The following is a 72089-nucleotide window of genomic DNA, read 5'->3' as shown; positions in this document are numbered from 1 at the left end:
TACTAAGTCTTGAAGATGTTTCCCTACATTATCTTCTAGGAGTTTTATGGTACTGTCTCTTATATTGAGGTCTTTGATCCACTTTGAGTTAATTTTTTTATAAGGTGTGGGGTATGGGTCCTCTTCATTCTTTTGGATATAGATATCTAGTTCTCCCAGTCCCAGTTCATTGGATTTGGGGGCCTTATCGAAAATAAGTTGACCATGGATCTGAGGGTCTATTTCTGAATTCTCAATTTGATTCCATTGATCAATATGTCTATCTTTGTGCCTATACCATGAGTATATAGTGTCCTTCTTGTTCTCTTATGACATCCTTGCACTTAAAGTCTATTTTATCTGAAATTAGTATTGCTACCCCTGCTTTCTTTTGGCTGTGGCTTGCATGGAATATTTTTTTCCAGCTTTTCACTTTCAATTTCTTTGTGTTGCTGGGTCTAAGATGAGTCTCTTGTAAACAGCATATTGATTGTTCATATTTTTAATCCATTCTGCCAATCTATATCTTTTAATTGGGGAGTTTAATCCATTCACATTTAGTGTTTTTACTATGAAGGCAGTTCTTGAATCAGCCATCTTATCTTTTGGTTTTTAGTTGTCAGATGTATTTTACCCTTCTCTCTCTTTATTTCCTTTAAGGTACCCTTACTAACACTCTTCAGTTCTATGCCCTTCTCCAGACCTCTCTACATTCTTTTTTTCCCAGCTGGTAGAGCTCCCTTTAGTATTTCTTGTAGGGCAGGTCTCTTGTTAACAACTTCTCTCAGCATTTGTTTGTCTGTAAAAATTTTAAGCTCTCCCTCAATTTTGAATGTGAGCTTTGCTGGATAAAGGATTCTTGGCTGGCAATTTTTCTCTTTCAGAATTTTAAATATGTCATACCAGTGCCTTCTCGCCTCTATCACGCCTGCTGAGTAGCCTGTACTTAGTCTTATGTTGTTTCCCTTGTATGTAGTGAATTCCTTGTCTCTTGCTGCTTTCAGGACTTTCTCCTTCTCTTCACATTCGATAATCTGATCAGAATATGTCTCTGAGTGGGTTTATTTGGATTTATTCTATTTGGAGTTCATTGGGCATCTTTGATTTGCATATTTTTGTCATTTACAAGATGTTCTAGTTTGCTAATGCTGCCTTTTCGCAAAACACCAGAAATGGATTGGCTTTTATAAAGGGGGTTTATTGGGTTACAAAGTTACAGTCTTAAGGCCATAAAGTGTCCAAGGTAAGTCATCAACAATTGGGTACCTTCACTGAAGGATGGTCAATGGCATCCAGAAAACCTCTGTTAGCTGGGAAGGCATGTGGCTGGGGTCTGCTCTGGAGTTCCGCTTTCAAAATGGCTTTCTCCCAGGATGTTCCTCTTTAGGCTGCAACTCCTCTAAATGTCATGCTCAGTTGCTCTTGGGACATTTGTTCTCTCTTAGCTTCTCTGGCGCATGAGTCTGCTTTCAACAGCCATCTTCAAACTGTCTCTCATCTGCAGCTACTCTCTCAGCTTCCATGCATTCTTCGAAGTGTCCCTCTTGGCTGTAGCAAAGCTTGCTCCTTCTGTCTGAGCTTATATAGTGCTCCAGTAAACTAATCAAGGCCCATGCTGAATGGGCGGGGCCACACCTCCATGGTAACTATTCAGACAGAGTCATCACTCACAGTTGGGTGGGGCACATCTCCATGGAAACACTCAAAGAATTACAGTCTAATCAACACTGATATGTCTGCCCACACAAGATTACATCAAAGATAATGGCATTTTGGGGGACATAATACATTCAGACTGGCACAGAAGGGTTGGGAAGTTTTCTCTAACAATGTATTTGAATGCTTTTCCTAGCCCTTTACTCTTCTCTTCCCCTTCTGGAACACCAATGATTCTTATATTTATGTGCTTCATGTTGACCATCATTTCCCTGAGGTGCATTTCAAATTTTTCTATTTTCTTCACCATTTGTTCTTTTGTGCTTTCACTTTCCATCAGGCTATCTTCGAGTTTGCTAATTCATTCTGCTACCTCTTCAAATCTGCTGTTAACGTGTCTCAAGAATCTTTTTAATTTGATCAACAGTATCTTTTATTTCCATAAGACCCATTATTTTTTATTTACTTCTGCAAATTCTTTTTTATGCTCTTCTGGGGTCTTCTTCATTCAAACAGTTATTTTTAACCTTAAAAATATTATTGTTATCATGAATGTCTTGGAAAGGACATTGTACCTTTCCTTCAAAGAGCTATGGGCTAGAAAAAGAATAATTCTTATGAGATTTTATTTATTTAAATACCTTTGCTACATATTATGCCTCTCATAGCTCAGTGTTTTTTTAGTAGTAAAAAAGAGGATTAGGGAAGAGTAAAAGGAGAGGAACTGAAAAGGAAAGCAAGACAATGCAAAATAACTGCTAAAAAAACTTTTTGACAATGGCAAAAACATATTACACAGCTGCTCTGAGATCCCAGCCCTGCTGTCAGCAGCCTTCTGGCAAAGCTACTCTGTGTCAAACGGATGCAGTAGGATCCATATTGACCTTTGGAAAGGAATATCTTTATTAATACAAGCAAATACACCTCTCATTTATAGTAACATGGAGGTGTGGGCTTTTTCTTTTACTCTGAGTAGTAATGTTTCCCCAACATACATCACTTTCCTTTGATATGTGGGCTGAGTCATAAATTAATGTCACATATAAATGTCATCAAGATGAGGGAGGCAACTATATTACAAAGTAGGAAGGTGTAGTTTGATGTGAATTGTTACAGTTGACAGCTATGTATTGTTGAACTAAATGTCATCATGTTACATTCTAAGATATTAAACAGTTTTTGGAATGTGAAATTGTGGACATTTAGGTTTGCAGCCTGAAAAGTTTTGTCCTTTTCTAGACATTCTGAAATGGAAATGAACAGGTGGATTGAAAACAAAGACAAATGAGGAGTTTAAAGACTTTCTTGGTATCTCATAGAGAAGTTGCTCTACACTGGTATGATGTTGTAACTAAAACATGGAGAAATACATTCAACTTGTCTGGAAACAGGCTTATTTATTGGGTCTTTCCCTTTACCTTTGAGACAAAAATAAGTTATGGACTCATTCATGCCTTACTGTATACTTTGTACCAAGTACTATTTAATCTTAAGCTAGGAGAGAGAACTCAACTCTATTTTACATGATGCCATAATGTACATTGGTGAGCTCAATCTATGTAATCTTAAAATAACAGTATCAGGGCAGGGTTTTAGAATACAGAATTGTATGAAAACAGTTGGCATGGAGAGTTCCTCTTCTGCCATTAATAACTGACTGGAAACAGTATTTCAGTCACTAAATCCAACTGAAAGCCAGAAACAAAAAATGCAGAGGATGGTGGGTAATTTGTGAGAACATGTTTTTTCAACGTAGAGAAAGAATCACTATGTTTTTGCTGAATTATATGTTGCCATGGACATGGCAGTATGTAGTAATGATGCTATTTTCTATACAGCTGTATAACACTACAGCTTCTCCCTCTCCCATGCCACTCAGTAAGCTTGAAAATAATAGGTTTGTGAGTAGTTTGGTAAGAAAATTAGAATCATTTAAAGTTGCTTCAGTTTCAGTCTAAGAAAGAAAAGAAGCTTGGAGGGGGGATGGGGGAGAAACAAACAAACTCTAGAAAAAATACATATTATGTAATAAAGTATAATATGCATTATGCCAACACTAAAGGCAAGGAGGTCTTGTCCTAGAAAACTGATGGATTTGCAACGAAAAGACCCACATTGAGTCTTTATTACATTACTTGCATGTGACCTTGAGCAAAGTCACGATGTCTTTGAGGCTGTTTCCTCATCAATAAAATGGAATCATAATAGTAATGTCCTCTACCTTAAGGGGCTATGGTAAGGAGTAAAGGGGTGATAATAACTTGTAAACAATAAAGCTCTGTAAGGCATTATATAGACACACTGCACTGTTGAATCTTCAGAGGCAGAGAGGAGTAAAGGTAAAAGGGTCTAGAAAGCGTTGGAGGCTAACGACCTGGGCTTTAATTCCAACGCCATGGCTAGTAGCTTTGAGACCTTGAAGCAAGTTAATATCTTTATGACTTAGTTGCCCCTTTTGAAAAATGATGATAATACCACCTTCTTCACAGAATAAAATGAAAGAACGTTTGCAAAGGAACCTGCCACTTAGGTGCTTGATGGCTCCCCCTACCCTAGCTTCTTAGCCGATGAGTGTCATTAACTATGAAAGATGTTCACAGTCTGGTATCTTTCCAGAGATAGGGAAGCTAAGCAAGGGAAGAGCAGATAAGGAAACTGAGGTAAATCCAATCCAAGTGGGAACCAACAGCAAGACATAGAGAAGTCTTAGTTCACTCCTAGGACTTGAGGCTAGGCTATCCATCCAGAAATGATATTCAGAGTTGGAGAGTGGGCCAGTTGGGGTCCTTTAGACTCCACGGACTCGACGGGAGGGACTCTGAAATTCTTCATTAGAGCTGGTTGCCATGGCGACAGTCTCTAGGCAGCGTGGGCTGAACTCTCGGTAGGGCTAGAGGGAGAGCCGTCACTGGACCCCGTGCGCGCGCCCGCCACCAACTTTCCCTCTAGACCCAAGAGGGGAGGCGCGGGGGGCGGCGCGCTCCACCCCCGCCCCCGGGCCGCGCACGTCTGCGCTCGGCGGCGCGCACGCCTGCGGGAGCCCTCTCCAGGCAACCTAGTGCTGATCGCTCGTGCCGGTGCGGCTGTTAACCGCCCTTGCGGGACCGGAGGCTCAAGAACATCCCCCTCCCTTTCCTGGTTTTCCTTCCTCCCCCTTTCCGGTCGACCGGGGGGCATGAGCAGCGATGGCCGGCTACAGCCCTGAGGAGAAAACTTACCGGCGCTTCCTAGAGCTGTTTCTGGGCGAGTTTCGCGGACCGTGTGGCGGCGGCGAGCCAGAGCCAGAACCTGAACCCGAGTTGGAGCCGGAGCCCGAACTGATAGCGGCTGAGGCGGCGGAGGCTACGGTCGAGGAACAGGGGGAAGAGGCGGCGACGCTGGCCGCGACGGAGGAGGGGGAGCAGGAGCAAGACCCGGAGCCCGAGAAGGAGGCAGTGGAGGAGGTGGCGGCTGAGGGCGAGGAGGAGGAGGTGGAGGAAGCGGTGGCAGCCCCTGGGCGGTCGACCGTGTCGCCGCTGCCGCCGCAGCCCCAGCTGCCGCCTCTGCCCCCGCTCCCGCGGCCACTGTCCGAGCGCATCACCCGCGAGGAGGTGGAGGGCGAAAGCCTGGACCTGTGCCTGCAGCAGCTCTACAAATAGTTAAGTAACGGGGTTCGGCTGGGAGTGGGCCCGTTGTACCCGTCGCGCCGGCCTCGGGCGCGGTTCTCTCGGTCCCTCTAACTGGTCTCTTTCCCGTTCCTCACCTCACACCCGCAGCTGGTGAAAGAGCCCCTGCTGCTCGGACGGTGGCAACGGGTCGCGATCTGCCCACGCCCGCCTGGGCCTCCGCACCTCCTGCCTGGCCCGGCCCCCGCCCCCTCCCGCCGGGTTCCGGTCCTTTCTTCCCCCTTCACCTCGGTCGCCTGCTTCACACACCGTTTCCCCTTCCTTCCCCGGAAGGTCCTTCCTCCCAGTCTTGAGCTCCCTCTTCTCCCCAGCTCCATTCTTTCTCCCGGAGGTTTCTTCCCACCCCGCCTCTGTCTTTTCCCGGTCTGGGTTCCCTTGTTGTTTGGCGGCGGCGAGACGCGACTCCTTTCTAGGCTGGGCTGCGAAATACCTCCCCCGTAACCGCAACAACAATGAGAATACCGGCCCCACATCCAGATCTGGAGAGACCAAAGTAGATTCTACGTCGGGCGCTCAATGTGGAAAGTAAAGGGCTGTTCAGACGGTTTGATACACGGGATCCTAGTATCTTAGTTTAAAGAAATTTTGATAATTGAGGGAGGTGGAAGGAGTAGGGAGGGAAGGATAGACAAAATTTTACAAGCGTCTGCAAAGGAAAGACACAAAGTTAAAGTGGAAAAGTCAGACTGGTTTGATAAAATTGCATTTAGGTGCAATATTTTCAGTCTATCAAGTAGATGGGGTCAGGTGGAGAGAAAAGCAGATGGCTTAGCTACACAGATGAAAGTCTAAAATAGAAAGGTCAAGGCTTTGCCTTTCATCCCGGTTCTGGTTTTTAAGAGCTTGTAATAGACACGGTTTGCCATTACGTTTCTTTCTAAATGGAGTTGTTCTGAAATATTGAGAGGAGAATAATAAGAAATCTGTGGAAACATCGGTAAACTTGAGAGTCTTTTGCCACTCAGCTGATAGTTGTATCGAAAGGTGTTACTCTGGCCCCCCAAAAAGTTTACTGTTGCAAGATTACTGCAGTTAATTAAGTTCAAATTCATTTCTTGAATTGTCCCAAAAGGCTAAATAAGAGAAGGGCCTGGAAAATAGAGCTGTTTTGTCATCATACAACCTAATAGATACCTGATCAAATTATTTTTGCCTGTCAAAGCAGCAGCTCATCAGTAGGACAAAAGCATTTAAGACATCTAGGTTAGAAGTGAACTTGTGTTGATGTCCCACACTTTATAAGTCATTTAAAATTTAATTTTAAAATACTTTTCTTTTATGGTTTTGGTCCAGTTACCAAGGTAATACATGCTTCTTTTTGGAAAATGTAAAAAATAAAATGGAGTGCAATACCACCACCCAGAGATAAACAGTATTAATATTTTTGAGTATTTCTTTCTAGTCATTGTAAACTAGTAGAAAAGGGCTTATGAAATATCATTTTTACACTATGTAAAGGCACTTAAAACTTCCTGCTCAAAATAAAATGGAAATGTTTACCAAAGTGAAGAAATTGACCTCAACATTAGACTAGTTCTATTTTTGACAGTTCATTCTTACTTACATAAATACAGTTGAAGAATTAAAGAAACACATTTAAATGTTAGAGAAGGTCCACAGAAGGAGAGTCATTAGTTTAGAGCAACTCGGAACATTTCATTATTCAAAGTTTTAAAGTGAAACCTGTATGAAGATGTTGGTAAGTAGATGTGAGTTTTTCCATATGGAAGGGAAAAATTTTGATACACATATAAACCAGGAAAAGTGTTCAGATGATAAAATTGTCATCTAACTGAGAACAGAAGTTTGGATTTGAAGTAAAACTAGGAAAATTAAAGTTGGAAAACATTATTTCAGCTTACATCAGAAACTTCATTTATACGGTGTTTTGTGCAGAAGCAATTAACTATTTTTATCCCAATGTAAAATGGCTGGCTTATTTATGTAAAGTATCCTTAAGGACCTTAATAGGTTAAAAAAACCTCACAGTTTTAAAAATATACTTTAACCCCTCTAGTTTTTATTTTATTATTTATAAAAGAAAATCATATGACTTACATACAAGAGTCTCAATACTGGAAGACGAGTTAGAGATAGATCATTTTTCAGTTCAAGCACATCATTTTACCGGAGAAAAAACTATGGATCCAGAGAAGTCACAGAAAAAAATTCTGTCCAAATGGTTCTGACACTTTTCAATATAAGAACTGAACCTCAAAAGTCTCCCTCACATATTTGTAATGTTGGTTTCTTTAATTTCCTAGGAAATACTTTTAAATATTCTGATTAGTAATATGTTGGGATTGCTTATTGGAGGAGGGTGAGGTTTTTTTTGTTTTGTTTTTTTCAAAATATTTTCTCAAATACCAGCCCACTTGGTTTATTTTAGAAATATTTAACAATGTTTAAAAACTGTTATGTCAGTCAACTGGTGCTAAAATTCATAAATGAGGTTACCTGAACTGTATAGTCACCAGTTTGATAGTAGGGACAGAAGAAGTCAGAAGAAAATAATATGTGCTTAATACCAGTTTCCTAAATCTTTAGTGTCTTTTTCTGTTACTATTTTAGAAATATATATACTGCTAAAGAGACTGAGTTTCTCTGAAGAAAAAGAATATGGTTCTCAATACTCTTTTATGTATACAGTGGTTGAAATTTTACTTTTTAAAAAAGTATTATAATGACATTTTTTCTCAACATTTTGCTTCACTCAAAAGAGTTTTAGAATAGGAACAGCAGACCTGTGTATCATTATTCATTTTGGTAAACTCAAAGCTCCAGACTAGCTTGAGAATAAGAAGTTACTTAGATAAGTAAAGCAACAAGGTTTAAATGGGCAAAATACAATTATAATTAGCAACTTGAAAGTTTTTCAGAGCATACTTAGGATAAATTTTTTGCCTTTAGGCTTCAAAATGGGGAATATGTACTTAGACATTCCTTTGTGAGACAAGATAAAAACAACATGTAGCATTTTGATAGAAAAATAATAATTTCAAAACTGGCAAAAATCCCCTTGGATGTGGAAGACTTCTGTTGTAGATTACAATTATCTTTTTAATAGAACCATTAAACTACTTTGCTTCAATTTATTAAAACTTTTTATATTAGAGCTGTATGACATCACATTTTAGAGCAGTTGTTTCCTCAGTTATGCATTTAGTCTGGGTTCCATACAGAAATCCCAGCAGCCTGGCAGTGTTAAGTAAGCAGTTCTAGCAGTTCACAGTAATAATGAGGATGGGCATTTTAAAAATGGCTTGGGAAAAAAAAAACTTTAGTTATAGACACTAATACTTCAGATACATTGAAATATATTTAAAGAGAATATGAATCATTAGTGACTTAGGGATGAGTCAGAAAAATCATTAAACTTTGTCTCACTTTTACATATATAAAGGGAAAAATATGTAGGTAAAATTATTCAATATCACTCATTTAAAACTTATACTTTTTTAATATGTTTTTTTAATGTTGTTGTTTTGTCCTTGGCCACCTTCTGAGTCTGGTTGACTTATTTGTCCCTAGTCAATATCAGTCTCTCCCATGACTTTAGTTATTACAGTTATACTAATGATTCCTGACTCTGTCTCCAATTGTGCTTTGACTGCTAATTGAACAGCTCCACCTGGATGTTTGATTGGCTCCTCAAATTGATTATTTCTCAAACTGGATTCAATTTTCCAGCACCCCTTCCCCCTCCACTACGTCCCCTCAAGCAACAAACAAAAGGAAAACCTGATTCTCTTACTGGTGGATCAATCCCTAATTTCTTCTCCTCTCACACTGAATCCTTAAGTCTAGTTAATTCTTCCTTGTAAATATCTCGTAAATATGTCTTTCCCTCTATTCTTATGGTCACTATAATCTCTTGCCAGTCTTAATCTTCTCCAGAATATTCTCCACAGTTTAGCCAAAGTGATTCCCCTAGAATCTAGATTATCTAGGTTGTTTTATTGTCCCCTCCTGCTTAAACGTTTTTATCTCATTGCTTATCTCTCCATTGCCCTCCACATAAATTCCAAACAAGGCTTTATAATACTAAGTCAGCCTCATCTCTGAATCACTATCCACTCACCCCAGCCCACCTCTACACCTTTAGAGACTACACTTCCAGCTATACTAGACTAGTAATATGTTAGTTTGAGTATGCTGTGCTCCCTCTCATCTCTACACCTTTGGACATAATATAATATTCCTTCTGCTTGGGCCTTCACCCCCACCCTCCTCAATCTAATCACTTACCTATTCTCTAGGTCTTCCTTTAACATACTTCCCTTGGGAAGCCTATGTTCACCATCCCCATTCTCATAAAGAGTTAGGTACCCCTTCCATGTGTCCCTCCAGAATACCCTATGCTCATTCCTCTTACAGTAGTTATTTCATTGATTATTTTTTGTCACCAAATATGTACATCTTTTCACTTTCCTTCAAAGTGAAGGAAAGGGTGAAAGAAGAAAATAGTAAAACATTTATTTGCATAAAAATATGAAAATAAGTGCTATAAATATTTGATATATTGATTGAGATTGTCAGTTGCCCTGTAAGACAGCTGATTACATGTCAAATATGACAAATGAGGTATCCTGAGGGAGACAAGTTCCAAAGCTCAGAGAGGTTGACAATGGCACCTTTCCTCCAACTTTTAGAACATTGCAAAGTATTGCCTGATTAAATGAGTTCGGGGATTATGTTACCTGGTTTTAACAACATTGTCCATCACAAAGTGGATAATTGGCTTTAAAAATTCCTACAGAGAATTCATGGGTTGAATGTAATGTTAACGATGCAAGCAAAGCAAACAACAAAACTTAAGAGCATACACTTCTATCCTCAGTTACATTAGGAACTTAAAAAAAAAAAAGAGAGATTATGTAATCAGAGCTTATGAGAAATCACCAAAAATCAAGTTAAGTAGATTATCCAAAATATGGATAGGTATACCTATACCTTGCCCAAAGAAATACTGAAATATTATTAGAGAGAGTGTTGTGTGTATGTGCATGTGTGTATGTGTGTGTGTGTGTGTGTATACATATCTTAGAAAGAAATATACATGTGTTGGAAGGTTTATGCTCAGATTTTTTCATAGGGTGCTTTGGAGGTGTTTGGAGGCAATTGCATTAGATTATTAGCTATTTGTTTGCCATCATATTCCCTAGGTCCTACAATACCAGGTACATATACAACACAACAAATCAATAAATATTTGTTGCTCAAATGAATGAGCTCAAAGATTTTTTGAAAAAAATATTTTTCTTACTATTTTAACCTGCTTTTTAACCTTTTTTTTTTTTTTTTTTTTTTCATTGTAACAGTTGTAGGTTTAAAGAGAAATCATGCAGGAAGTATGGAGTGCTCTCCCTCCATTTTTTCCCATTATTAACTGTTCTGGTTTGCTAAAGCTGCTATTATGCAAAATACAAGAAATTGATTGGATTTTATAGAGAGGATTTATTAGGTTACAAATTTCCAGTTCTGAGGCCATAAAAGTATCCAAACTAAGGCATCAACAAGAGAATACCTTCACTGAAGAAAGACCAATGGCGTCCGGAACACTTCGGTCAGCTGGGAAGTCATGTGGCTGGCGTCTGATGGTCTTTTGCTCCTGGGTTATGGTTTCTCCAAAATGTCTTTTGGCGTCTGCCTCTCCTAGCTTCTCTCTCTCAGCTCCTGTGCATCCTTGCTTGTTCTCCCAGGGCATTTCTTTCTAAACATCTGGAGAGGGCATTTCTTTCTAAGCATGTGGGGGTCCTCTCTTAGCTTATCTGGGGTAAAATCTGGGCTTCATCTCTTAGCTTAGCATCTCCAACCAACATCTGGGTCTGTGTTGGCCCTTAGCTTCTCCTGGGGGAAAACTCTGGATTACATATCTTAGCTTCTCTCCAAAATGTCACTCTCACCTTCTCTGAGCTCCTTCTCTCTGTGAGCTCTCTTAAAGGACTCTAGTAAACTAATCAAGACCCACCCTGAATGGGTGAGGTCACATCTCCATGGAAACAACCTAATCAAAAGATCCCACCCACAATAGGTCTGCCCCCACAAGACTGGGGCAGCTTTTCTGGGGAACATAATAAATCTAAACCAGCACATTGACACTTTGCATTAATGTGGTACATTTGTTATAATTGATGAAACAATCTTATAATTATACTATTAACTAAAGATGATAGTCACATTAGGGTTCATTTGTGTTGTGAGGTTTTTAAAAAATTTTTGTTCTGGTAACATATTACAACCTAAAGTTTCCCCTTTTAATCACATTCAAATATAAGATCAGTGCCATTAATTACACTTACAGTGTCGTGCTGCCATCACCACCATCCATTATCAAAACTTTCCCATCATCCCAAACAGAAACTCTGTACCAATTAAGGCTTAACTTCCCATTCTTTACCCCTACCCTGGCCCCTAGTAACCTGTATTCTAGTTTCTGACCCTATGAATTTGCATATTTTAATTATTTCATATAAGTGAGATCATACAGTATTTGTCCTTTTGTGTCTGGCACATATACAACACAATAAATATCTGTTGAACAAATGAATGAGCTAAAAGAGGCTTTTTAAAAGTATTTTTCTTACTATTTTAACCTGCTTAAAAATTTTTTTTTTTATTAGAGAAGTTGTAGGTTTACACAAAAATCATGCATAAAATATAGAATTCCCATATACCACCTGACTAACACCTTGTATTAGCGTGGTACAATGCAATTCATTGCAATTGAATTGTACAAGTTATAATTTATGAAAGAGCAATTTTATGATTGTCCATTGTTTATAATAGTGTTCACTGTGTTGTACAGTCTTTTGTTGTTTGTTTTTTTTATTTGTTATTCTAATAACATATATGCAACTTAAAAGTTTCCCTTTTAACCTTATTCAAATATATAATTCAGTGCTGTTAATTGCATTCCAATGTTGTGCTACCATCACCACCATCCATTACCAAAACTTTACCATCAAGCCACATAGAAAAACTTTATGATAAACCCAAATTGTACAGAATTTCTATTTGGGTTGATGGTAAAATTTTGATAATGAATGGTGGTGATGGTAAGCTGCTTTTAAAAGACTTAACAGCAAATTATAATATTCTCACATTTCAAATTTTTTATTATAGAAAATTTAAAGTATATAAAAAATAGAATAATGTACCCTTCACCTAGCCTTAGCAATGACCAATCTTATCATCTATACTCCACACATCTCATCCTACCTCCATTATGTTCTATATAATTTTTTTCTTTTTAAAAAAGTTTTATTGAAATATATTCATAAACTATACAATGCATCCAAAATGTACAAACAGTGGCTTTTAGTATATTCAGAGACTTGTGCATTCACCACTACAATCAATTTTAGAACATTTTCATTACTCCAAAAAAAAAACCACATATCCTTTAGAAGTTGCCTCTCAGTCCCTCTATCCTTTCCCAGCCCTATATAACCACTAATCTAAAGCTGTCTCTGTAGATTTATTTATATCTACATTTTATATAAAGGGAATCATACGATATGTAGTACTTTGTGTCTGGTTTCTTTCACTTAACATAATTTTTTTTCTAATTTTTTAAAATTAGAGACATTGTAGGTTTACAGAAAAATCATGTAAAAATACAGCATTCCCATATACCACCCTATTGTTTATATTTTCCATTAGTGTTGTACTTCAGTTAAAATTGTTGAAAGAATATTTAAATAGTACCATTGACTATAGTCCATAGTTTACATCAGGTGTATTTTTCCCCATATACCACTCTATTATTAACACCTTGTATTAGTTTTAATTTATGAAAGAACATTTTCATAATTGTACTGTCATCCCTAGTCCATCTTCCACAACAGGGCATGCTGTGTTATACAGTCCCGTATTTATCTTCTGGTACATACATGACCCAAAACTTCCCCATTTTAACCACCTTCACATACATAATTCAGTTCTGTTAATTACTCTCAAAGTAATGTACTACCATTACCACTATCTGTTTCTAAACATTTGCAGTCAACTTAAATAGAAATTCTGCATGAAGTTAGCATCAGCTCCCCATTCTCTACCCCCATCCTATCCCCTGGTAACTTATATTTCAGATTCTAACTCTATGAATTTGCATATATAATTAATTAATATCAGTGAAATCACATATCTGTCCTTTGGGGTCTGGCTTATTTCACGAAACATAATGTCCTCAAGATTCATCTATATTGTTGTATGCATCAGGGGTTTATTTCTTCTTATGGCTGAATAATGTTCCATCATATGTATTTACCACATTTTGTTTATCCATTCATCAGTTGATGGACACTTGGGTTGCTTTTATCTGTTGGCAGTTGTGAATAATTCCGCTATGAACGTTGGTTGTGCAAATATCTTTTTGAGTCCCTGCTTTCAGTTCTTCTGGGTATATACCTAGCTGCGCGATTGCTAGATCATATGACAATTCTATACTTAGCTTCCTGAGGGACCACTAAACTGTCTTTCACAACAACTGCACAATTTTACATTCCCATCAGTAGTGAATGAATGTTTCTACTTCTCCATATCCTCTCCAACACATGTAGTTTTCTGTTTTTGTCATGGTGGCCATTCTAATAAATGTGAAATGATAGCTCTTTGTGGTTTTCATATGCATTTCCCTAATAGCTAGTGATGTTGAACATCTTTTCATGTACTTTTAGCCATTTGTATTCCTCTTTGGAGAAATGTCTATTCAGGTATTTTGGCCATTTTTAAATTGGATTGTTTGTTGTTCTCTGTGGGATTTCTTTATATATTCTGGATATTAAATCCTTGTCAGATAGGTGGTTTCCAAATATTTTCTTCCATTGAGTAGGTTGTCTTTTCACTTGCATGACAGTATCCTTTGATGCACAATTTTTTTTTTTTATTTTGAGGTCTTAACTATTTTTTCTTCATTGCTTGTGCTTTGAGTGTAATGACTAAGAAACAATTGTCTAACACAAAATCCTGAAGATGCTTCCCTGTATTTTCTTCTGGAAGTTTTATAGTCTTGGCTCTTGTATTTAGGTCTTTGATCCATTATGAGTGAATTTTTGTATATGTTGTGAGATAGGGGTCCTTACTATCCTTTTGCATAGGATATCCTGTTCTCCCAGCACCATTTGTTGAAGAGACTATTCTTTCCCAGAGTAGTAGACTTGGCAACCTTCTTGAATATCAATTGTAGATTATAAAATGCTTTGTGTGATTTCAGTCTTTCTAAATTTATTGAGACTTATTTTGTGACTGAACATGTGGTCTTCTCTGGAGGATGATACATGTGCACTTGAAAAGAATGTATATTCTGCTGTTTTGGTTGCAGTATTCTGTAAATGTCTGTTAGGTCTAGTTCATTTATCATACAATTTATGTTCTCTTTTTTTAATTGATCTTCTGTCTAGATGTTCTATCTATTTATGAGAGTTGTTTATTGAAATCTCAAACTAATATTGTAGAGGTGTCTGTTTCTCTCTTCAGTTCTGCCAGTGTTTGCCTCATGTATTTTGGGGCATGGTGATTAGGTGCATAAATATTTATGATTGTTATTTCTTGGTGGATTTCCTCTTTATTAATATATAGTGTCTTACCTGTCACTTATAACATTTTTGCATTTAACGTCCAATTTATCTGAAATTAAGGTAGCTACTCCAGCTCTTTTTTGATTACTCTTTGCATGGAATATATTTTTCCATCCTTTCACTTTCAATCTATTTGTGTCTCATGGTCTAAGTTGAGTCTTTTGTGAAGAACATACAGTTGGATCATGATTTTTATCCATTATGCCAATATTGTTTTTTGTTTGGGAAGTTTAAACCATTAACATTCAGTGTTAATACTGTAATGACAGTAGTTACTTCAGCTGTTTTTGTCCTTTGGTTTTTATATGTCATATCTTTTGTTTTTGTCTTTTTTTTCCTTTATTGCAACCTCCTTCTATATATAGTTGATCTTTTATGATGTATCTGACTGATCCTTTTCTCATTTCTGTATCTGTATATTTTAAAAATACTTTCTTCATGATTACCCTGGGATTTATATTACACAACGTACATCTATAACCTACTAATTTGAAAAGATACCAACTTAGCTTTGGTAGCATACACATTCTGTACTCACTTATCCCTCTGCTTCCCCTCTTTATGTTGTTTTTGTCTCACTTCTTTATATTTTGCATGTACACTATCAGAAAATATACCTTTTTCTTATTCAGTTGTATTCTGTTTCTTATATGAATTAAAGAGTAACATTGTATATTGAGGACACATTGTTATTGGGTGTTGCATTTACCCTTTTAGTCACCCTTACTGAAGATCTTCATTTCTTCACACCACTCCAAGCCACTGTCTCTTCTATTTTTTATTTTTCTTTCAATCTGCAGAATTTCTTTGGTAATTTTGTATGGCAGGTCTCAGTTTCTGTATATCTGTGAATATTTTAAACTCCATTTTTTTAAAATTTTGAATTCAGTTTTATTGAGATATATTCACGTATGCTATCATCTGAGGTGTACAGTCAGCTGTTCACAGTACCATCATATAGTTGTGCATTCATCATCCCAGCCTATTTTTTGAACATTTTCCTTATACCAGATAAAGTAAAAATAAGAATAAAAATAAAAGTAAAAAAGAACACCCAAATCACCCCCCCACCACCACCCTATTTTTCATTTTGTTTCTGTCCCCATTTTTCTACTCATCCATCCATACACTGGATAAAGGGAGTGTGATCCGCAAGGCTTTCACAATCACACTGTCACCCCTTGTAAGTTACATTGTAATACAATTGTCTTCAATAGTCAAGGCTACTGGGTTGCAGTTTGACAGTTTCAGGTATTTACTTCTAGCTATTCCAATACATTAAAACCTAAAAAGGGTTATCTATATAGTGCGAAGAATGCCCTCCAGAATGACCTCTCGACTCCATTTGGAATCTCTCAGCCGCTGAAACTTTATTTCATTTCATTTTGCATCCTCCTTTTGGTCAAGAAGATGTTCTCAGTCCTACGATGTCAGGTCCAGATTCATCCTCAGGAGTCATGTCCTGCATTTCCAGGGAGATTTACACCCCTGGGTAAACTCCTTCATTTCTGAAGGCCAATTTTGCCAGATAAAGCAGTTTTGACTGGTAGTTTTTCTCATTCAGTACTTTAAGTATATCTCACCAGGGCCTTCTCACCCCCATAGTTTCTTTTTTTTATTATTATTATTTTTAAGGTTTTAAAGGTGGCATTTATTGATTGAAAATAAGTGTGTATAAAAGCTCTTCATAGCATGGAATCCATTTTTTAATGAACTTAAAATACATGAAGTCTCCTTAAATCTTCTGCCTTTCATCTTGTGTGTGCTTATAACAACCATCACATTCAAATGGAGGTTAATTTTCAACATTTTACTGAAAAAAAATTAAAAATTCTTCTTTAAGCAGCTCTCCATAGTTTGATACTTTTGGAAAGAGACACATAAAAACACACTGTGGTGGTGTACATTTAACATTTATTACAACTTGTTGATGATGTGATAAAGCAGTGATCATGTGGCCTGAATATTGATCATGATTACAACAAAGCGTAATCCAGCCTGGCATATACAAGTGGAAACGTAAACCGTGAAGACATGTTTAAATACGTATGAGTATGTATAAAAGTGATATTGAAACAGTTATACAGCTTTTTAAAATATAGGGCCTACTAATGCCATTTTACTTCATTCAACTTCACTTTTCTATGAAAGGTGTCGTCATTTCTCTAAGACTTCTGACAGCCAGGCACTACCAACTCCATGGTTTCTGATGAGAAATCAGCACTTAATTGTGTTGTGGTTCCCTTGTGTGTCATGAATCACTATTCTCTTGTTGCTTTCAGAATTTTCTCTTTATCTTTGGCATTTGACATTCTGAGTAATAGTGTGTCTTGGAGAAGGTCTATTAGGGTTTATTCTGTTTTGAGTAGGTTGCACTTCTTGAACATGTATATTTATGTCTTTCATAAGAGTTGGGAAATATTTGGCCATTATTTCCTTGAATATTCTTTTTGCCCCTTTTCCCTTTTCTTCTCCTTCTGGGGTACCCATGAGTCATATGTTTGTGCGCTTCATGCTGTCACTGAAATCCCTGAGATAGTGCTTAATTTTTTCTATACTTTTCTCTGTTCTTCTGATGTTTGATTTCAATTGTTCCATCTTCTAGTTCTCTGATTCATTTCTTCTGCTTGTTGAAGTCTGCTGTTGTATGCCTCTAGTGTATTTTTAATCTCTACTGTTGTGCCTTTTATCCCCTAATTTCTGTTATGTTTCTTTTTAGACTTTCAAATTATTCTTTATGCTCACACATTTTCTTCTTAATATCCTAAATCTCTTTTTGCTTATTTCCCTTCATTTCCTTGAATTCACTTAGGATATTTGTTTGAACATCTTTGGCTAGTTGTTTCAGCATCTGAGTCTGTTCTGAAGTTTCAGTTTGTTCTCTTGACTGAGCTGTATCTTCTGTTTCTTAGTATGGCTTTTATTTTTTACTGATGTGTAGGCGTCTGATTATCTTGATAAGTTAACTCTGAAAGTCCATTTTTCCCTCTTGTCTAGGGTTTTATTGTTGATTGGCTTTGTATTAGGCTCTTCTTTGACGTTTGGTCTAACTTATTCTAGAATTTTAGAATCACCCATGTTTAACTTTTCAGATTTTCTCAGGTCTTTTTCATCTGATTATTGCCCTGGATATGCATCGCAATTTTTAGGATTGTACTTTTTGTGCAGTTGTTTCACCTACAGGAGAGAGCTTTCTTTCCTCTGTTCCTTCTCCCTGAATCTTGATCTGTTTTGTTTTTGTGTACTTTTCTCCCCAGCCTCTATGATTTGTTTATATTCTCTTCTTCACTCAGTGCCCTGTTTTCCTTTTGCTTTTCAGTTCTGGGACCCATCCTATCTTACAGTAGTTCTGTTTAACCCTTTCCCCCACCCCTTATTTTTTTCTTTAAGGCATTTCTGCCTCTGTTTCTTCCCCGTTAGTGTATTCCAACATGGGGAGGCTGATGGGGTCAATCCAGAAAGGTGGGTCACTTTGAAAAGTCCGTTTTGCCTTTTGGTTGTCCAGCCACTGAAACAGGATTGAGTGAGGGCACAGTAGTTCTTGCCAGCATTTTTATAGCAGTCTCTCCCCTCCCCTGGGGAGGGGGGTCTCCTTTTGCATGCAGCACTCCTCAGCAGTTTGTATGCTGCCCTGTCTCTGCAGACTTTGGTCCCTGTGCCTGGCAGTGCATGGAGTTCTAACTTGCTGTTGTGAGTCACTCTATAGTCTGCCTGACCCAGGCCATGCTGCCTTTGGGCATGGGACTGAGTGAGGGGGAGGGGAATGGGAACAGGCCAGTAGTCCAGGAGAAAATTTTCCTACCTGTATTTTTCTGTTTCCTTGATTCAGCATTTGTGGAATCCTTCTCCAGTCTCTACCATCCTCCAGAGTTCTCAGCAAGTGGGATTTGTTCTTTTATTTGCTAAATCTCTTGGGAGGCTTTTTCAGGGGTATCTTCTTACATTGCCATGTTGATGACATCACTCCTCTCTATCTCCAGATCCAAGGACATTCACTAATGTAACTAACTACCTTATGTGCAGTTATCAAGTTCAAGAAATTTAACATTGATTTAAAGCTTACATTCTATATTCCAATTTTTTCATATGTCCGAATAATGTCTCTTTGAGCCTTTTCTCCTCCCCTTCTAGATCCCATACAGGATCATGTGTTGCATTTAATTTCATTGTCTCTTTAGTACTCCTTCTTTTCTCCTCCTCCACCTCCTCCTTTTCCTTCCTTCTTCTGCTTCTGCTTCTTATTCTTCTTCCTCTTCCTTCTTTTTTCTTCTTCTTCTATTGTGGGAGCATATACATATAGCATAAACTTTCCCATCTCAAACAATTCTAGGTATACCATTCAGTGGGATTAATCATATTTACATTATTGTGGTACCCTCACCACCTTCCATTACTAAAACTTTCCCATCTCCCCAAACAGAAACTCTACACCCATTATGCATTAACTCCTCATTTCCCCTGAACTATGCTTTTGGCAACCTGTACTCTAATTTCTGTCTTAATGAGCTTGCATATTCTGTGGTATTTTCTTTGTGGGCTTGAATTTAACATTCTAAATCTACAACAACCTTGTTTTCTTTAATACCAACTTAACTTCAATAGTATACACAAACTATCTTCCTATATCCTGCTGTCCCTCTGTCTTTATGTTGTTCTTATCACAAATTCTATGCTTATACATTTTGAGTCCAAATCTCACCGATTTATCATTATGTGTTTGCATTTGCCTTATGATCCTTTAGGAAGTGAAATGTGGAGTTACAAACCAAAAATACTGGCATTTATATTTACCCATGTCATTACCTTCTAGGGATTTGATCTATTGTCTATTGTCCTTTCCTTTCAACCTGTAGATTCTGTTTACAATCTCTAGTGGGCCAGTCTAGATGTGATGAATTCCCTCAGCTTTTGTTTATTTGGGAATGTCTTAATGTTTCTGTCATTTTTGAAAGACAGTTTTGTTGAATATGGAATTCTTTGTTGTCAATTTATTGCTTTCAGAACTTTAAACATGTCATCCCACTGTCCTCTTGCCTCCACAGTTTCTGATGAGAAATCATCACTTATTCTTATTAAGGCACCCTTGCATGTGACATGTTGCTTTTCTCTTGTGGCTTTCAGAATTCTCTCTTTACCTTTGGCATTTGAGAGTTTAATTATAACATGGCATGGTATGTGTCTATTTGAGTTTATCTTGTTTGAGCTTCTTGAGCATCTTGGATGTGTGTATTCATGGCTTTGGTTAAATTTGGGAAGTTTTCAGTCATTATTTCTTTGAATATTTTCTCTCCCTCTTTGTCTTTTTCTTGACCCTAGGAATTTCCCTGTTTACAAGGGTATAGTGTTCCCTGGGAAACACTGCACTTTATAGCCTACAGCTAGCAATCCCTTTTCCCAGGCAGCATGATTTAACTGCTTTCCCACAGTGTTCTGTAGGAGGGGTCTTTGAGCTGCTTTCTACGTGCAGGGCAAGTTCTGGGATGGTGGGTCCCTCACGCCACCACTAGACAGATTGGGCCAGACATATATGCTCCCATTATGTGCACAAGGGTTATTCAGTTCTTTCTGGAACTGGAACCAGGGATCTGCACTCTGTTGGCTGGCTCTTTCACCTAACCTTAATGGGTGGGGGAAGCACCAGCCAGGGGCACCACAAGATCTTACCTCTTTTAAGTAGCCTTTTTCTTGATTCGTCAACTTACTTTGTTCCTGTAGTCCTTTGACTGTTTTCTGGATGTTTGAGAAAGATGTTTCCACCAGTTCTTGCTGGTTATTCAAAGCTTCTGTATGTGTTCAGAGCCCTGACGTGTCTCACTCTCCCATCTTGAACCTGGCAGGGCTGTCTGGCCTTCCTTGTTCTTAGGTTTCTTGAGTATATATAAGTAGAATTGTCATATTGTAGTTAGATACGTTTTTAATTTACTAGATATTGTAAATTGCTCTGTCTACCAGCATTGTATGAGAGGCCTTTTTTTTCCACATTCTCAACCTATATGCTTTAGCTTGTACTTTTATACAGCTGTATGCCATTAATGCCACTGAACTGTACTGAAAGAGGAGACTACTTATAGCTGACTGTGATCTTGATTTAGGGCATTTTAGAAGAGAATGTATCTAAAAGTCTAGACCAGAACTGGCCAATAGAAATATGAGTCATATATATAATTTTAAATTTTCTACTACCCACAAAAAAGTGAAAAGAAACACGTGAATTTAGTTTTGATAATTTATTTTATTTAATCCAATATATTAAAAATATTACCATTTCAGCATGCAATCAATATTCATAAATTATTATTGATATATTTTTCATGTTTTATAACATTTTCAAAATCCTGTGCATATTTTACACTTAAAGCACATCTTAATTTGGACCATCACAATTCAAATACTTAATAGCCACATGGGACTATTGGCTCCCATATTGAATAGTGTAGGTTTAGCTTAACATAACAAATGAATACAACTACAACATCAAAAACTTAATTCTATAACACAAATGTGACATTTAATTTCAAAGTCATATTTAAAAGGTTTCTTATTCCAGTCACCAAGTACATGTTTATTTAGCCTTTCAAAGAATAGCAAGCTGAATTTATTTTTCCTAGATTTCTAGGGAATAATCTGATTTAGATTTATATTACTGAATTGCTGATTTCTCCTCCCATATTCATGGCATGAAAGGTCAAGATAGATGTGTTAGTTTTCTATTGTCATATAAGAAATTACCACAAAGTGAGGGGGCCCAAAATACACACATTTATTATCTCACTGTTCGGTATGTCACGAATCCAGGCAGGCTCAGCTGCGTTCTCTGCTTGAGATCTCACAAGGTTGAAGTCAATGTGTTGGTCAGGCTGGACTCTTACCTGGAAGCTCAGGGAAGAATCTGCTTTCAAACTTATTCAGGTTGTTGGCCAAATCCATTTCCCACAAGGTCTGAGGTCACCATTTACTTGCAGTCTGTAAAATCGGGACTACTCATTGCTCCTAAAGGCTACCCACATTCCTTCTCAATGATTCCTCCCCCATCTTTGAATCAGCGATAGTACTTTGAATCTCACTGGCTTATCTTTCTTCTGCCATCAAGAGAAGCTCTCTGCTTTTAAAGGCACCAGCAGATTAGATGAGGTCCACCCAGATAATCTCCCTATCCTAAGGTCAACTGTGCTATATAACATAACACAATCATAGGAGTACTATCACAATAGTATTCACAAGTCCTGGGGATTTGAGCAGGGCATGTTTGAAGACCAATTTTAGGTATTCTGCCCACCACGGGAGAAAAGCAAGATGTAAGAGCATATTAATTATTTTGTTTAGAGGTGTTTTTCAGGATTTGAAAAACCAATACCATTTATTTATTTATTTTTATTTTTAAGCAATTTTATAGAGATATATTCTCATATCATACAATCCATCCAAAGTATACAATCAGTGGTTCACAGTATCATCTAGAGGTCTTCTCGTTTCACATTTGAATGAAAGAAAAATAATCTGCCCATTTCTTATTGTCTCAATACCTAGCAACCTGGTGCAAGCTACCATCAGCTCTTACCTCAGCTACTGCTGTCTCTCTTAACTGGTATTTTTGGTTCCGCATTTCTCTCCCTTCAGTCAGTTTTCAATACAACAATCAGATTACTCCTTTAAAACTGGAAATGGATCATGTTGCTTTTTTGCTTAAAACCTATCAATGGCTTCAAATTGTAGTTTAGAAAATAATAAAAAATGCTTGATGAGGCCTACAAAACCATGCCTAATCTTTCTCCTGGCTTCATCATCTGTTCTCACCTTCATCAATGTCTACTTTTGCTCAGTTACTGTGCTCAAATCATGGTGGTCTTGATTTAGTTCCCAGAACCTGCCATGATCAGTCTGCCTTCAGGACTTCTGCATATTTATTTTCTTTGCCCAAGCAACTTATTCCCCTTCTCTCCACTTGCCCAACTTGACCCTTACCATCTTAAATATCTCCTTCTCATAGAGGTTGTCTTAGTTTGCCAGGGCTGCTATAACAAATACCACAGAATAGTTGGCTTAAACAACAGGAATTTGTTGTCTTTCAGGTTTGGAGACCAGTGGTCCAAAAACAAGGTGTCAGCAGGATCATGATTTTTCCGAAGTAGCATTCTAATGGTTTGCTTGCTGGCAGTTCATATCTCAGTCTCTGCCTCCATCACATGGCCATCTGCTCCTTCTGTCTCCCACTTCTGTGTTCAAATTTCCTTTGCTTATAAGAAATCCAGTCATATTGGACTAGGGTTCACCCTGATTTAGTTAATTAGTTTAGTAATTAATAACATATTCATAGTTCCTATTTACAAATGAGTTCACATCCACAGGACTGGAGGTTAGGACTTGAACATGTTTTTATGGGGGTCATGATTCAATACATAACAGGTGTTTCCTTACCTCTGGTCTAAATTAGGTTCTGCTTTTTTACTTTCATAGCATCCTTTACTTTTTCTTTATATCCACTTACCACAATTTATACTTATTTATATTTATATTTGTTGTTTAATGTCTCTCCCTCAGACTGAGAGCAACAAATAAAGAATGTTTTGTTCACCTTTGTGTCTGGCACATGGTAGGCACTCAGAAAATGTTTGTTGAATAAATGAATGAATCTTCAACTTTTTCTTCTACTTGGTCTACCAGATTGTTTCCTTTCCAGATTTCTATAGGTCTAATATCATCCCCTTTTTTCTCTTTATTTTCCTCCTCTGTTCTCTTCTGAAGAGATGGGGAAAGAGAAAGAATACAGCTATTCCTTCTTTTCCCGCTTAAAGCTTAGCTTCCTAGCTTCCTACGTTGTTTTGTTGGCACGCTTGTTTATTGTTTTGTGTTTGTTAATATTTTCCACTAACTGCAGAAATATATTTGTAGGTCTCATTACCAATTAACACTTTACAATTTTGCAAATGAAAATTCTCATGGAATTAAGAGTATTTTCATGTAAATTCTTTGAGAATATTGTGAAAAATTACAAGTTTGAAGAATAATACTGTATAGAGAGGGATGAAGTAGATAAAAGACTTAGAGTATTCTTAATTCCTTGAATGTATTTTATGTATTTTCCCTTGAAACTTTACATTCTGGTATACAACCCTGAGGCAGACCAGTCCATTACATCTTACCTTAAGTCATTAAACAAAAAGAACCAAAAGACCCATCTGCTGGTTAGAAATATCAAACCGTATTACTACAGAAACATCTTTTAAAGTTACTGTCTTTTATAGATTAACATACATGACCTGCTTTTACCACAAGGCACAAGCTCTCTAATCTTTGACCTTTATATAGTAATTTCTTACTCTGTTTTTTCTACTTTGTGAATCTAAATATAAAAACTAAAACTGAAATTGCTTATTAATAAGGCTGTTTTTTGAGAAGAATTTTGTGCTATAGTTATGTCCACCTTTGCAAAAGAAAAACAAGCAAGAAAATATAAATTAAAATACCCTTAAGATGATATATATAGTATTTATAAAATTGTGTTTCAGTATGTGACTACAAATATATATATATATATATATATTTGTATGTTTTATGTATATATGTTCTTACTTAGACTAAAATTCTAGAGGGCAGGAATCATGTTGTGAACATATTCTTTATTGAACCCAGTAAGTTACCACATAAATATAAGAAATAACTGTCATTTAATCAAGCTATCACTGATTTTGTAACAGAATGACTTCTCAAGTTTTGGAATTTGAATTCTGGCAACTATGAATATTTGTTAGCTCAAAGAGTTTTGGTTTAAGGCAATTTATAAATACAGTCTGATCTATTACTTGGGAAGGGATGTGTCTTAATAGTCACAATCTACTTATATGCAGCCAGAGGAATAAAAATATTTTTCGTCTTTTCAAGGTCATATGGAAATTTAACTGTGCATCTAGGAATAATTTCGGTCTTTTAAAACAGATAAATACAATTTTGCATTTGAAAAAGTGTCTTTGCCAGAGTGTTGTTTAATCCTGATTGACAAATATAAATATCTTTCTGAAAGACTTAAATAAATAACTTGTAGGGTCAGCATTGTTGTACTTTAATAGTAGAAAGCAGCCCCTTATTGTTGTTGCTACTACATTTATTGAGAGCTTGTTCAGGCACTGTTTTACCTTTATTACCTCATTTAATCCTCATAAAAGCATATGATATAGGTTCTATTATTAGCCAGTTTTGCAAATGAGAAAGCCCAGGCAGAGAGTTTAAAGAATTTAGTCAAGTTTTCACCATCAGTTCCATCATTAGGACTTAAACCTAGGCATTTTGACTCAGGAGGTTATAGCTATGAACTTTCATTTTATGATTGTCATGCTGCATGTTGCAAACATATTTCCTACAGGGAAAAATCTCAGTGAAGATCCATATGTAGAAATTATGTTTGAATTTTTACTGCTGCCATTGCTTAGTTCAGGCTCTTATTAATTCTTGCGTTGATTACTAAATTCCCTCCCACTAGTCTCATTTCCCTCTAATCTAGCTTCACTAGATTTTCTAGCATTACTAAACTCACTGCCACTAATTCCCTCCCACTAGTCTCATTTCCCTCTAATCTAGCCTCACTGGATTTTCTAGCATTACTAAACTCACTGCAATTCTCTGAAGATATTACATTATTTATTGCTGCTATGCCTTTGTAGATGCTGTTAGTTCTGCATGGAATATCCACTTTCCTAGCTATAACTAACTTCCTTTTATTTTGTGGCGTGGGGTGGATTGGGGCTGTATTTTAAATTTATCTTCAATCTAAAAAATCCTTCTCACTCATAAATAGAGAAATGTAAGGGCTTTGCACAAAATGTGTCTTTCAACTCTTTCCTCTAATGAAAGAAAAGAAAAAATTAATAATAAATGAATCTTATTAAAAATACAATTTAAAATTCAGTAATTCTTTAACCATAGACTGAAAAAATAGTTATAACTTGGCATAGAGTTCATAGCAATGGCAAAAATTAAATATGTATATGTGTGTATATATATATATATATATATATATATATATATATATATATATATGTTCATTTATTAAGATACCTGGAGGTTTTTTTTCCATTTAGTACTTGACTAATCCTGCAACCTATTTAATTTTTCAATTTCAGTATTAATTATTGAAGTAGCCAAAGGAACCTATTTTATATACGTTTTTAATCTCTTATGTAGTAGCCATCAACTCAACAAAATGTCTCTTTTGTAAAGATCAACCCCCATCATTGGATCCATATGTTATAGCACAGTTTTGTAAGCATTATTGTAAAATCATTATTTTTTTGTATAATACATTAAAAAATGGCTTAAAGTAAAAGCTTGTCCTTCAGAGCCAGAATTTCATTTTATATAGCTTTTTAGTTTATGTTCAACAAATAATATTAAAATAAAACCTTCCTTGACTGTCAAGGAAAGGAGGAGGAAATAGGAAGAGTGATAGATTTTTCTAGTGGAGGTCTGTAAAAATATTTTGAAGATTAAAGTGTACTGAAGAAATTTAAAATAAAGGTATTTTTTCAGAATGAGACCTCACAAATGAATAATAAAAAAGTACATTACATGTGTATTTGTGGGGGAAAAACCCTAAAAAAAAAGTACATTAAGGTTATATTCATTCTCAAACCAACTAATTAAACATTATAATGGAGGAGTCCATTAAATAATTCATATATTTTATGTTTTTACATAGGTTATCAAAGCAAGAAACTGAATTTCTTCTCATTTCCCCAAGGACTACAGAAGGAGATTTTAATTAATTAAGACTTGCTATGCGGCATTTTTTTAAAAAAGCTTTTTATTTTACTCTAACTTTTGAAGGGGTTGTCAAAATAAAGATAGCCTTATGTGTGGCTTAGTAATTTTTGAGTTTAATGCGTACCATTAAAAAATTATTATAGTTATTTTTCCCTTAGGCATATATGTTCAGCTATTTAAAGCAAGACGTTAAATCATTTGGTATTTTGTAATATGTACAATTAACAGTAAATCCTAAAGAAATAGGACTAGAGTTAAAGACGGTATCCTTTTTTTGAAACTGACATTAACAGAGCTTATTTTCTATACTTATTCACGTGTTTTCCACCTCATTACAGAAAGAATCTCAAGTGGCAAATTAATTTTTACTATAATGGAAATAATATTTATTTATTCATCAAAAAAACCATTAAGTATCTACCGTATACCAAGCACTGTGCTAAATGCTGCTTATACAGAAATAAAAAGTAAATTCCTTTCCTCAAGAAGTATGAACTTCCGAGGAAAAGTCAGACAAATTAATCAGCAAGTACAATACAATGTGAGTATAATAATAATGATTATTATTATTAACTGTTACGTATGAAGCAATGTACTAAGCACATTATATGCTGTTATTCTGTTTTTCAGATAAGGAAATTAATGCTTAGAGACATTAGGTGACTTGTCCAGGGTCATACACAGTAAGTGGTAGAATTAGGATTTGAATTCAGGTATGTTTGACTCCAAATCTTGTTACCTTGTGCCAACCTAGGCTGGAACGTGTGTCAATGTAGGTGGATACTGGAAGGGAATGCTTGAGTTGAGTTTAGAAAGACAAATAGGAATTAGCCAGGAGGCAAAGTAAACTGAAAAGCACTTCAAGCAGAGAATGCCATATGGAAAGGCATGGAGATGAGAAAATATAGTTATTTGGGATTTGCTAGCGAACTTTTATTTCTATAAATGAGGGTAAGCCTAGGAGTGACCAGAGGTATTCATTCATTCAATCAATAACAGGCACTATAGACTTTGTATTCACTGCAGTTTCTAGGAAGTTATTGGAATTTTTGAAACTACAAATCATAGTAATGCCACTCTTCTAAAACAAAATGCCGCATAAACAGGAAGCAGGAGAGCCTTATGCTCTTATTTCTGCCCTCTAATTTGTTTTATTTGGCTGTTAGAACAATGGCTTCTAAATTGTAAAATCTCTTTCTTTCTCTTTCTTTTTTTTTCTGATCATTTCTCTCATCATGCTACCTGATGCCAAGCTGTGTGGAGATTTTAGAACTGAAGACTTCCTAAAGTGTTCCCATTTCAACTATGCTTAAATCCTATTTACTTCCTAAAAATTATGAAAGGATAAGTATGTTACTCAGTATCAGTATCCACTGTATGACCTTATCTTTCAGAAAATAAAATTGCTAAAACAGATCCTTTCATGGACATGTCTGGAGAGGTAGAAATACATCAAACTTCTGGATGGATATACAGGACAACATAAGACCATGTCCCAGATCATAAATCAGTATATAAAATCTAGAAAGTAGAGAATAGTTTTTCTGAGTTTGAAGGAATGATGTTAATAGACACATTTATCATTCAGTAAGAGAATTATTGGTCTTCTCTACCCTTTCAATCTAAAAAGACAGACTTCAAAAATTATTTCAAATACTATCTCCTACTAGAAGAATTTCCGAGGTCATTTGGAAGTAATCATTTCCTCCCTTGAACTACCCGAGTATTTTAAAAGATACTCAATAATTCCTTCCTTTTTATTTTGTCATTTGTATGCGTATATTATCTCCTCTATTACACTGCACCTTCCCTGAAGCAGAATTCATGTTTGGTCCTCAGCACTAAGCTGAGTGCCTTGTACGCACAAGGCACTGAGTTAATATTTAATGAATTAAAGCATAGCATGTATATCATAAAGTAAATCATTAGAGTGGTCTTTCTCATGTTTTAAGTTTTGACCGTGAAGTACATACATCAGAATCATCTGGAATATTTTGTTAAAAATGCAAATTCCTATGCTGCTGCCTACTGAATAAGAATTTCTTGGAGTACCAGGAATGTGTTTAAAAAAAAAACTCTAGGTAATTACGATGCATGCTAAAGTTTGAAAAACATTTCATTAGGGAGAATGCATTTACATGAAATTATAGATATGTATAATGTTAAAAATAATAAATTAACAATTAGTACACATAGTAAGTTATAAAATATAAGAAGAAAGAAATGAATAAGAGATTTTCAGTGCAATTTTTTCCATCTGTCATCAGATATCAGTATTCAATCTTTTGGAATTTTCAGTCTTAAAAAATATATTTAAATTAAATAATTTAGACTATTGGTGACCATTCTCTATGAATGCATTTGAAATAAAGCACCATAATTAAAGACTGTGAAAAAATGCATTGAGCCAAGCAGTGGCACATTCTTATGTTACTGTATGGATAGATTGCCTTTTAGGGCATCATACCTTATAGATTGTGACTAATAGTTTTATTGTCAGAAATAGTGCGATTTAGATAACACATGACAATATATATTTCTTATCTTTCTCTAACAAAAAATTATATTCTAGATTTACTTGTCTATAGACATTTTATCTGTGATTTTAAAAAATATGACTATCTTGGTTTATGCATTGTTGGAATTGACAGAGGCTAGGATAAGCTGTAGCAAACAAGTCCAATATAGATCTTCATCCAGGTAGTTCTTTTATTTCTAATGTGATGTAATAGTTTTATAAACTTAAGCTGTCTTTATTAGAATAATAAAGATAAGTTACACTTAAATAATGCTGTAGAGCACTGTTCAAGTACTTTGCATATATTAATTCATTTAAACCTGACAACAACCAAATGAGGTAGGTACTGTTACCATCAGCATATTACAGATAAGAAAACTGAGGTAACACAGTAAGAGGTTTGTCCAGGATCACACAGCTGGTAAGTGGTTAGGATGTGAACTTGTACAGTCTAGCTTCAGAGTTGGTATTTTATTTGACTTTGTCATATCCATTATCAGGAGCTATTTACCGCAATTAAATGACAAATGTTTCCAAGTAAAGCTTTGAAACAAATTCAGTCTGCATCTAACCATTATCTTTTTTTAATTGTTTAACACTATTCCTGCTTTGACTGATTACATGCATTGATATCTAGATTTCTTTATTTAAAATTAGTTGGATTTCAAAGGATTATTTTAGCATGCTTTTCTTGATGTTTGTAATTGTAGTAGATGATCATCTGTAGTAAAAAAAAAAAAAGAAAATATTCATATCTTCAGTACTCTGACCAAAGTAAAAGTCCAGTCATTTTCCTTTTCAGAAGCCATTGGAATGCTTACATAAATTTGTGAGCTGATGATTTTAAACATTATACATTAAAAAAAGTGTATGTATGTGTGTGTATTCTTTCTGATAAAAAGTTACCAACATGTTTTTCTACAAAAAGGTTACATTTTTAAGAATGTTTAAGTGATACATGAATAAAATATTTGTCCTTGGATCTGTGTCATTTTCTCATTTTTAATTCTCCAAATTGGTCATTTTAGGTGTCTTCTAATTGCTTTGTTTTAATAAATACTGAAAACAATTTAACCACCTTATAGAAATATGTAACTTACGAATGTTATACATTAGACTGTTTCAATATGTTAATTATGTTTAAAAATAAATCTGTCCCTTCAAAACACTAACTTGCCCAAGAGGTTTAATTGAATACCACCAAGCTTCTGTTAGAACAGTGCAGCTCAGAAGAGGACACCCAAATTAGAGAGAAGCCCAGAATAGAATATAAAGAGAGATTTTTACCCTCAGGATAAAGGTTTCCAAAAAGGGAAGATGGGTTAAAGGGAAGATGGGCTATAAGAATCTTGAATAAGAAGATCATGGGTATGCCCAATCATATGGCTCTTATTAATATAATTAATATGTATTAATTCTTCAAAGCAAATTTATAATATAGTGAGTTGAAAATCAGTACAAACATAGAATTATGTGTGGAAGTATTAAAGGAGAAGGATCACTTAATTTTAGATTTTATGTGAGGAAAGATATTTCTCGAATTTTTTTGTTTTGACGTATCTATATTGTCATTTTATTAATAGTGGAAAAAGAATGTACATTACTTATTTATGAACAAAGTGTTTTTCTATTCTAAATTTCATGTCAATAGGAAACTTAAGTAAATTTTAAATGTAAATCAAAGATTTGATTGTGCTACTGAATAAGTACCATTTTGATGGCTAGGAGGAGTCGAACATAGTGAAGAAGAGGGCCAAACAAGCATCTTTAGAAGAGTACATAAGTCATTTAATAATTGTTGAAAGAATGAAAATGCCCTATTTTTCAGATAAATTGAATTTTACTTTTTTATACCAGGTATTTATTCTGTTTAACTATTTCTTAGAGTTTTTACTAGAATACAAGCTCCATGAAGGCAAGGACTTTGCTTTGTTCACCACTGAATCCTCAACACCTAGAATAGTGAATACTTAGTACATAGTAGGTTTTCAATAAGTATTTGATGAATTAATGAATATATGTTTATACACATTTTAAGTAGCATTTTTTCCTAATTATGTAAAAAAAAATTTCATAAGATGTTTTGAAACTACAGGAAAGAAGAAAATGAAAATTACTTGTATTTTGCTGCTTCAAATAGCCAACTTTTAGGAATATTTTTCTCTAGTCCTTTTTTTCCTATGCAAATACATAATAAAATTGAGATCATACTTAAATATATGTGTGTGTATATATAAATATATAGTTTTGTGTCTTGCTTTTTAAAAAACTTTAGAAAATTAAAATCTTAGTGTGGTAACATATACTTAACATAAATTTTCCCATTTTAACCATTTTTAAGTGTACAGTTCTGTGGTGTTAATTACATTCACAGTGTTTTGCTACTATCACCACCATCCATTACCAAACTTTTTCATCACCCCAAACAGAAACTCCGTACTCCGTTAGGTAATAATTCCCCATTCCCCACTCCTTCCAACCCCTGGTAACCTTCTTTTTTAAGGAAATAACATTCAATTGTATGTATGTACCACATTTTGTTTATCCACATCTGTTGATGGAGACTTGGGTTGTTTTCCACAAGTGGGTGTTGTGAATAATGCTGCTATGAACTTGGTGTAGAAGTGTCTGAGTCCCTGTTTTCAATTCTTTGGGATATATAACCAAAAGTGGAATAGCCAGGTCTTATGGTAGTTATGTTTAGCTTTCTGAGGAACTGCCAAACTGTTTTGTACAGCAGCTGCATCATTTGACATGCATCATTTGACAGGAAATGTTTTGTTTTGTACAGCATCTGCATTATTTTACAACATTTTACAAAGATTTCAATTTCTCTACATCCTGGCCAACACTTACTATTTTCCATTTTTTAAAAAATACTAGCCATCCTAGAGGTGTGAAATGGTATCTTATTGTGGTTTTGATTTTGATTTTCCTAATGACTAATGATGCTGAGCATATTTCATGTATGCCCTTTTTTCTTTTAACACATTAAAGTGAGCATTTTCCCAAATCATTCCTTGAAAACATATTGTTAAAAATTCATAAGGTCCTAGTAGAGTTTTGCCCAAATCCAGAGTAGGAAATACATTTTACTTTGTGGCCAAGATCATACATAAATATTTAATTGTATCAAAAATTTTATAAAACATTTTTATAATGTTTTATAAAGCATTACTAAATGTGATGTACACTGACATTTCCTGTTCTATTTCATTTTTAAAACTGTATATCATATCCTCCAAATTGATTTTACATCTTACTAATCAGTTGCAGCCCATGGTTGAAAAAACATTGTACTCCTGTACTAATACATTGAAATTTAAGTATTACTTTTTTACTGGACAAATTTGGTTCTTTTGATTTTTTGCCACTAGGTATAAGTAATTAAAAGTATGTATGAGTGTATTTACCAAAATAACTCATACTGGTTGTAAGAAATCATTGTTGAAGTGTTAAACAGTAAAGTCTTAATTAATTGGTTATGTATCCTTTCAGATTTTTCTGTGCATTCATACATTCTCTATATACACACACAGTTTTATTTTTTTTCCTAAACAAAAATAATAATATCCTACACCTTTAAAACTTTAAAGTTAGTGTATCATATCGATATGTAGAGATTTGCCTCATTTATCTGTCCATTGGATTGTGCTCCACTATATGTGGATCATAATGTAATTTTTCCATTATGAATGAACGTATGTGTTGTTTCCAACTTTTTATGTATCAAGGAATGCTGCAATGACTACACTTAGACATAAATCTCTGTGCACTTCTACATATATTCTTGTAGAGTGAATTCTTGTGAGACTGCTGGAATGTGCAGTATGCACGTTAATTTTTTTTGTTTTGCTGCCAAAATACCCTTCAAAAAGTTTATATCCGTTTCCACTACCTTTCATAAGTATGTGAGAAAAGTTTCCTCATGTTGTCAACATTGGATATCTTCAAACTTAATTTTTGTTTATCTGATGAGCAAAATATATGTGTTTAATTTGAATATATTGGTTTAGCATCTTTTCATATGCTTATTGGCAATTGTATTTCTTTTATAAATTGCCTGTTTATATCCTTTGCTGATTTTTGTGGTTTTTTCTCTTTATTATTGATTTGTATGAAATTTTCATGTGTTATGGATATTAGCCTGTTGAGTGTTATGTATTGCAAATGGATTCTCCAGTATGTAAATTATTTTAAAAACTGTATTATGGCTACTTTTTCTATAGAGAAGTTTCAATTTTTGCACTTGGTCAAATCACCTAATTTGTTTTCTTTATAAATTCTTGGATTTGTATCATATTTAAAAAGGTCTTCCTGACCTACCCACCTATTCTTTTATATTTTCTTTTTTATGTTATAAAAAGAAGCTATATTTATAGCTTTTTTATCCATCTAGTATTAATTTTTGTTTCTGTTTTAGATACCATTACATTTCATTATTTAAAATTGATATATCTAATCATTACTTCTGATAATTCAACAACACATAAATAGGAAGATTGGAGAGTTTGTGAAGGGAAGTTATAACTTTGTTAAAATGCTTGAATTGGAATCTGGAATTCGATGATGTAGTTGGCTGGTGCATGAATGTAAGATTTACAAGCTGTTGGAACAAGAGTAGATTTTTTTTTAATTTACTTTTTAATTTTTTTTTAGAAAAAAAATATTATTGAATAAGCATTAAATCAGAATGTAATGCATCACAGACAATCCACTAAAGAGATTGTAAAGAAATAAATCTCACCCTTTTATATAGCCAAGCAGATACAACTAATTGCATACGTATTTTCAAGATAAACAATAAATAGTCTTCAGTTAAGAGGACTTGGCAGCATAATTTGTCAAGCCTAGTTTATTTTAAATTCAGCTGGTAATTAGGGTGGTCTTTTTGTTTGATAATTGCCTCTATCCAAAGGAATAATGAAACTTTTTATATCAGATAGTTACAACTTGGAGCTAGACACCTTAGCTAAATTCCCATGGAAATGGGGAGATGGGGTGCTACTTTCTTGATGTGTACATTTCAGAGAAATAGTTCCTAGGTGCTTGAGAAAGACATTCTTGGGTTGTAAAGCAGGCAAAAGGCATATTTAGCTTTTAAAAAGATACACATACATCTCAAAGAGGCAGGGGAAGGCTTGACAAGTTTTTTAAAATAATGCTCTAGGAAGAAGGAAGGAGATAGGGGTCTGTTTCCCTTTTTGCATCAGGGAAAATATATATATATATATTTTTCAGTTTATTTTTACCTGTACAATCCCCTTTTATCTCCACTGCTGTCTCTACTTTTCTCTGGGCAGGTTGCGGCCATGTAAATAACAAGTGTACAGTAAAATGCAAAGCAAAGAATTTTGGGGGATTACAATAGGTTGAATTTGAAAATTTGGTATATTTGCCTTGAAGAAATAACCCTTAATTATTTGTACCAGTTTTGAAAGGTTAAGCTAGATTTCTGATTAGCAACGCACAAATTTCTCCTTTATCATACATTAATTTTGTGAGTTGTGCTGTCTTTATAGCTGTACTTTTAAGTGATTAACTATTTCAGTATTATTTTGTAGTACCTTACAAAGTTTTACCCAATCCAACCCAAAGGAGTAGCTTAACACTGGAGCCTGATAATTTAAAATTTGAATTGTTTTTTTCATAAGGCCCAATAAATTTTTTTCTGAGTTTTTGTCAATCATATAAGTAATTTCACATTTATATGAATGTTTAGGCCCTTCAGTAATTATTTTATCTTCCCAAATAAGTTTTCCTAGATGTGAAAAGTGTAGATATTTTGGAGGTAGGAAAAACATTTAAACAAAAATGCAGATTTCTCAACAGGCTTCATGACTAACCAAGTTCACTTGAAACATAGTGTATGTGTGACAAATTCTTGCTGACATTTTCTCTCTTAGATAATGGTAAAATCTTTGTATATTTGTATGAGAAAAAGTCTTGAAGGAAATATACCAATTTTTAGCAGTGATTTTCTCTGGATGTTGAGATTTTTAAAATTTTCTACTTAACAATGTTTTTTTCCCCACATCAAGTGTTAATTGTTAAGTAATGATAATATAGAGGGAGGTAAAGGTTGCAATGAAGGGCTCTTCCCCTCTGGATCTATTTAAAGCCAAAGAGGAAAAATTGGTGGGGTAAGAATGAAAGAAACCTTTGGAGACAAAATGACCATATAATTATATTTTGTGATAAGTGAGGTAGAGAATTCTACAAGTAGTTGCATATGTACATAGGCTTGATTGTAAGAAGGAAAGTTGCAAAAAATGAAAATTGTTTTTTCACCTGAGACTAGGAAAATTGGGAAGCACTAAAAAAATAATTGAATAATTATAAATTATGCTGCTGTTTAAAAAGGCAAAAGAGCAACTAAAACTACTGTGACTCCATTTGTGTAACTGAGAAAGTAGGATTTTTAAGGACTGATTATGATTACTGAGTCATTATATAGGTATACCTTTTTACTTTTTGGCATAATAGAGCAGACAGAGGGAAATACCTGAAACCTGAATTGTAGTCCAGCTGCCTTGATCTCTGATAATGAATGTATAGCCTTTATCTTGTGCCTCTGTGATTGTAAAAACCTTGTGACTAACACTTGTACCCATTTATCCGGTTTTTCGATTTCAGAGTCTTATGATCACTAAAGACAGCCCCTAATGTTTATTAATGAAGGGTCTTGAGTCAGCCCAGAACTAACCCACCCCAAGTCCAAGTTTATCTTGATAACCAAAGCTGGATCTAACCAAAATGGGCCTGCCTGACCTGTGCAGTAGCTTAGACTTTAACCTATAAGTCACCTATACCTCATAATATTAAAAATCAAGCCCATCATCATATTAAGGCTGCCATTTTCTGTGACTAAGCATGTAATCAATCTGCGCATGCTCAATAATTAGATCATTTCTGATTACATGATCTGGGGCCATTGTACTCATTATCCTAAAAACTGCCTATCTTTTGATGCTATAAAACTGTCAGAATTACTACAGTTCGGGGAGACAGATTTTGAACCCTTAGGCCATTGCTCTCCTTCATGCCTAGCAATAAACTCTTTTTCTCTTTGAAACCCCAGGAATTTGTCATTTGAGTGCATTGATCAAAAGAATCTACTGCCTTGGTCCAGTAACACTTGGAGCAATCTTAGTTCAAGTTTTTTAAAGGATATTTATAGAAGAAGAACATGGAAAAGTGGCACAAACATTTAAGTTTGTCAGAAAAACTAAAATTCAAAATAGAGGTAGGGAATATGCTAAAGATATTTTAAAGATTTCACAATTGTTTTCGGAAACAACATATTTTGACTTAATATTAACAGCTCCTATTTTGTTTACATATTTTCCATCCTGGAGAACAACCTTTGTTCTGCAATAACAACAAAAAATCACCTTAGTATAAAAGAATTAAATCCAATATATGTGAAATTAGTTAAGGAAGCATTTAACTCATAAGACTTTGTTTCCTAATCTGAACTAATTACATCTGAGGATGCTGTGAGAACTTGTAGGTGAGGAAGCTGTACTTTGAGGAATTATTGACAACAGGAAAATGAAAAGATTGGAGGTAAGCAATAAGTAAGAACATTGATTACCTGTTGACCAAATTCAGGAATGGATTAATGGACTTTTATGCAAGTAATGAAAATAATTTGGAAGTCTGTATAGCAACATGGACTGAACAAAAGGGTTTAAGAAATATAATATGACTAAATATATAGTCCTGTACTTGCATTGAAAAAATCAACTGTATGATTTTTTACAGTTGAAAAAGAATGGATGAAGGATAAATATCTTAATGGCAACATTTATGACAGGGAATTTTATGGTTAGTAGATTTAACATGAACCAACAGGATGATTTACCTACTGAAATTTGATATATTATAATTGTTTGAATAAGGAAGGTTGGTTAGGCCATTCCTGGCAAGTATCCAAATTTAGGTACTGCATTTGAGGAAGCTGGCATATGTCCAATGATAGCAGTATCAGCCTTTTGTCATGTGGAAAAAAGGATTAGACTTAATCTGAGCCATAAAGCAGCTGGGACCAAAGATTAGAGAGAGATTTCAGCTCAAAAGAATAGTTTTCTAGTGATTGTAACCATCTAGAGAAGAGGCTGCTTTAAGAGGTAGGAATTTATGTGTGCATTGTTTACCTATTTTTTAATTGGAGTATTTGTTTTTTGTTAAGTTATTAGAGTTCTTTTCATGTTCTGGATACATGTCCCTTATCAAATATATGATATGTAAATATTTTTTCCCTTCTTTGGGTTTTTTTCCCACCTTCTTGATAGTGTCCATTGAAACACATTTTTAATTTATTAAAAAAATTGTATTGTGATAAAATATATATAAAATTTGCCATTTAGCTACTTTAAATATTATTTTTAATTGTGGTAAAATATACATAACAAAAATCATTTAATCATTTTTAATTGAACAATTCTGTGATGTTAATTATATTGACAATATGGTGTAACTTTCAACACTGTCTGTTTCCAGAATATTTTCATTATCCCATATCCATTAAGGAATAACTCCCCATTTTCTCCTTCCCCCAGCCCTGGTAGCCACTATTCTACATTTGTCTGTCTGAATTTGCTTATTCTAAATATTTCCTATAAGAGAAACCATACAATATTTGTCATTTTGCGTCTGGTTGATTTCATTTAGTATATTTTCATGATTCATCCATCTTACAAAAGGTGTGTACTTCAGAACTTAATTCCTTTTTATGACTGAATAATATTCCGTTTTATGTGTATAACACATTTTGCTTATCCATTCATTTGTTGACGGACATGAGTTTTTTTTTTTACCTGTTCATTTCTATGAATAATGCTTCTGTGAATATTGTTATACAGATTACCTGTTCAAGTCCCTACTTTCAGTTCTTTGGGGCTTATATCTAAGAATGTAATTACTGGGTCATGTGGTAATCAGTTTAACTTAACTGAGGAAAATGGCTATACCATTTTACATCCATACCAACATTGTACAAGGGTTCCTATTTTTCCATATCCTGGCCAACACTTGTATTTTCTGCTATTTTTGTTTTGTTTTGTTTTTTTGATAATAGCCATCCTAGTGGGTGTAAAGTGGTATCTTGTGATTTTGATATGTATCTCCCCAATGGCTAATAGTGTTGATGGCATCTTTTCATGAACATATTGGCAATTTGTATATCTTTTTAGAAGAAGTGTCTATTCGAGTTCTTTGTCTATTTTTTAATTGAGTTGCTAGTCTTTTTGTTGTTGAGTTGTAGGAGTTCTTTATATATTCTGGATTTAAAACCCTTATTGGATATATGATTTGCAAATATTTTCTCCCATTCTGCCGGTTGTTTTCACTTTCTTGTTAATGTCTTTTTATGCACGAAATTATTAAATTTTTGCAAAGTCCAGTTTATCTGTTTTTTCTTTTTTTGCTTGTGCTTTTGGTGTCATATCTAAGGAACCATTACCAGTGTCACAAAGATTTATGCCTATATTTTCTCCTAATAGTTTTAGCTCTTATATTTAGGTCTATGATCCATTTTGAATTAATTTTTGTATATAGTGTCAGTAGGGGTCCAACTTCATTCCCTTGCATGTGGATATCCAGCTGTTCCAGCACTATATGTTGAAAAGACTGTTCTTTCCCCATAGAATTGTCTGCGCATTAAATTTTTAAAGGAATAGTACAACTATATTTTTAATAAATATAATGGAAATTTTGGAAAATGGAAGATAGAAAGTAATGCATAATTCTCCCACCTTATCCATGTTTAACATTTTGTTTTTCCCTTCTAGTCACCCTTCCATAAGTATAAATTTTAGAGTTGGAATTCCAATTTACTAATTATGTATTCTGCCTTTTTTGTTTAATATGTGATAGGCATTTTCCATTGCTATGTAGATTTCCAAATTTTGTTGTTGTTGTTACCTAACGGTCTGTTTACAGGCTCTATATAATTTAATAAACCAGTCTTTTATTTTGAATATTTCCTGTAAATCTTTAATATTTATATAACATTGCAGTTACCGTCTTTGTTCTTATGTTATTAACCTTATGATGGATAATTTCCAAATTTCAGGAAGGACATTGTCCCCTCTTATATTGAAAACCAACTAGAGACTACTTACATAATTTTGATTTTGAGAATTCTGTGGTGTGTGTGTGTCTGCATGTTATTTATTCAGTTGGCCCATTTAATATACCAATAGCAGCTAAATTGACCTCTGACTATAGGTCAGGCAAGGTGCCTGATAGTTTATGTGCATAAATTCTATTAGATAAGGAATTCAAGGCTCAGAGAAGTTTGATAATTTTCCCAAGGTCATATAACTAGTAAATGGCAAAGATGGCATTTGAACCCAGGGCTGTATGACACCAAAATCCCATTGGCTCCCAGAATATGTGTAAACAGTTTTGATGGCAAGATTCTCACTGTAATAGTTTAGCTATTTTGTGCAGAGGTTCTCTGAATATTCATGGAGTACTAAGTACTACTGCATTATTGGCCCAAATTTTGTTTGTAAATAATGGGAGCCTCTTTTAAGACAGGATTTCCTCTGTAGCTTTAATCATTATTCTTGGAGCCCACAAATTGTTTTATGTTATTACCATTTACAAAGTATATGCCATTCCAGATAATCTAGCCAATACAGAAATTGCTTTACTCAGTGAGTAAAATGCTGCAATAAAAAGAAAACGGAAAATGAATCAGAGATCATTAATACCTAAATGTAAATTAAATTTCCTGATATTTTAAAGATACAGGTTTTAATTTTAATTTTGGGGAGTTGGAGAATATACACAATAATAGTATTTCTGACCCAGACGTCCAACTGTTTATATGATGTATATTCAGTCAGTAGTGTTCAGCTGTTAGTAGCAATTTCAATTATAGAATTATTAAATATGTTTAGTAATTGGAATAATCATCTACAATTCATTGCTACTTCTATAGCCTGAAAGGTGAAGAGAAAAGAAGGCACAATTATAAGAATTAATGGTATAGGAAAATAATGACTCCTGCCACTTTCACAGATAACAGTTCTCTTTGAAGCATGAAAATGCTAGTTCCAAACACAAACTTGTTCCACGTTTCTATTTTTGCAGTCTTTCAGCACATCAAACTGCGTAAACTCTTACTTTCCTTACTTTCATCTGAAGGGTTAGAGTATTTCCTCAAGATTAACAAGGCAACTGGAGAAGAATAACCCGTCAGTCTGGTAGAATAGTAGGTACTCTTTCATCACCGGTGTAGCTTCAAGAGGGATTCACATGTAATTGTGAGGAAAGAAGGGAACATTTATTAGCAGAAGCAGGCCATTTTACTAAATGCCAATTCCCAGAATTTGCTTCTTTTTACTAGTTTTAGTTTTTATTTTGTCTTCTTAGTAATATTTAAAGGAATGCTCAGTTTGTTTCTGCTCCAGTTCCTGCTGCTATTGAGAAGGTGGACAGAGAAGAATTTCATATACATAAGTATAAGAACAATGGCTATATTATTGGTGTAGAATTTGAAGACTTCGGGCCTAATTCTTTCCTTTTCTTCGCCCCCCCCCCCCCCCCCAGTCTCTAGAGACAGAATCAGGGAGTTTAGGGCAGACAAATTGAAATTCCTTTAAGTGCTATTATGAAGATAAAAACTGATCAACCAAGGAGTTAAATAAATTCAATGAATTGGCCTTTAGACAAAATGATTTTTGATAAATTTATTTTTGTCATTGGCCCAGAGCTCACCTAACCAACTGGATCAATCAACTGTGCTAATCTTAATGAGGTAGCAGATACTTCAACTATATAGTGAAAGTCCTGGGAGCCCTTCAGAGTCAAGAAAACCATGCCCTATTAAGTTTCCTCTTTATCTTTTGAAGTTTGAAATCTCCACCAATGCAGTTTACCTAGATAGCCAATCAAGCCCCTAGTTCATTACCTTTAACCAAATATTTTATATTTTATTTATACAAAATAAAGCCCACCTGCCTAAATCCATCCCTATAAGGTAGACAAACCTCGGTCCAATCAGTAGGCATCAAGTTAACTTCCTTTCTATGTTTATAAAAATCCTTCGCTATCTGCAGAACCCCGAAGTAACTTCCTTTTTGACTTCTTTTGCTGCAGCAAGACTTTGGTGTCCTGAGTAGAATACTGTAGTCTGCATACCCAACTCTGATTTGTCTTTCACAGCTACATTGCCTTCATAGTCTCAAAATTGAGAATTTTCATAATGGCAGACCACAAAATGGACTATCAAACTTAACATATAAAATGTGCATGTGTTTTAGACTAAAGGATTGACTAGTGTAAAAGCAATTAAATGACCTTTTCTGTTTATGCTGATAGACTTCTCCTCTAGCTTAATGCTCTCATTGGAACGCAAGCACATATTTCCAAGAGAACATAGGACATATACTTTTGGAAGCCCATCTGTTCATTTTTCATTCAGTACATCCAAATCAAGATTCTGCCTCTTTCCTCATCAAATAGCACCTCTTTGGAATTTCTTCAGGCTCACACTTAGTCATCTCATTTTTTTTTCTATCTCAACACCCATTCAGTTATTCATCTAGTTCTGTAACTTTTTTCTTTTGAAATGTCTCTCAGATTTTTCCTTCTCCATGCTTATTGCAACTACCTTAGTTCAGGTCTTCCTTACTGCCTTCTAGCTTGTTTTCTTGCTTACATTCTTTTTAGTAGTAGGTTAAATTTGCACTGTTTTTATCAGGTGCACTGTGAGAGGAACCCAGCAACTCTTTGCAAAATTCACTAGCTAATCTCTCTGCCTCAACCTAGGGTGTTATATTCAGAAAAAGCAGCTATGTTGTACTAATGCTTTTCTTGCTGGCTGCTGTTTTTTATTTCTTAGATGACCTCTTAGATGTGAACTTTGGTACTTGTGATCCTAGCCTATTGCCTTGTCCAGAAAGACATAAATAGAAATAAAAGGAAAACCTAATTTAAATGATCAGAGAAGGCAGCCCATAATTGATTGTTTAATAATATTTGTCTTGCCTGCTTGACTATATACATCTACATAAAACTGCGTTCCCTATTCCATGAGGGAAGAAACTGTATTTGTCCTGTTCTCAACCCACTCCCCAGTACATGGCACATATGTTCAATATCTGCTGAACTAAGAACTTTTTATTAGATTCTTGAAGAGATCTGTAATTCCGAAAGAGTAAAGAATTATTTCATTAGAGGAAAAACATTCCTTGTCTACTGTGTTTAGGAATATTACATCCTAATTAAGCATAAAATTTTCAGAACTGAATACCTATAGCCGGTACCCATGTGAATGGGGGGATTATTTTCCCTTCAGATATTATGGGTGATAGCTGGGCCTTTGAGCTTTGGGAACTTAAATCACAATGAGCCACACATCACATACACAGAGGTTAGGCAGGTGATGAGAAAGATTGGTACCAAGTGGCATAAAGGTGGCCCTCCTTACTGAAAAAAAACTAAGGTTCAGATGAAGTCCAGTATTCTCTCACTATCGTCTGGAGTCTTTACTCATTTTATCTTCCATTATTCCTCATATGAACTGTCTACCTAATTTCATTTGAGTATGGCCCAGGGATAATTCTCCACTCTAGTTATACCTAATGCCTTTCTTCCTTATTTGCTTCTTCCTCACCATCCTTGTTGCCACCTCAGAGTCTTTGCAAGTCTTTTCCCTTCCCTATAGTACCCTTTCTTTTCCTTTCTATTTATGTAAATTTAACTCATCTTTTGGGGGTCATTTTAGTCTACTTCATCTCTGAAACTTAAAAAAAATTTTTTTTTAAATTATAGAAGTAGGTTTACCGAAAAATCATGTAAAAATACAGAGATCCCATATACCTCCTATTGTTGACATTTTACATTAGTAACTTTGTTTCAATTGATATAAGAATATTAAAATTGTATTATCAACCTTAGTCCATAGTTTACATTAGGTCTGTTTTTTCCCATATACCACCTTTGCCAGTTTGGATGTATTGTGTTCCCCAAAACACCATTATCTTTGATGTAGTCTTGTGTGGGCAGATGTATCAGTATTGATTAGATTGTAATTCTTTGAGTGTTTCTGTGAAGATGCTCCCCATCCAACTGTGGGTGATGTCACTGATTGGATGATTTCTACAGAGGTGTTACCCCACCCATTCAGGGTGGGTCTAAATTAAATCACTGGAGCCATATAAATGAGCTGACAAACAGAAGGAACTCAGTGCAGTTGAGAGTGACATTTTGAAGAGGAGCTGCTGCCAAGAGGGATACTTTGAAGAATGCACTGGTACTGACAGACAAGCTTCAGCTTACAGAGATGTTTTGGAGACGGCCTTTGAAAGCAGACTTTTGTTCCAGAGAAGCTAAGAGAGGATAAATGCCCCAAGAGCAACTAAGAGTGACATTTTTGAGGAGCTGAAGCCTAGGAGAAAGCCATTTTGAAACCAGAACTTGGAGCAGATGCCAGCCATGTGCCTTCCCAGCTAACAGACGTTTTCCGGATGCCATTAGCCATCTTCCAGTGAAGGTACCCAATTGTTGATGCATTACCTTGGACATTTTATGGCCTTAAGACTGTAACTGTGTAACCATATAAACCCCCTTTTATAAAAGCCAATCCATTTCTGGTGTTTTGCATTCCAGCAGCATTAGCAAACTAGAACACCACCCTATTATTAATGACTTGCATTTGCATGGTACATTTGTTATATTTCATGAAAAAAATTTTTATGCTTGTACTATTAACTGCAGTCCATTGTTTATAATAGGGTTCACTATGTTATACAGTCCTATGTTTTATCTTTCAATTTTTATTCAAGTAACATATATACAACCTAAAATTTCCCTTTTTAACCACATTCATGTATATAATCAGTGTCATTAATTACACTTAGAATATTGTGCTGCCATCACCACTATCCATTTCCAAAATTTTATAATCAATCTAAATAGGAATTCTGGACAAATTAAATATTAACTCCCCATTCTCTACCTCCAACCCAGTGCCTGGTAACTTGTATTCTAGTTTCTAACTCTGAGTTTGCTTCTAATTATTTCATATCAGTGAGATCATATATTTGTCCTGTTGTGTCTGGCTCATTTCACTCAACATAATGTCTTGTAGGTTCATCCATGTTGTCACATGTAAAAGGACTTCAGCATCTCTGAAACTTTTTCAAAGATTGCAAATTAAGTATGTCTTTCTTTCTCTGAACTTTTATTTGCTTATTTTTTCTAGCCATAGCTTTGCACTATATCCTGCCTTATAATTGTTGATAATTTGTAAAGTCTTCCCTATATAATACGTAAACACTTTCAGGAGTGATCATGTGTTTTCCTAAATTTTTTAGTGGATATTTAATAATTATGCTGACTTGGAAGGAACTGTCTTTGCTCTCATATCTTTTATATTCCATTTGGACTTGATTTTCTTCTTCCTCTTGAACTTACCTGATTTCTTAAATCTGCTTCATCTTTTTACAAGTCCTTGTTCTCTCCCTCTGCTGATTCCTGTGATCCATAAATATATACATATCTATAAGTGATAGATCTGCATGTTAATACATTTCAAAATGTCTTAATACTTTTGTAAAATATTGATTATCAAGTTTAATTTTGTATGGTGATAAAGTTAAACAAACTACACCTGAGAATTAGCATGTATGTTTTACAAGAATTATATTGAATTATAGTATTATATGTTTATATCTCTACAGCTCCACAGTTACAACATCTCAGTATCCAGTTTGTCCATATCAATAAGTAGAATTTAATACTTTTACATAAACTATTCGCCGTATTTTTAGAATGTAAGATTTTCTTCTTGTTTTAACTTGAATTTTCACAGCTGAAATGTGAAATATCACAACTTAGTTCATGGTACATTGTTGCTATTTTTCAACATGGGTATTCTCGAATTTGTTCTTATCTAAGTTATAAATACTTACGTAAATCCGGACTTGGTCTTTGACCTAAGAGCAAGTCGATCATTTTTAACTTAGGTAGACGTATGTATTCAGCTTGTATTAAAGTTTGAAATGTTTGAAATGTTAAAGGAATGATTGAATTCTCTACAGTTTTATTTCTCTATGGCATTTTAATTTGACATTGACCTTTATCTTTTGATTCAGTTGTTTTCTTATTTCATTTTGTTTTTTCTCCCAACATTTATTATAAGAATTTTCAAACATACAGAAGAGTTGCAGGAATTGAACAGCAAACACCCATATACTCACAATTTTGATTCTACAGCTGTTTTGCTATATTTGCTTTATCACATGTCTATCCATTTATGCAAACCTCTATCATCTTATTTTTGGATGCATTTTAAAATAGGTGGCAGAATTTGCCCCTAAGCACTTAACTATATAATTTATTAGAATTCATTCATTATTTACTTTTTAAAGTAAAATTTATGTACAATTCATTGCTTACTGAATATTAGTATTGTACCATTTAATATTAAACATAAGAACTTTGTAATCATTTACAATTTACTCCCACTTCCTATCCATTATGACAAAAGCTGTCCTGTGTATTATATATATATATAGTTATGAGGTCTAAAATACACTGTTAAACTATTGCTTTTAGTGAGTGGGAAGTAAGAAAAGTAAGAGAAAAAACTGTCTTTTGTTTACCCACATAGTTATAATTTCCAGTGCTCTTAGCTCTTAGTTTCTTCCTGAAGTCCCAAATTTCCTTCTAGTATGATTTTCCTTCAGCCTAAAGAACTACCTTAATCATTTATTTCTAGTGCTGCTGCAGCAACAAATCCTCTTGGCTTTCATTTACCTAAAGATTCCTTGGTTGTTTTGTGTGTGGTTTTTTTTTTTTTGTCATTTTTGAAGGATATTTTCAGTGGCTATAGAATTCTTTGTGTCTTTCATCACTTTAAAGATATCATTTCATTATCATCTGGCCTTTATCATTTTTTTTCTAGTTTGCATTGATTGTATGTTTTCCCCAATACCACTCCATTTTTAACAACTTGCAAGGTTGATATTTGTTCTCCCTCATGAAAAACCATATTTGTACATCTTATCACAATTGTTGAGCACTCGAGGTTTCACTGAGTTATACAGTCCCAGTCTTTATCTTTCCTCTTTCCTTCTGGTGTAGTACATGCTCCTAACCTTCCTCTTTCAACCATCTTTGTTCAGTGTACTTACATTGTTGGGCTACTATCCCCCAAAACTGTGTTCCAAACCTGTCGTTCCTTCTTTTCCTATTTGTCTGTAGTGCTCCCTTTAGTATTTCCTGTAGAGCAGGTATCTTGTTTCCACACTCTCTCATTGTCTGTTTGTCAGAGAATAAACTCTCCCTCATATTGGAAGGACAGTTTTGCAGGATATAGGATTCTTGGTTGGTGATTTTTCTCTTTCAGTATCTTAAATATATCACACCACTTCCTTCTTGCCCCCGTGATTTCTGCTGAGAAATCCACACATAGTCTTATGAAGGTTCCTTTGTATATGATGGATTGCTTTTCCCTTGCTGCTTTCAGGATTCTCTCTTTGTCTTTGACATTTGATAATCTGATTATTAAGTGTCTTGGCATAGGCCTATTCATATCTATTCTGTTTGGGGTATGCTGTACTTCTCGGATCTGTAATTTTATATCATTCATACGATATGGGAAATTTTCATTGATTATTTCCTTTATTGTGGCTTCTGCCCCCTTTCCCTTCTCTTCTCCTTCTGGGACACCATGACACATACATTCATGCATTTCATATTTTCATTCAGTTACCTGATATGTTGCTCATATTTTTCCATTCTTTTCCCAATTTGTTCTTTTGTGTGTAAGATTTCAGGTGTCTTGTTCTCCAGTTCCTGAGTGTTTTCTTCTGCCTTTTGAACTCTGCTGTTGTATGTCTCTATTGTGTTTTTCATTTCTTGTGTTGTGCCTTTCATTACCATAGATTTTGCCAATTGTTTTTCCAAACTTTCAGTTTCTACCTTATGTATGCCCAGTGTTTTCTTTATATCCTTCATCTCTTTTGCCATATCATCCCTGAACTCATTGATTTGGTTTTTTATATGATTTAGAATATTTCTTTGAAAATCTTTAATTGATTGTTTCATTAAAGTGAAACAATATCTCAACTGTATCTTCATTGTGGTGTAAGTTTGTTCCTTTAACTGGGCCATGTCTTCATTTTTCCTAATGTGATTTGTAGTTTTCTGTTATCTAGGCATCTAGAAAATCCAATCAGATTTTTCCAGACCAGACCAGCTTCAAGTCTCAGAGTGGAACTATATTCAGAGTCAAGTTTCTCTCAGGGTGTGTCTTAGAAGATTGACAGACTTTCCTGTGAGGCCTCTAGCTCCTGTGCTTTTCCTAACATGCCCAGCAGGTGGTGCCTGTCAGCCTGTCGCTCCCAACTGGTGTAAGGAGGTGTGGCCCCTTTAATTCTTAGCTTAGTTTGTTTCTGTTTTGACTGTTCCCCCCTACCCCACCCAGGCACTGGGATTTGAGTTCTGAAGGGCGGGCTGGCCCTAGAGCTGGGCCCCACCTCCTTCCTCTTAGGGAAGATACACATCCTAGGGAGTTATCTACTGCATTTGAATAGCTCCTTTGTCTCTCTGACTCTGTTAACTCAACCCCTGTCTGGGTCAGAGTGCTGTGAACTGAAAATGGCTGAGGTTCTCTCCACCGAGCCACTCAGGTTGAGAGAGAGAAAAAGGGAAAGAGAGCCCCCTTTCAGAGCCAGTCCATGGCCCCCCAGTTTCACCTGTCAGTCAGAGAGAGCACCTGGTCTTCTAGGCTCCCTTTCCTGGGGTATAGGTGTTTTCTGGTTCTCTAAGGTCAGTCTCTTAAAAGCCTCATATTTTTCCTTCTTTTTTTTTTTAATTAAGTTTATTTTTTCTGTCAGCCCCCCTCCTCTCCACTGGGAGTGATCTCAGGGTACTTTGCTGCTTGTTAGAGGTTTGTCTATGTTTGTAGCTTGTATTCAGCCGTCCACGTTTGTTAATTAAAACCCCAGTTGGACCTGGGCTGAGCTATATTTGCTTGCTCCAAGAATGCTGCTTTCTCTGACAGCGAGGTCTTGTAGCTCAGCCTGCCATGGGGGAGGGGGTCTCCCGGTGAGGGTCTGCAGTTTTTACTTACAGATTTTATGCTGCGATCTCAGCCATTCCACCCAATCCAGTTTGGTGTATGTCATGGTTGTTCCCAAGCCGTTGTTCCAGATTATTTACTAGTTATCCTGGTTGTTTATTAGTTGCTACAGGGGACTAAGTAAATTTCATACCTCTCTATGCTGCCATTTTCTGGTCTTTATCATTTTTGATGAGAAATTAGCTGTCAGTTGAGTTATGTCATTTTTCTCTGGCAGCTGTCAAGAATTTCTCATCATATTTGATTTTTACCAGTTGGAGTATGATGTGCCTAGCTGGGTTATCTATGTATTTATCCTGCTTAGGTTTCAAGTTTTGAATCTGGAAATTTATGTCTTCCACCAGATTTGGGAGATTTTGGTCATTATTTCTTCAAATATTTTTCTGCCCAATCTCTCTTCTCCTTTTTGGACTCTCTCTGTTTTTTGTTTTGTTTTGTTTTGAAGCATTTTTTCTTTCTCTGCTTCAGGTTTGGTAATTTTTATTGATTTGTCTTCAAATTCACTGACTCTTCTATAATATCCAATTTCCTCTGAAGCCCACCCACTCAGTGAATTTTTTTTTTCTGAAAATATACATATTTTATTTATTAGTGATCCTCTTTTTAAGATAAATTTTTCTTTTGATTTATAAATTAATACACATTCACTTTAGAACACTTGGAAACTACAGAAAAGCAACTCAGTAAATTTTAATTTCAGATTATTTTTCTACTCTAGAATTTCCATTTAATTCTTTTTTGTTTTTATTTCTTATTTTTTCTTTCATTATAACCATATTTCTTTTATGTCCTTCTGCATAGATACAACTGCCTTGAAGTCTTTTTTTCTTAACAGTTTTTTAAATGTGATCTTATTGAGGTATATTCACATACCATACAAACCATCCAAAGTATACAATCACTGGCTCACAGTATCATCACATAGTTGTGCATACATTTTCATTTCTCCAGAAAAAAAAAGAAAACCCCAATCCTCCCATACCTTTTATCCCCCATTTTTTTTTTTTTTACCATTTTTTAATTGAAATGTTTTCACATACCATACGATCATCCAAACTGTATAACAGTTGTTCACAGTATCATCAAATAGTTGTGCATTCATCACTACAATCAATTTTTGAACATTTTCATTACTCCAAAAAATAAAAATAAGAATAAAAATAAAAGTAAAAAAAGAACACTCAAGGTCCTGTGGTGTGCAGAGGCAGTGAGGCAGGAACAACATGGAAGTGTGTTCCAGTTACTAACTGATCTTAAAGAGCAGTATAAAGAAAGTGGAAAGAATACACACAGTTATGGGCAACAGAACTTGAATACCATCACCTATGAAACATTAAAATATACATCAAAAACACCATGCAGGCACCAGAGTCCTGAGTTTGTCAGAGAATTTCTCACAGCAGTGAAAAGCCACAAGTTGACCAAAGCTGAAAAGCTTCAGCTGCTGAATCGCAGGCTTATGTCTGCTGTTGAGATCCAGCTGAAGAAAGACGTCTGGCATTCCCTCAGATTCTCTTTTCCTTTCCACAAGATGGTAGAAGACAGCGAGCAGCTGCCCACAGAGGAGCAAATTGAGGCTCTCCTCCACACAGTCACAAGCATTCTGCCTGTGGGGCCAGAGGCTGAACAGAAGAAAATACTGATGATGTGGCAGTGGATGAAGAGGACCCAGCACAGAAGTGCACAGCTGGCCAGGCATCTCATGGAGCTGAAAGGCACCACAGCCATTTCCAGGACTTTCAGAGGATTGTTTATTTGGATTTACCCTCTATTCTAACAGGCCTGATGTCATGGTTAGTTGAGTAAATCACAAAAATAAACTTTTCTCAAAAATAAGCTAAAAAGGAAGACTTTTGCCTCCAGGAGGAGAAATGGTGAAGATGGGCTAAAGTTGCCAGGGTAGAGAACTAAAGAGGGGAGGGCAAAGTCAAGGATGATAGTGACTAGAGCTTTCTGTGGTAAAAATATTTTCCCTGTGGTCTTTGCCTCAGCTGTGGGGAGGTCCCTGTACACAACTGGTAAAATGCTCCTATTTCCTTTGCTGTTGTCCTAATTAGTTTCATCTGCTTCTGTAGCAACTTCCTAAGCAGGAGCTTAGAGCGTTACTGGGAGCAGAGCTGGATTATGAGAATCTGGTTAGATGGCTAAAAACTCCCAGAGCAGCAAATAGCTGCTCTGGGTTAAAATGAGCTGTTGGAATTGGCTCAACTCAGAGGAATTTATTCCTAGAGAACAGCAAGATAAGCACAGAATGTGCCTGGCCAGCCCTTTGTCTGAAGGCCCCTTTCCTCTGCTAGCATAGGCCTTGTTTAGCAGCCCACTATTTAGGCATTAGGGCCCCAACTCGTTCCAGTTGAAAAGAAACACTTTAGATTGAAGGACAGTGTCAACAGATATACTTGGTACAGTGTTGGCTGCCTTCTGACAACCCTCAATTTGTTTCCTGAAGCAGGAGATCTGGGAAGGGACCTGTTGAGGCCAGGTGAAATTCCTTTGTACAGTGAGCAGATCATTTGGACATTAAACAAAGGGTGAAATTATGTAGGCCTTTTCCTGGGCAGAATATGTTAGAACTGAATTTGAATAATAAGATTTGAATTTGCTGGCTATTGCAAGGTTGTATCAGTCTTTGAATTTAAAATATTAAGATAATTAACATGTGAAAAGCTTGTTAACATTCAGACTTTGGAAAGTTTAGTAGCCTTAGGTCCTGGAAATAATTCTAAAAATCTGATTTCCCATGTTCATTCTTTTCCTTATTTGGGGAAGAAAATGGACATAGACATCAGTTTTCCAAATTAGTACTCATTTTGTTGTAAAGTTACACATTTTCAGTGCTAACCTCGTCATCTAAGCATCAACTGAAATTTGCTTCCAGGAAACATGGAAATTAATGAGGGAGAGGGGTGTTATTTTTAACTCTCAAGTATTGGAAATTTGACTTAATGATTTATTTGTCAAGGCATACATGTGCCTATGGCAGTGTTGTCTCATTTTAACCTAAAGTGTGTTAGTTGCTTTCTCTGAATGTATTTGGGACTTAATCTAGTTAATAATAGTTTCCAGCTTGGGAAATTTTATAAGTCTTTCAAGAGTTTATTTTGCCATGAATAGAGAGAAATAAAGTGAAATCTGATTATAGGGTGGAAAAAAAAAAAGAACACCCAAAATATCCCTTACCCCTCCTTCCTCCCCCATATTATTCATTTACTTTTTGTCCCCATTTTTTCTACTCATTTGTCCATATACTGGGTAAAGGAAGTGTGAGCCATAAGGTTTTCACAATCACACGGTCATATCATGTGAGCTATCTAGTTATTTGCTCGCTTTTAAGAATCAAGGATAGTGGATTGCAATTCAACAGTTTCAGGTATTTCCTTCTAACTATTCTAATATACTAAAAACTAAAAAGGGATGTCTAAATAATGCATAAGAGTTACCTCCAGAATGACCTCTCAACTCCATTTGAAGTCTCTCCAGCCTCTAAAAGTTTATTTTGTTTCATTTCTCTTCCCCTTTTTGGTCCAGAAGGCTTTCTCAATCACACAATGTAGGGTCCATGCTCATCCCTGGGAGTCACCTCCCACGTTGCCAGGGAGATTTACATCCCTGGGAGTCATGTCCCATGTAGGAGAGAGGGCAGTGAGTTTACCTGCCAAGTTGGCTTAAAGAGAGAGGCCTCATCTGAGAAACAAAAGAGGTTCTCTGGGGGTGACTCAGGCACAATTATGAGTAGGCTTAGGCTCTCCTTTGCAGTAACAAGCTTCATAAGGACAAGCCCCTAGATCAAGATCTCGGCCTACTAAGCTGGTAGTCCCCAGTGGTTGTGAGAATATCATTAATTCCCCAGCTGGAGAAGTTTAGTATTTCCACATTTTCCTCCAGTCCCTCAAGGGGGTTTTGCAAAAACTTCTTATACTCGGTCCAGATTACTCTGGGCTGTATAGGGGTTTCATGCTAACCTGTACAAACCAACAAGATCTCACTCCCTAGTCAAGTTTCCATGTAATTATGGTATTTGAGTAAACTGACCATACAAGTTAAATTATATAGTGTGCTAAGAAAATATACATTTTGCACCAAATAAACTTCCTTTGGTCCCACACAGAAGCAAAAGTTTTAAAACACAGTTAATATCATCCTCTACCCTTTAGTCTGATCTATCCCAATCTCAACCAAATCCATTTCATTCATATCTCCAATCGAAATCTGATCTCCTTTTCAGCCTTTTTAACAGTTGATTCATGGGGCAGTGCCTACACTTACAGCTGCTGAACACTGGCTCTGAGTCCCAGGTGCCACACAGACTCCTGAAGCTCCAGGGACCAACCACGTCACACACAAACAGCTCAGAATCTCAAAATTTAGAAAAAACTGTTACAATTCATGAATAGAAGTGACTGCTGTAAGAGCTTACAATCTAGGAACCTTTACATAAGCCTTCACCTGATAACCCATGCTCCCAGATTCAATTCTCAGAGTTTGTACATTATTTTTTTTTTTTTTTTACTGCTATCTGTATTTATTTAACAAACCACTTACCACTTAATTTTTTTCTAGCTCCAAAATAATGCATTTAAAAATCATCAGATTATATAGGTGGGCTTATAATGAAAAGCCAGTGCCTTGGTCTCCTTTCTCTATCTCTATCCTTACCCAACCCTGCTCCAGAAGCAACCAGTTTTACCTTTTTTGTTTAAGTACCTTGAAATTTCTCTTTTTGGGTACCTGTAATATTTTAATACTTATGGTGTTCCCAGACACTACTGTTACCAAACCAAGTTTATTGCTTAAATTTCTCTTTTTTTTTTTTTTTCTAAATTTACTTGGTTCCTTCTTCATTCACTCCTTTTATCTATTCTTTTCTCAGATTCATGACTGCAGAAATTCTGTTGGCCTGGAGATTATAAGGGTTGCTATATTCAGAGACATACAGCACGGTCATATGTGTGTGTGTGAAATATGTTTGCCATAGTACTGGGTTTCTCATCCTTGACACTACTGACATATTGGGCTAAATAATTCTTTGTTGTGGGGAGCATTGTAGGATGGATGTTTAGCAACTACTGGGCCTTTACCCAGTAAATGGGTGAAGAGGCCAAGTGGAGCACCACCACACTTGTGATAACCAAAAATATTTCCAGATATTGACAAATGTCCCCTTGTGGCAAAATCGCTTTCAATTGAGAACCACTGTTTGGCAGTATCACTTAGGAAAGGGGCAAACTGTATTGACTAGAGATAATTCTATGGACTCTTAGATCAATGTCTTCTGCTTCCACTACCTTCTGGGCTACCAGGATTTATGTTTTTAATGGGGTAGTCCAGAACTATCTTGCCATTATTTTCAGAAATAAATGTGAATTTAAGTTTAATAGTAGTGGCTTTTTAAAATATGTGACCCAAAGACTACTTTAAATGAAAGTGAGTTTAAATTTAAGTTTAAAATTTTAAAATCATTTGTTTGAAAAGTTTTAGGATATGTGTATCCAACATAAGTGATATATATCATAAGGTATATTTTAACCTTAACTTTATATACTGTTAAAAGTAATGCGCTAGGAGTCAAGAGGTCACGCTGGTGGGCATTCTTACACACTATATAGATAACACTTTTTAGGCTTTAATATATTGGAATAGCTAGCAGTAAATACCTAAAACTACCAAACTCCAACCCAGTGGCCTTGACTCTTGAAGACGATTGTAAAACAATGTAGCTTACAAGGGGTGACGGTACAATTGTGAAAACCTTGTGGATCGCACTCCCTTTATCCAGTGTATGAATGGATGAGTAGAAACATGGAAACAAAACCTAAATGAAAAATAGTGTGGGATGGGGGGGGGGTGGGATATGGGGGGGTGGGATTTGAGTGCTCTTTTTTATTTTTATTTTTTATTCTTACTCTGCTTCTTTCTGGTGTAAGGAAAATGTTCAAAAATGATTGGGGTGATCAATACACAGCTATATGGTGATACTGTGAACAGTTGATTGTACACCATAGATGATTGTATGGTATGTGAATATATCTCAATAAAACTGAATTTAAAAAAAGTAATACACTAAAACAAATTATTGGATATGCTTTCTGACTTCCTGTTATTTTCTTCTTTTTACCAAACCATTTTTCTAAAACTAGGTTTAATTGTCAGCCAGCCTTTAGTGAATTATCTGTATAGTTTCTCAATATTTTCATATGTCTTTGGAAGATATGGAGTTAGCAAGGGAAGAAGGATGGCATTTCAAGTGCATAAAAGTAGTTTTGATGTTATGTTGTGCTTCACTTAGATTTCATTATTAACATAATAAAGTTAATTGAACTTTAAAGACAGTCCACCTACACATTTCACAGTTTCCAAATACTATTATCAGACATAATAGTTTTTCAATACTCAAAAATTGTTTGAGAAAATATTAGTTAAAATGCACTCCCTTATAGAATCTTCTTGTCATTGTTCTTTTTTTAAAACTTTTTTTTTTTTTACGAGAAAAGTGAGTTAACAGAAAAGTCCTGCATAAAATGCAGGATTCTCATACCCCACCCCACCACCAACACCTTGTACTGGTGAGGAACATTTGTTCCAATTGTTGATAGCACCTTTTTATAATTGTACTATTTTTTTTAACAGTAGTTACATTTGTTACAATTGATGAAAGATCATTAAAATAACATTATTAAATATTGTCCATACTTAACATTAGGTTTATGTATTTTTTTCTCATATACCTCCCTATTATTAACACCTTGCATTAGTGTCATACATTTATTAAATTCATGTAAGAACATTCTTATACTATTAACTATAATCCTTCATCTATAATAGGGTTCACTGTATGGTACAGCCCTATGTTTTATCCTTCAATTTTTATTCTAGTAACATAACATCTTAAAGTTTCCCCTTTTAACCACATTCACCTGTGTAGTTCAGTGCTATTAACTGCACTCACAATAATGTGCTACCATCACCACCATCCATTTCCAAACCTTTGCCATCAGCTTATATAGAAAATCTGTACAAAGTTAAGCATCAACTCCCCATTCCCTAAGCCCAGTCTGTCTCCTGGTACACTGTACTCTAGGCTCTAACTCCATTAGTTTGCCAGTTATAACTGGTCCATAACAATGAAATCATACAATATTTGTTCTTTTGTGTCTGTCTGATTTCACTCAACATGGTGTCCTCAAGGTTCATTCATGTTTTTGTGTGCATGAGGACTTCATTCCTTTTTACAGCTGAATAACATTCCATTGTATGTATATATCACATTTTGTTTATTCATTCATTGGGTAATGGACACTTGGGTTGCTTCCGTATTTTTGCAATTGTGAATAATGCTTTGAACACTGGTGTGCAATATCTGTTCAAGTCCCTGCTTTCAGTTCTTCTGGGTATATACCTAGTAGCAGGATTGCCAGAAATATGGTATTTCTACACTTAGCTTCTTGAGGAACTGCCAAACTATCTTCCACAGCAGCTGTACCATTTTACATTCCCACCAGCAATGAATGAGCATTCCTATTTCTCTGCATCTTCTCTAATACTTGTAGATTTCTATTTCTTCAGTAGTGGCCATTCTAGTAGGTGGTTTTGAGCATCTTTACATGTGCCTTTTTGCCATTTTTTTTTTGGTATTTTTTTAATTGAGATTGTTCACAAACCATGCAATTATCCAAAGATCCAAAGTGTACAATCGATTGCCCACGGTACCACCATAAAGCTGTGCATCCATCACCACAGATAATTTTTTTTTCAATTTTTAGAACATTTTCATTACTCCAAAAAAGAAATAGACACACACAGAAAAGGAAACTCAAATCCTCCCATACCCCTGACCAAACCCTCTCCATTATTGCTTCATAGTATTGGTATAGTAAATTTGTTACTGTTGATGAAAGAATGTTAAAATACTACTAACTGTAGTAAATAGTTTGCAATAGGTATATATTTTTTCCTATATGCCCCTCTATTATTAACTTGTAATTATAGTGTCAAACATTGTTCCAGTTTATAAGAGAGATTTAGAGATCTAATATTTGTACAGTTAATCATGGATATTGTCTGCCACAAAATTCACTGTTTTATATATTCCCTCTTCTAACCTCCCAACTTTCCTTTTGGCGACATACATGACTCTGAGCTTACCCTTTCCACCAGCTTCACACACCATTCAGCACTGTTAGTTATTTTCATAATGTGCTGCCATCACCTCTTTCCATTTCCAAATGTTTAAGTTCACCCTAGTTGAACGTGCTGCTCATAATAAGCAACCACTCCCCATTCTTTAGCCTCGTTCTATATCCTAATAATTTACATTTCATGTCTATGAGTTTACATATTATAATTAGCTCGTATCAGTGAGATCCTGCAATATTTGTCCTTATGTGACTGTCTTATTTCACTCAATATAGTACCCTCAAGCTTTCTTCATCAACCCATGTTTTTTAAAACGGTTTTGTTCACACACCATACATTCCATCCTAAGTAAACAATCGATGGTTCCCTGTATAGTCATGTATTTATGTATTCACCACCATTGTCACTATCTATATAAGGACATCTCCATTTCTTCCACAAAGCAGAAGGAAGAGTCAAAGAAGGTAGAGAGACAAGAGAAAAACAAAAAAGAGAGAGCAAAACAAAACAAAACAAAACATGACAGGTAGGAAGCAACAAAAGGAGTCAGACAACATCACCAATGCCAAGAGTCCCCCAAGAGTCCCATACCCTTCCTCTCTCTTCCTCCTCATATGCATTTAGCTTTGTTATATTGCCTATGTTATATTAAAGGAATCATAGTACAATATTTCTGTTAATTATAGTCTCTAGTTTGCATTGATTTTATTTTTCCCCCAATACCACCCTATTTTTAACACCTTGCAAGGTTGACATTCATTTGTTCTCCCTCATGAAAAACCATATTTGTACATTTTATCACAATTGTTGAGCGCTCTAGGTGTCACTGAGTTATACAGTCCCAGTCTTTATCTTTCCTCTTTCCTTCTAGTGTCCCACATGCTCTTAACCTTCCTCTTTCAACCATACTCACAGTCATCTTTGTTCAGCATACTACATTGTTGTGCTATCATCTCCCCAATTGTGTTCCAAACCTGTCACTCCTGTCTTTTCCTATCTGTCTGTAGTGCTCCCTTTAGTATTTCCTATAGAGCAGGTATCTTGTTCACAAACTCTCTCATTGTCTGTTTGTCAAGAGAATATTTTAAACTCTCCCTCATACTTGAAGGACAGTTTTGCTGGATATAGGATTCTTGTTGGGTGGTTTTTCTTTCAGTATCTTAAATATATCACATCACTTCCTTCTTGCCTCTGTGATTTCTGCTGAGAAATCCACACATATTCTTATCAAGCTTCCTTTGTATGTGCTGGATCGCTTTTCTCTTGCTGCTCTCAGGATTCTCTCTTTGTCTTTGACATTTGATAATCTGATTATTAAGTGTCTTGACATAGGTCTATTTAGTTCTATTCTGGTTGGGGTATGCTGCACTTCTTGGATCTGTAATTTTATGTATTTCATAAGAGATGGAAGATTTTCAGTGATTATTTCCTTTATTATTGCTTCTGCCCCTTTTCCCTTCCCTTCTCCTTCTGGGACCCTCATGACACATACATTCATGCATTTCATATTGTCATTCAATTCCCAGAGACATTGCTCATATTTTTCCTTTCTTTTCCCTGTCTGTTCTTTTGTGTGTAGGCTTTCAGGTGTCTTGTTCTCCAGTTCCTTAGTGTTTTTTTCTGCCTCTTGAGACCTGCTATTGTATGTCTCCATTGTGTCTTTCATCTCTTGTGTTTTGCCTTTCATCTCCATAGATTCTGCCAGTTGTTTTTTCTAACTTTCGATTTCTACCTCATGTATGCCCAGTGTTTTCTTTATAGCCTTCATCTCTTTTGCCATAGCTTCCCTAAACTTTTTGAATTGATTTAGCATTAGTTGTTTCAATTCCTGTATCTCAGTTGAAGTGTAAGTTTGTTCCTTTGACTGGGACATAACTTCTTTTTTCTTAGTGTAGGTTGTAGTTTTCTGTTGTCTAGGCATCTGTTTTCCTTGGTTACCCCAATCAGGTTTTCCCAGACCAAAACAGGCTCAGGTCTCAAAAGGAGGAAATATTCAGTATATGGTTTCCCTGAGGGTGTGTCTTAGAAGATTGAGACACCCTGTGAGGCCTCAAGCCACTGTGCTTTTCCTAACTTGCCCAACAGGTGGCACCTGTCAGTCTGTAGCTCCTGACTGATGTAAGGAGGTGTGGCCCACAGTTTCTTTTTTTGGCTATTTTCCCCCAGAATCTGGGGTCTGGTTCTGAATGGAAGGCAGGTGGTAGAGCTGGGCTCCACTTCTTTCCTGTTAGGGAAGATACACCCCTAGGGAGTTTTCATTTGCATTTAAATGGGTTCTTTGTCTCTCTGAATCTGCTGTCTCCACCCTTGTCTGTGTCAAAGTGCTGCAAACTGAAAATGGCTGAGGCTTTCTCTACAGAGCTGCTCAGATTGAGAGAGAGCAAAGGGGACAGAAGGCCCCCTTTCAGGGCCAGTCCACCACCTCCAGTTTTACCCACTGGCCAGAGACAGCACCTTGTCCTCTGGGCTCCCCCTCCTGGCACATGGAAGTCCCCTGGCTCTTCAAGGTGGGTCATCACTAAAAGCCTCTGTCTGCTTTTTGGGGATTTGCAGCTTGCATTGAGCATTCCACGTTTGTCAATTAAAACTCCAGTTGGAGCTGGACTGAGGAATATTCTCTTGTTCAGAGAGTGCTGCTCTCTATCACAGCGAGGCTTTGCAGTTCTGGCTGCCATTGCGGGGAGGGTGCTCCCGGCTCGTGTCCGCAGTTTCTACTCACAGATTCCATGCTGTGATCTCAGGCATTCCTCCCAATCCAGGTTGGTTTACAATGTGTGGACAGTCACAGTTGTCCCCCAGCAGTTATTCCAGATCATTTGCTAGTTGTTCCTGGTTGTTTATTAGTTGCTCTGGAGGGGCTAACTAACTTCCACTCCTCTCCATGCTGCCATCTTCTTCCATCTCTTCTCCTGCCTTTTTTAAAAAATGGGTTGTTTGTCTTTTTATTGTTGATTTGTAGGATTTCATTATATATTCTGGATATTAAACCCTTACCTGATATTTGGTTTCCAAATATTTTCTCCCATTGAATAAATTGTCTTTCCACTTTCTTGAGAAAGTCCTTTGGTGCACAGAATTTTAATTGTGATGAGGCCACTTTTATCTGTTTTTTTTTTTTTCCTCTGATTGCTTGTGCTTTGGGTGTTAAGAAACCACTGCCTACACAAGATCTTGAAGATGGCTTCTTTACATTTTCTTCTAGGAGCTTTATAGTCCTGGCTCCTATACTTAAGTCCTTGATCCACTGTGAGTTAATTTTTGTGTATGGTGTGAGATAGCAGTCCTCTTTCTTTCTTTTGCATGTGGACATCCAGTTCTCCCAGCACCATTTGTTGAAGAGACTGTACTTTCCCAGTTGAGTGGACTTGCCAAATATCAGTTGTCCATAGATATGAAGGTCTATTTCTGAACTCTCAGTTCAATTCTATTGGTCAATATATCTGTCCTTGTGCTAGTACCATGCTGTTTTGACCAGTGTAGCTTTGTAATAAGTTTTAAAGTCAGGAAGTGTAAGTCCCCCAAGTTTATTCTTCTTTTTCAAGATGTTTTTGGCTATTCACGGCCCCTTACCCTTCCAAATAAATTTGATAATTGGCTTTTACTTTTTGTAAAGTAGGCTATTGGGATTTTATTGGGATTGTGTTGAATCTGTAAATAAATTTGCGTAGAATTGACACCTTAACAATATTTAGTTTTCCTATCCATAAATATGGACTGTCCTTCCATCTATTAGGTCTTCTTTGACTTCTTTTGTCAATGTTATGTAGTTTTCTATGTACACATCCTTTACATCCTTGGTTAAATTTACTCCTACATATTTGATTTTGTAAGTTGCTATTATAAATGGATTTTTTGCTTGATTTCCTCCTCAGATTACTCATTACTATTGTATAGAAATACTGCTGATTTTTGCATGTTGATCTTGTATCCCTGCACTTTACTGAACTTCTATATAAGCTGTAAGATTTTGATTTGGGGATTTTTGGGGAATTTGTATATATATCATCATTGCCATCTGCATATAGTGAAAGTTTTACTTCTTCATTTCCTATTTGGATGCCTTTTATATCTTTTTGTTGCCTAACTGCTCTTTCTAGAACCTCTAGCACAATGTTGAATAGCAGTGGTGATAGTAGGCATCTTTGTCTTATTCCTGATCTTAGAGGGAAAGCCTTCAGTCTTTTACAATTGAGAATGATGTCAGCTGCAGGTTTTTCATATATTCCCTTTATCTTATGTTGAGTAAGTTTCCTTCTATTCCAATTTTTATAAGTGTATCTTTCAAGAAAGGATGCTGGATTTTGAGAAATGCCTTTTCTGCATCAATCAAGGTGATCATATGGTTTGTTCCCCCTTTGATTTGTTACTGTAGTAAATTACATTTAAGTAATTTTCTTATGTTGAACCACCTTTGCATACCTGGGATAAAGCCCACTTGATCATGGTGTATAATTCTTTTAATTTGTTGCTGTTGGATTCTATTTGCTAGTATTTTGTTGAGGATTTTTGCATCTATATTCATTAGAGAAATTGTTGTGTAATTTTCTTTTCTGATAGTATCTTTATTTGGCTTTGGTACTAAGGTGATGTTGGCCTTATAGAATCAGTTAGGTACTATTCCCTCCTTGTCAATTTTTTGGAAGAGTTTGAGCAGGATTGGTATTAATTCTTCTGGAACTGATTGTTAGAATTCACCTGTGAAGCCATCTAGTCCTGGACATTTCTTTATTGGTAGGCTTTTGATGACTGATTCTGTCTCTTTACTTGTAATTGTCTGTTGAGTTCTTCTCTTTTTTCTAGAGTCAGTATAGAATATTTGTGTGTTTATAGGAATTTGTCCATTTCAGCTAAGTTGTCTACTTTGTTAGCATACAGTTGTTCATTGTATCCTGTTATGATCCTTTTTTATTTATATAGGTTCAGTAGTAGTGTCCCCCTTCTTGTTTCTAATTTTATTTTTTTTCTTCGTCAGTCTAGCTAACAGTTTGTCAATTTTCTTGATCTTCTTAAAAAACCACCTTTTGGTTTTGTTAATTCTCTCTATCGTTTAAATATTCTCAATTTCATTTATTTCAGCTCTAATCTTCGTTATTTCCTTCCTTCTGCTTGCTTTGGGTTAGTTTGCTATTCTATTTGTAGTTCCTGCAGGTATGCAGATAGGCCTTTGATTTTAGCTCTTTCTTTAATGCAGGCATTTAGTCTTGCTATTATTCTCAAATGGTACTGTAGATTCACTTGTATGTACTAATATAATTCTATTCCAGATATTCTGTGATAATAATATGCAACCTAACAAAAATAAGACTGTATGGATGGATACTTGTTATTATAGTAGTAGTGATACATGAATTAGAGAACCAGTTGCAGTCTCTGATTATCAAGGACCTGGAAACATTTCTTCTTCAATCAAATATGCTAGCCATGAATCTATACAAAATCATATCACTCATATTTAAGAATTGGTAATCTAAAGGTTTATGATTTGTTTCAACATGGGTCCAGAGCAATTGTGGTAAACTTTTAATACCTTTTTTATTGTGAAATTTAACATATATACAGAAGAGCGATAACTTGCAAAGTATGATTTCACAAGTAGCTAGACAGCAAATTTCAAAGGATGTTATGGGTTACAGTTCCACATTTTCAGTCATTTCCTTATTGTGATATATAACATATATACAGAAATGTGATAACTTTTGAAGTATGATTTAACACGTAGTTATATAGTTAATTTCAAATAATGTTATGGGTTGTAGCACCATAATTTCAGCTATTTCCTTATTGTGAAATATAAGATATATACAGAAAGGTGATAACTTTCAAAGTACAATTTAATAAGTAGCTATAGAGCAAATTTCAAAGAATGTTATGGGTTACATTTCTACATTTTCAGTTATTTCCTTTACCTATTCTAATATCCTAGCATCTAAATATATATAAAGATTCAGTATTCATAATACATCTTGTTTGTTGATACCCCTTCCTCTTAATCTTCATAGGTGTCTAGGCAGTGAGCACCCTAACATGTTCATATTAAAAAGGAGTGTTGACATTATGGGGAAGGGGGCCGCATCTCATTGATGTTCAGAAATAGGTTGTTGTCTCTGGGTTTTAGGACTTGTCTGGCATAGGAACACTGGTGGATTTAAGTTTCTAAAAAATAAACTTAGTAAGTGAAATTTTATAGAGTCTCAAATAGGGACTTAGGTATTGGGACTACTGTTGGTTACGGCTTGGCATACTGTGGCCATTAGGGATATCTAGCTGGAGCTTGCATAAGAGTAATCTCCAGGATAGCCTCTCAACTCTATTTGAAATCTCTTAAGCCACTGGAAACTTATTTTGTTACCTTTCTTTTCCCCTTTTGGTCAAGAAGACATTCTCAATCCCTTGATGTCACAGCCAGGCTCATTCCTGGGAGTCGTGTTCTACATCACCAGGGAGGTTCACTCCCCTGGGCGTCATAGAGTAAGGCCACATCTGAGTAATAAAAGAGGTTCTCTGGAGGTGCCTCTTAGGCATAATTATAGGAAAGCTTAGCTTCCCTTTTACAGCCATAAGTTTCACAAGAACAAGCGTCAAGATCAGTCTTCTAAAATTTATTGAGGCTTTTTTTGTGCCTCAGCATATGATCTGTCCTGGAGAACGTTCCATGAGCACTAGAGAAGAATGTATACCCTCGTAATCTGGGATGTAATGCTTTGTATATGCCTGTTAAGTGTAATTCATTTATCACATTGTTTGGTTCTCAGTTTCCTTATTGGTCCTGTGTCAGGTTTTTCTATCTATAGAAGAGAATGGTGTATTGAAGTCTTGCACTATTATTGTAGAAACATCTATTGCTTCCTTCAGTGTTGCCCATGTTTGTCTCATGTACTATGGAGCACCTTGATTGGGTGCATTTATGATTGTTATTTCTTCTTGGTGAATTGCCCCTTTTATTAATATTTAGTGTCTTTCATTTGTCTCTTTTGACATCCTTACATTTAAAGTCTATTTTGTCTGATATTAGTAACTGCTACCCCTGGTTTCTTTTGGATGTAGCTTGCATGGAATATTTTTTTCCATCCTTTCACTTTCAGTCTCTTGTAAACAGCATATTGATGGTTCATACTTTTTTTATCCATTCTGCCAATCTGTATCTTTTAATTGGGGAGTTTAAACCATTTCCATTCAATGTTATTACTGTCAAGGCAGTTCCTGAATCAACTACCTCATCCTTTGGTTTTTATTTGTCAGATCTGCCCCCCCCTTTGTTTTCCTTTTGGTTACCCTTACTAATACTCTTCAGTTCTGTGCCCTTCTCCAGACCTCTCTCCTTTCTTTTTTTTCCTCACTCAGCTGGTAGAGTTCCCTTTATTATTTCTTGCTAACAAATTCTCTCTGCATTTGTTTGTCTGTGACAATTTGAAACTCTCCCTCAATTTTGAAGCAGAGCTTTGCTGGATAAAGAATTCTTAGCTGGAAATTTTTCTCTTTCAGAATCTTAAATAAGTCATTTCGCTACATTCTGACCTCCAAAGTGCCCACTGAGTAGTCCATACTTAGTCTTATATTGTTTACCTTGTATGTGTTGAATCTGTTCTCTCTTGCTGCTTTCAGAACTTTCTCCTCTTCAGCATTTGACAGACTGACCAGTATATGTCTTGGAGTAGGTTTATTTGGATTTATTTTATTTTAGTTGGAGTTCATTGAGCATCTTTGTTTTGCATATTTTTGTTGTTTAGAAGGTGTTCTAGTTTGCTAATGCTGTTGGAATGCAAAATATCAGAAATATTGGCTTTTATAAAGGGGGTTTATTTGGTTACACAGTTTCAGTCTTAAGGCCATTCCCAGCTAACCTGTGTTAGCTGGGAAGGCACATGGCTAGTGTCTGCTCCAAGTTCTGGTTTCAAAATGGCTTTCTCCCAGGACATTCCTCTCTAGGCTGCAGCTCCTCTTCAAAATGTCATTCTCATTTGCTCTTGGGGCATTTGTCCTCTCTTAGCTTCTCTGGAGCAAGAGTCTGCTTTCAAACTGTCTCTCATCTGCAGCTCCTCTCTCAAATCCTGGACATTCTTGAGTGTCCCTCTTGGTTGCAGCAAGCTCCCTCCTTCTGTCTGAGCTTATATAGTGCTCCACTAAACTAATCAAGGCCCATGCTGAATGTGTGGGGTCACACCTCCATGGAAATTATCCAATGAAAGATCTCACCCACAGAAACATCCAATCAAAAGTCTCCAACCCAGCGAGAACCTAAGATGGCAGCTAGGTGAGACAGGGCAAAAAAACACCTCCATGAAAAATACTAGATAAAAACCAGAAGGTGACCCAGAATACAGGTTTCAGCGATGCACCAGCTGGACAAGGTCTTCTAGAACCATAGGGGCCATACACTTGGTGAAACTGGGAGTCTGCATTCTGAAACGAGTGAGTAAGCCAGCTGAAAGACCCAAGACCCGCGGCTGCGCTGTGGTGTGGGGAAGCCAGGGGTTGGTGTTTGGAGACAGACTGGTTCTTTTAAAAAATAGCGACTGCAGTTGCAACGGTGGGAACATGGCAGGAGCGGGCTGAGCCAGCTTCTCGGTGTCTGGCGTGGAGGATAGCCCACAGCAGATTCCCTCAGGGCCAGGGGAGCAGAGGGGAGAGCCGGACAGAGAAAGAAACCCCGCTGCTTGCAGCTGGCCCCCAAGAGGGCTGGAGACACTCCTGCCTGGGGCCGTGCCCACAGCCCAGAGCTGCGCCAGTTGTCCCAGAGCTGGGAAGGAGGAACTGTGCAAGATTGGGGGAGGGGTTGAGACACCCCATTCAGCCATATTTGCATCAGTCTGGGAGCACCCCTGCACAGCCCGGCGGCCTGGGGCTTCCCTTGAGGAATGGTGTGCACTTGTGATGTAGCGCAGTATTCCCTTGGCAGAGGTCCTGGAAGATCACAACTGAGAAGGGGGGCCCACTCAGAAAACCCAGGGACGCTACGTCAGTGCCGGTAGTTTGTGGGTCAGCGACAGAGACAGTCTGGAGCAGAACTGAAATGAAGGCTTAGACTCTTGCAGTGGCCTTGAATCTCCAGGAACACCTGGGGGGTTTGAATATTAAAGCTTCCCTGCCTCCCTACCCACCTGGACACACGCCCCACATTCAGGGCGGACAGCTCCAGCAACACACCCAAACTGAGTTCACCAACTGAACCCCACAAGAATCATTTCCCCACACACCACAAGGGCAAAGTTGAGGAGAACTGACTTGAGGGGTATAGGTGACTCATAGATGCCATCTGCTGGTTAGAGGAAGTGTACACCACCAACTTGTATTTCTGAAAAATTAGATTGGTATTTTTTTTTTTACAACTTAAAAGAACCCTATCAAGCATAGCAAATGCCAGGAGACCAAAAACAACAGAAAATCTTAATGCATATGATAAAACCAGACAATATGGAGAACCCAATACCAAACACCCAAATCAAAATATCAGAAAAGACACAGTACTTGGCACAATTAATCAAAGAACTACAATTGAGGAACGAAAACATGGCAAGGATATAAAGGACATGAAGAAGACCATGGCACAGGATATAAGGGACATAAAGAAGACCCTAGAAGAGCATAAAGAAGACATTGCAAGAGTAAATAAAAAAATAGAAGATTTTCTGGAAATAAAAGAAACTGTTGGCCAAATAAAAAGACTCGACACTCATAATACAAGATTAGAGGAAGTTGAACAATGACTCAGTGTCCTAGAAGTCCACAGAACAGAAAATGAAAGAACAAGAGAAAGAATGGAGAAAAAAATTGAAAAAATTGAAATGGATCTCAGGGATATGATAGATAAAATAAAACATCCAAACTTAAGACTCATTGGTGTCCCAGAAGGGGAAGACAAGGGTAAAGGTCTAGAAAGAGTATTCAAAGAAATTGTCAGGGAAAACTTCCCCAACCTTCTGCACAATGTAAATACACAAAGCATAAATGCCCAGTGAACCCCAAATAGAATAAATACAAATAAACCCACTCCGAGACATATTCTGATCAGACTCTCAAATACTGAAGAGAAGGAGCAAATTCTGAAAGCAGCAAGAGAAAAGCAATTCACCACATACAAAGAAAACAACATAAGACTAAATTGTGACTACTCAGCGGCCACCATGGAGGTGAGAAGGCAGTGGCATGACATATTTAAAATTCTGAGTGAGAAAAATTTCCAACCAAGAATACTTTATCCAGCAAAACTCTCCTTCAAATTTGAGGGTGAGCTTAAAATTTTCACACACAAACAAATGCTGAGAGAGTTTTCCAATAAAAGACCTGCCCTACTTCAGATACTAAAGGGAGCCCTACCAACAGAGAAACAAAGAAAGGAGAAAGAGACATAGAGAATTTTAACAGACATATATAGAACCTTACATCCCAAATCACCAGGACACTCATTTTTCTCTAGTGATCACGGATTTTCTCCAGAAGGGACCATAAGCTGGGACATAAAACAAGCCTCAATAAATTAAAAAAAAAAAATTGAATATATTCAAAGCACATTCTCCAACCACAATGGAATACAAATAGAAGTCAATAATTTTTGAATTGTAACTCCACTATTTACTTCCTACATGAAATAAAATACACAAACTCTAATGACGAATCAGTGGTTTTGAACTCAATGTAAAATATGTAATTTTAGACTACTATATAAAGGTGGGGGAATGGAGGAGTATAGGAACATAGTTTATGTGTCCTATTGAAGTTAAGTTGGTATCAAAGAAAAACAAGATTTTTATGGATTTAAGAGGTTAATTTTAAGCCCCACAGTAAATACAAAGAAATTATCAGAGAATATGACCATAGAGATGAAAAGTAGAGTACGGGTTAAGAGAAATGGGGAAGGGGCAATGGGGAGTTAAGAAATGAGTGTAGGGTTGCTGTTTGAGGTGAAGAGAAATTTCTAGTAATGGATGGTGGAAAAGAGCATTACAACAATCTAAAGGTGATTAATCCCACTAATGGAAGGCTAGGGAGGGGGTGGAATGGGAAGATTTAGGCTGTATGTATGTTTCCACGATTGAAAAAAAAATTAAAAAAACAGTCTAAATAGATGACAATTGAATGCCAAGGATGAACCTGGATGGGATCGGAGGATGGAGGACAGGTGGCTCAAAGGGACACAGTTGAGACATAAGGAAAAGGAAATATAGAATGTAAGCTTTGTATCATTGTTGAATCTCTTGTACTTCTTAGTTGCGCTTAATGGGATTGCATAAAAGAATGTTCTTGTTCATGGGAAGTGTATATGTGAATTATAGTGTTAGTTCAAGGATGTGTGCAGCTAGCTCTCATATGTTCAGAAGACAGAGCAATAGATGATGGATGAGAGATAGGGAGGGAGGGAAAGAAATAGCGATGTGACAGCAAGTTAAAGTTTGTGGATTGGGGTATCAGGGGAGGGGGGTCAGGGTATGCTGGAGTTCTGTGTATGGGGTTTGTATTGTTTTTGCAACTGTTCCTATAACTTTGAATTTATTTCAAAATAAAAAAAAGAAACAAAAAAAATTTTAAAAATGAAAAAAATAAAAAAGAAATGAAAAAAAAAATCAATTGGCCATAAATGTGAGGGTCTGTTTTGGAACTCTCAATTCAATTCTATTGGTCAATATATCTAACCTTGTGCCAGTAGCATGCTGTTTTGACCACTGTAGCTTTGTAATTTTTTTCCGTTTTTTAAATTGTGGAATATAACATGTATACATAAATGTAATAACTTTGAAAGTGTGATTTAACAAGTAGTTGGAGAGCAAATTTGAAAGAATGTTATGGGTTATAGTTCCACAGTTTCAATTATTTCCTTATTGTGAAATATAATATACAGAAAGGGATAACTTTCAACATGCAATTTAACAAGTAGCTATGGAGTACATTTCAAAGAATGTTATGGGTTACAGTTCCACAATTTTAGTTATTTTCTTATTGTGACATATATCATATATAAAGAAAGGTGCTAACTTTCAAAGTACAATTTAGCAAGTAGCTATGGAGCAAATTTCAGAGAATGTTATGGATTACAGTTCCACCATTTCAATTCTTTCCTTCTAGCTATTGTAATAACCTGTCAACTAAGAAAATACATATATAAATATCAAGTATTCATAATCCTTTCTTAAATTTTATATTGTCTGTTGCTATCCCTTCCTCTAGTTTAATCACTTTCCTGATCTGCGGGGATATCTAGGCAGTGACAAACCTAACTAGTTCATGTTGGAAAGTGGTGGTGACATTAGGGGAAAGGGGGATGCATCTGCTTGATGTTCTTGAAGGGCTTGTTGCGTCTGGGGTTTGGGATTTATCTGGCATAGGAACACTCTGGAGGATTTAAGTTTCTGAAAAATAAACTTAGTGAGTGAAACTTTATAGAGTCTCAGTTAAGGATCAGGATATTCTTCAGGGTCTTGGGGACTACTGTTGATTTGGCTTGTCAAGCTGTGGCCATCTGGCATATCTAGCTGAAGCTTGCCTAGGAGTAACCTCCAGGACAGCCTCTCAACTCTATTTGAAATCTCTTAGCCGCTGAAACATTATTTTGTTGCCTTTCTTTTCCCCCTTTTGGTCAAAAAGGCATTCTCAATCCCTCAAATGCCAGGATCAGACTCATTCCTGGGATCTGTGTACCATGTTGCCAGGGAGACTCACTCCCCTGGGAATCCTGTCCCACATCGCGGGGAAGGTGATGAGTTTATTTGCCGCGTTGGGCTTAGCAAGAGAAAGGCCACATCTGATCAAAAAATGAGTTCTCTGCAGATGACTCCTAGGTATAATTATAGGTGGGTTTAGCCTCCCCTTTATAGTCATAAGTTTCACAAGTGCAAGCCTCACAAGAGCAAGCCTCAAGATCGAAGGCTTGACTTATTAAGTAGGGGTTTCCTGATTTCACGTAGCATATGTTCTGTCCAAGATAAATAATCAGTGTCTCACATTATCTTCACTTAGTTTTATAATCATCATCACTTTCCATTTTAAAAAATTCACCTGACCCAAAACACCCCAAAGCTCTTATCCTAGTATTTGTGTAGTACTAGTAAGGTATTCCTATTAATTATAGTCCCTAGTATGCAATAGGTAGAGTTAATACTCTATGTTAACTCTTTGTACAAGTGTCATACCTTAGAAGCAGATCATGCAAGCCCTTATTTATATTTGTAGTGCTAATCTGTAGGATACATGCCTTTAAACAACCCTTTTCAGTTATACTAGCCTTCAATGAAGCTCTGATATTTATATTCCTATTAACGAACAATCATCACCATACCCATTCCCCTACCTTTAAATTAATCCTCATTAACATATCGGAATATACTAGGTTAACATTCCCCCTTCACTAGCTTCTCTCTGTCTCTAGGTCTCTTATATTCTACATTATAATCACTGATTTTACATTGTTCAGGGAGTTCACAGTAGTAGTAACATATATCTCTCCTTTTTTATCTGACTTATTTCACTCAGCATATTTTCAAGGTTCATCCCTGTTGGTTCTTCATAGGCTTTGTGATTTTCTGTTGGCTTCAGGGCATTTACTTATCTTGATAAGGTTATTTTGAGATATGCAGGATTATTTGAGCATTTATATATAATTTGACAGAGCTACAGCTTGCTGGAGTGCACTCTCCGTGTCCTTCCAGCAAATGGCGCTCTTGAGCCACCTCTTAGTCTCAAGCCAGCTTTTCCCTAACTTTGCTTATGTGCTGTGTGGGGTTCAAACCAGGTGGAAATCCAATCAACACACCTGTTCTCTGTGTTTACTGGGGACTGCCAGCCCTGGGGGTAGGAATTGGGCCCTGTGCAGCTTGGCAGGGAGTCTGCTTAAGGGCTCAGTGAGTGGAAATTCCCAGTTCTCTGAGTGGATAACTCTTGAGCTGCAGGACTGGGTGTCTCACCCTGTAGCTCAAATGTATCCTGACAGTGTCTGCCACATTGCCCAAGCCTCTGGAGTTGGGGAAGGGCTCCTGGTGCTTCCATGCATTGCTCTCACCTCTCCCTGCCTCTTGCCCATGCACATCGTGGGATTCCATGGAGGAAATACTGTCACCGCAAGTCCAGTGAATTCTGAGTTCCTTCATGGAAGCTCCTCACCACAGGGCTGTGAAGAGTTATCTCTCCAGCCAACTGCTGAAGTGGGTGTATGGGATGTGGAAAGCTACTCCTTCCTGCACTTGGCATCCAGCTCCTCAATCCTGTCCTTTTAGTCACAGTCCTTCTGCTTCTCCATCCAAGCCCCCATTATGCATTGTCAAGTTCCCTCTCCAGCCAGTTGCACCTTGGGCCACTGTTCTTGGCACCCTCTGCCCCTTCTGTAGTCCCTTCCATGGAGGAGAAGTTTGCTCTGCCTCTCCTATTCTGCCATCATTCCAGAAGTTTGGTTGCAATAAGTTTAAAAGTCCTTTTTTTTTTTTTTCCAAAATGGTTTTGACATTCACCACCCCTTACCCTTCCAAATAAATTTGATAAAATGCTTTTCCATATCTGCAAATTAGGCTGTTAGGATTTTGATTGAGATTGCATTGAATCTGTAAATCATTTGGTAAAACTGACATCTTAATGAAATTTAGTCTTTGAAACCCACAAACATAAATGTCCATCCATATATTTAGGTCTTTGATTTCTTTTGGCAATGTTTAGTAGTTTTCTACATACAAGTCCTTTGCATCTTTGTTTAAATTTATTCCTAAATATTTGATTGTTTTTTTTTTCCTATTGTAACTGGAATCTTTTTCTTGATTTCCTCTTTAAATTGCTCATTACTAGTGTATAGAAGCACTACTGATTTTTGCATGTTGATCTTGTACCCCACCACTTGGCTGAATTCTTTCGTTAGCTCTAGTATCTTTGTTGTAGATTTTTTCATGTCTTTCCATATATATGATCATTGTTATCTGCCTATAGTGAAAGTCTTACTTCTTATTTTCCAATTTGAATGTCTTTTTTTTCTTTTTGTTGCCTAATTGCTCTGGCTAGAACTTCTGGTACAGTGTTGAAGAATAGTGGTGAGATTGGGCATCCTTGTCTTGTTCCAGATCTTAGAGGGAAAGCTTTCAGTCTTTCACCATTGAGTATGATCTTAGCTATGACTTTTTCATATATGCCCCTAATTATGTTGAGGAAGTTTCCTTCCATTCCATTATTTGTAAATGTATTTATGAAGAAATGATGCTGGATTTTGTCACATGTCTTTTCTGGGTCAATTGAGAGGATCATGTGGATTTTTCCATCTTCAACTTGTTAATGTGGTATATTACATTAATTACTTTTATTATGATGAACCACTGTTGCATACCTGGGATAAAACTCACCTGTTCATGGTGTCTGATTCTTTTGATGTGCTGTTGGATTCTATTTGCTAGTGTTTTGAGGACTCTATATTCATAAGAAAAATTGTTCTGTAATTTTCTTTTCTTGTAGTGTCTTCATCTAGCTCTGGTATTAAGGTGGTGATGGCCTCAGAGAATCAGTTAGAGACTATTCCCTCCTCTTTAGTATTTTGGAAAATTTTTAGCAGTTTGGTTTTAATTCTTCTTGGAATGAATAGTAGAATTCATCTGTGAAGCCATCTGGTCTTGAGCTTTTCCTTATTGGGAGGTTTTTGATGACCAATTCAATCTCATGATTGGTTTGTTCAGGTCTTCTCTTTCTTCTAGAGTCAGTGTAGGATGTTTGTGTGTTTATAGGAATTCATCCATGTC

The 72089-nt window shown here is 36.0% G+C and overlaps 1 protein-coding gene and 1 pseudogene across 1 annotated transcript; both read left to right on the top strand.

Moving 5' to 3' along the window:
• Positions 1-4684: 4684 nt before the first annotated feature.
• PPM1E (protein phosphatase, Mg2+/Mn2+ dependent 1E) lies at positions 4685-5497 on the top strand. The gene is made up of 2 exons (XM_037810107.1): positions 4685-5272; positions 5391-5497. The coding sequence occupies exons 1-2, from the start codon at positions 4821-4823 to the stop codon at positions 5395-5397; spliced, it is 459 nt and encodes a 152-aa protein (XP_037666035.1). The 5' UTR covers positions 4685-4820; the 3' UTR covers positions 5398-5497.
• Positions 5498-18312: 12815 nt separating this feature from the next.
• On the top strand, positions 18313-50067 carry LOC119514730 (annotated as a pseudogene).
• Positions 50068-72089: the final 22022 nt, after the last annotated feature.

Source organism: Choloepus didactylus, chromosome 18 (genome assembly GCF_015220235.1).
Source record: "Choloepus didactylus isolate mChoDid1 chromosome 18, mChoDid1.pri, whole genome shotgun sequence".
Taxonomy (NCBI): domain Eukaryota; kingdom Metazoa; phylum Chordata; class Mammalia; order Pilosa; family Megalonychidae; genus Choloepus; species Choloepus didactylus.
Note: the sequence above shows the minus strand (reverse complement) of the source record. Positions and strands in the feature narration are given on the sequence as shown.

Coding starts and splice junctions, on each gene's coding strand:
- PPM1E (XM_037810107.1), top strand. CDS start 4,821: ATGGCCGGCTACAGCCCTGAGGAGAAAACTTACCGGCGCTTCCTAGAG.